General features: G+C 41.9%; 2 protein-coding genes across 2 annotated transcripts; one reads left to right on the top strand and one right to left on the bottom strand.

The window, feature by feature from the left end:
- Positions 1–8,126: 8,126 nt before the first annotated feature.
- Positions 8,127–16,897, top strand: spef1 (sperm flagellar 1). Its single transcript, XM_065023421.1, has 7 exons — positions 8,127–8,319; positions 12,882–12,997; positions 14,881–15,027; positions 15,189–15,234; positions 15,854–15,914; positions 16,129–16,219; positions 16,405–16,897. The coding sequence occupies exons 1-7, from the start codon at positions 8,214–8,216 to the stop codon at positions 16,516–16,518; spliced, it is 681 nt and encodes a 226-aa protein (XP_064879493.1). The 5' UTR covers positions 8,127–8,213; the 3' UTR covers positions 16,519–16,897.
- A 14,318-nt stretch (positions 16,898–31,215) lies between these two features.
- On the bottom strand, positions 31,216–53,769 carry erlin1 (ER lipid raft associated 1). Its single transcript, XM_029669982.2, has 12 exons — positions 53,663–53,769; positions 38,401–38,529; positions 38,221–38,302; positions 38,060–38,106; positions 37,895–37,956; positions 37,633–37,758; positions 37,478–37,551; positions 34,411–34,469; positions 34,180–34,271; positions 33,938–34,027; positions 33,768–33,847; positions 31,216–33,684 (listed from the first exon to the last, which is right to left on the bottom strand). The coding sequence occupies exons 2-12, from the start codon at positions 38,511–38,513 to the stop codon at positions 33,517–33,519; spliced, it is 993 nt and encodes a 330-aa protein (XP_029525842.2). The 5' UTR covers positions 38,514–38,529; positions 53,663–53,769; the 3' UTR covers positions 31,216–33,516.
- Between the last annotated feature and the right edge of the window lie 18,320 nt (positions 53,770–72,089).

Consider the following 72,089-nt stretch of genomic DNA (forward strand, 5'->3'; position numbering starts at 1 on the left):
CTCTCAGTTTACATTGGCGCCTTATGTTCAGTAATGTTTTGCTTCCAAAACATCCGGTGATTTTGCAGAGAGCCACATCAATTTACAGAAATCCTAATAAACATTGATAAAAGATACAAGTGTTAGGCGTGGAATTATAGATATACCTCTCCTTAATGCAACTTTACGGAAAAAGCAAACCATGCATAAAGATACCCGCCATGTTGTGGAGTCAACAGAAGTCAGAAATAGCATTATAAATATTCACTTACCTTTGATGATCTTCATCAGACTGCACTCCCAGGAATCCCAGTTCCACAATAAATGTTTGTTTTGTTCGATAAAGTCCCTAATTTATGTCCAAATACCTCCTTTTTGTTTGCGCGTTTAGTTCACAAATCCAAATTCATGAGGCGCGAGCACTAGGTCCAGACAAAAAGTCAAAAAAGTACCATTACAGTTCATAGAAACATGTCAAACGATGTATAGAATCAATCTTTAGGAAGTTTTCAATAATGTTCCAACCGGAGAATTCCTTTGTCTTTAGAATTGCAATGGAACACAGGTCGCTCTCACGGGCGCACGCGTGATCAGCTCATGGCCTTCTGCCAGACCTCTGGTTGAAACAGCTCTCATTCTCTCCTCCTTCACAATACAAGCCTCAAACAAGGTTCTAAAGACTGTTGACGTCGAGTGGAAGCCTTCGGAAGTGCAATCGGACCACATTTACACTGTATCTTGGATAGGCAAAGAGTTGAAAAACTACAAACCTCAGATTTCCCACTTCCTGGTTGGATTTCTTCTCAGGTTTTAGCCTGCCATATGAGTTCTGTCATTCAAACAGTTTTAGAAACTTCAGAGTATTTTCTATCCAAATCTACTAATACTATGCATATCTTAGCTTCTGGGCCTGAGTAGCAGGCAGTTTACTCTGGGCACCTTATTCATCCAAGCTACTCAATACTGCCCCCCATATGAAGTTAAACCTTAGGTCTGCAGGTCCAGTTCAGACATGTGTAGACCTAGCTGAGGCTATCCCAAATCCCGAGTTTCGGCTCGACAGGAGCTCGAGCTGCGACCTTAGTGCTGAAAATGTACTTTTTCCGGGTGTTGCTACGGGGTCCCTGAAAGATCTATCGGACAGAAACTTTAGGGTCCGTCTCTATGGGCTGAGCCGGTTTCAATGCACCTAGTCTTGTGATTCTGGGACCTTTCTGAATGTCGGCATTTTCGCGATGTTCAAAATTCATTGAATTCATTGCAAATGGACGGCCTGAGAACCTTCTAGAGCCACATAACTCACTGTGCACTATTGACTTAAGCTCTAGAACATGTATGTAAAGTCTCAGAGCTCTAGGTCTGACGGTTCTTTGATAATTCGAACGCAGGTAACTATTGCAGGCTTTGTGTGTCTGTAAGCCTCACACTGTGTCACTCCCCATTGACTATGTGTGTGAGTTCAGAAAATCACAGAAATCATGTAGAGCTCCAAAACCCGCCTTAACGGATTCGTCTAAACACGCCACAACTGGATTTATAAATAATAAACACATTTCTTTAACCATTACCAAAAGGACATTGAATTATTTCTCTTAAAGTACGATAGATAAATGTCTGGTTCTTTTTCTCCTTACACCATAGGTTTATGTACTTTGACGTGAAGTGGTCAAATTAGCGCTGTATTACCATTTTTTACCTTTAATCCCAGAAAATGGGCCTTAACTCAGAAAGCGTTGAGTCCTTGACGTCATCTTGTTTCTGGGCTAAAAGCCCATTTGGCCAAACCTGTGCTAACCGAGTTTCTTCGAAGTCTTTCCGTTTGGTGATGTTTTGTCCATTTGCAATAAGCAACCAGTCACCATTTGGTGGAATTGTCCGAACAGCGGAACAATGGAAACCAAATTTTAAAAATCTGGTCAAAAAGGTAAAGGTAAAGGTAAAAATGTACAAATCTGTCGTTCTGCCCATGAACGAGGCAGTTAACCCACTGTTCCTAGGCTGTCACTGAAAATAAGAATTTGTTCTTACCTGACTTGCCTAGTTAAATATTGGTTGGTTTCATGAGCTAAAATAAAAGATCCCAGAAATGTTCCATACGCACAAAAAAGCTTATTTATCTCAAAGTTGTGCACAAATTTGTTTACAGCCCTGTTAGTGAGCATTTGTCCTTTGCCGAAAGAATCCATCCACCTGACAGGTGTGGCATATCTAGAAGCGTATTAAAAAGAATAAAGCAATCTGGATGGAATATGGAGAAAAATTCACAAAATTCTTCCTGAATCTCCAATACAGGAACTCTAACAAAAACAATTTGCAGAAGCTCGTTACTGAAGACGGAGTCATCTATGATTCTCCGAATGATATTTTAAAAGAGAAAGATAATTATTTTAGGCAGATGTTCTCTTTTGCGTCTCGTCCTCTCCCACTGAATGAAGATTATGTTAAGGAATTCTTTCTAAATAATATAAAAAACGGAAAATTAACAAATTACAGAGGAATAACTTTTTGAGACTATTAAATCCTTTCAGTCTGGAAAAACCCCAGGGCTTAATGGCATACCGGTAAATGTATATTAAGTATTTTTTGATATAGTAAAAGCTCCATTGTTAGATTGTTTTAACTACTCCTATAAAAAAATGGTAGTCTGTCAGGTATTCAGCAGGAAGATCTGATTTCTCTCTTATTAAAACAAGACCCAGATGGCAAATATAAAGACCCAGTCTATCTAAAAAACTGGAGACCCCTTACACTTCAATGTTGTCATACAAAAATACTAGCGAAATGCATAGCACTCAGAATTAAAAGGGTTTTACCAGGTATTGTTCATCCATGTCAGACAGGTTTTTTACATGGACGATACATTGGAGATCATATACGACAACTACTAGAAATAATAGAACATTACGAAACATATAAGAAGCCAGGAATGGCATTTATAGCTGATTTTGAAAAGCCATTTGATAAAGTAAGACTGGATTTTATTTATAAATACCTGGATTTTTTTCAATTTCGGTAATTCTCTTATAAAATGGGTAAAAATAATGTATAGCAATCCCTGGTGTAAAATAGTAAATAACGGCTACTTCTCAGAGAGTTTTGAATTGTCAAGAGGAGTTAAACAAGGGTGTCCGCTATTTGTTATAGCCATCAAAATGCTAGCTATAAAAATCAGATCCAATAACAACATTTAAAGGATTAGAAATCCAAAGCTTAAAAACAATGCTGATGACTCAAGTTTTATATTAAGTCCACAAGCTAGATCCCTGCAATGTCTCATTGAAGATCTGGATAACTTTTCTGTACTCTCTGGACTAAAACCTAATTATGATAAGTGTACAGTATTACGTATTGGATCTTTAAAAAATACAACTTTACATTACCCTGCAGTTTACCTATAAAATGGGCTGATGGTGAAGTAGACATACTCGGTATTCATGTCACAAAATATATAAATAAGTGCTCCACAATGAATTTCAATAGAACACTTGTGAAAATAGACAAGCTCCTGCAACCATGGAGAGGTAAATACCTGTCTATTTATGGAAAAATTGCTCTGATTAACTCCTTAGTCATATCTCAGTTTACTCGCTTACTTATGGCGCTGCCTACTCCTGATGATTCGTTTTTCAAATTATATGAGCAAAATATATTTAGCTTTATCTGGGACGCTAAACCAGACAAAATAAAACGTGCCTATCTATATCATGAATATGAATTGAGAGGGTTGAGATTATTAAATATAAAAGCACTAAACCTCTCTCTAAAAGCGTCAGTCATTCAAAGTTTTATTTGAACCCTAAATGGTTCTCAAGTAGATTACTAAGAAAAGCTCATCCATTGTTTCAAAATGTCCTTTTTGCTTTTGTGCAGATTGCCATGTCTCATTTTCGATTAATTGAAAATTATACTTTTTTCAAAGTATCTGTCTTTTTCAAACAAGCGTTGCAGAGCTGGCTACAATTTCAATTTCATCCCCCTGAAAAGATAGAACAAATATTATGGCTGAACTTAAATGTGCTGGCTGATAAAATACCTGTATTTATGGGAAAGATGTTTGAAAAGGGTATTTTGTTCTTAAATGATATTGTAAATTGGAATGGTAGAATTATGTCCTTCATGGAGTTATCTGAGTTGTATGGGAAAGTCTGCTCAATCTAACAGTACAACCGATTGATTGCAGCGTTACCCCCAAAATGGAGGAGGCAGGTGGCAGCGGGAGGAGGTAGGGAACTGGTCTGTCTGCCCAATATAAAGGATCAAAATTGGCGGAGGAATAAAAATAGCATAAATAGGAAAGTATACCAGTTTCATTTGAGGACCAGGATGTTGACAACTGTGCCATACAGATTGCAAAATAGTTGGGAAGAGATTTTTGATGTACCGATTCCATGGTACAGGGTGTATGAGTTGATATATAAAACAACGCAAGATTCAAGACTTCGTGCTTTTCAGCTAAAATTATTATATTGAATTCTTGCCACCAACAAAATGTTGAATATTTGGGGCATAAATACATCGAGGCTCTGCAGATTTTGTTGTGAGGATACAGAATCAATAGACCATTTATTTTGGTATTAACCTCAGGTAGCCTCTTTCTGGTCTCAGGTTCAGGAATGACTGAAAATGCATAGCATTAATCTAAAATTGACCCTAAAAATAATACTGTTAGGAGATCTGGAGAGACCGTGTCAGTCAATTACTAATATACTAATACTCTTAGTAACAATATTTATCTTCAACTTGTGGATTCTATTCGATTAGATAGATTGAAATTGTACGTTAAACATCACAGCATAGTTGAAAGATCTATGTTACGTAGAAACCCGAAGAGGGTGGCCAGCAGAGATAGATGGGATGGGTTGAGGGAAGCTGAGGGTTGGGATGAAGAATTAGAGACAGGTGGGAGTGGAGTTGCTGTGTGGGAGATAGAATGATGGTCAAAGAAGTTTGAATGACACTGAGGGGCAGTGTTTTTACATCTAATGCCCGTTTGCCTGAGGCTGATGCCGTGCAGGTGTTTGTACGCATGCATATAAACACACATATACACACACTCTCATTCAAATAAACACATACAAGAACACATACATACATGTAATAGTGCCAAACATGCACACAAACATATACAGTTGGCATTGCTGTTATAATGTTAGTTGTCCTTGATGTCCTTTGTTTCAAATGTATTATTTTGTTTTATTATTTTTTGGGCATTGTTGTTTGCTGTTTTCTTCTGTCTTTTCCTTTTTTCTCTTTAGTTCATTCTCTTGGTTGTTGGTGCATTGGGGGGTTCTTGGGGGTGGGGAATGGGATTAATTGTATTTTTTATTTTCCTCCCTGTGGGAGGGGTCTCGAATGGTTGAGGGACAGCTATTGGGGAACTGTGGGGTGATCTTGGAAGGTTCGGGTTCACGTTTTTTGGCCTGGTGGTAGATTTTTCAACGTGCCCTTGAGCAGGGCATTGACCCTGGATGCTTCTGTGTGTCACTCTGAATGGGAATCTGTTAGATGACTGGTATGGTGTAGTTGTTGAGCGGCTTCACTGCAAGTATATTGTATGTTTTGGATATTCAATAATAAATTTAAAATTAAATTTAAAAAAACTTATTAAACAGCATGATCATTACACAGATGCACCCTGTGCTGTGGACAATAAAAGGCCACTCTAAAATGTGCAGTTTTGTCACACAACACAATGTCAAAGATGTCAAAAGTTTTGAGTTTTGAGTTTTGAGGGAGCATGCACTTGGCATGCTGACTGCAGGAATGTCCACCAGAGCTGTTGCCAGAGAATTGAATGTTCATTGCTCTACCATAAACTGCCTCCGACATTGTTTTAGAACATTTGGAAGTACTTCCAACCGGCCTCACAAACGCAGACCACGTGTAACTACGCCAGCCCAGGACATCCACACCCAGCTTCTTCAACTGCGACTAGCCACCCGAACAGCTGATGAAACTGAGGAGTATTTCTGTCTGTAATAAAGCCCTTTTGCGGGGAAAAACAAATGCTGATTGGCTGGGCCTGGCTCCCCAGTGGGTGGGCCTGGCTCCCAAATGGTTGAACCTATGCCCTCTCAGGCCCACCCATGGCTGCTCCCCTGCCCAGTCACGTGAAATCCATAGATTAGGGCCTAATGAATTTATTTCAATTGACTGATTTACTTATATGAACTCTAATTCAATAACATCGTTGAAATTGTTGCATGTTACATTTATATTTTTGTTCAGTACAGTAACTGTAACAAATTACATTTCGAAAGTAACCTAGCCAAACCTGCAGAGAGGCATGTTTGTTCTACATAGTGTATTTCTATCTAGACGTGGCCCTTTGTAGCTCAGTTGGTAAGGCATGGCACACGTAATGCCAGGGTAGTGGGTTTGATTCCTGCGACCACCCATATGTAAAATGTATGCATGCATGACTATAAGTCTCTTTGGATAAAAGACATACTGTATATATTATTAAAATGTTGCATCCTGCTGAACATTTACATTTAAGTCATTTAGCAGACGCTCTTATCCAGAGCGACTTACAAATTGGTGCGTTCACCTTAAGACATCCAGTGGAACAGCCACTTTACAATAGTGCATCTAAATCTTTCAAGGGGGTGAGAAGGATTACTTTATCCTATCCTAGGTATTCCTGAAAGAGGTGGGGTTTCAGGTGTCTCCGGAAGGTGGTGATTGACTCCGCTGTCCTGGCGTCGTGAGGGAGTTTGTTCCACCATTGGGGGGCCAGAGCAGCGAACAGTTTTGACTGGGCTGCGCGGGAACTGTACTTCCTCAGTGGTAGGGAGGCGAGCAGGCCAGAGGTGGATGAACGCAGTGCCCTTGTTTGGGTGTAGGGCCTGATCAGAGCCTGGAGGTACTGAGGTGCCGTTCCCCTCACAGCTCCGTAGGCAAGCACCATGGTCTTGTAGCGGATGCGAGCTTCAACTGGAAGCCAGTGGAGAGAGCGGAGGAGCGGGGTGACGTGAGAGAACTTGGGAAGGTTGAACACCAGACGGGCTGCGGCGTTCTGGATGAGTTGTAGGGGTTTAATGGCACAGGCAGGGAGCCCAGCCAACAGCGAGTTGCAGTAATCCAGACGGGAGATGACAAGTGCCTGGATTAGGACCTGCGCTGCTTCCTGTGTGAGGCAGGGTCGTACTCTGCGGATGTTGTAGAGCATGAACCTACAAGAACGGGCCACCGCCTTGATGTTAGTTGAGAATGACAGGGTGTTGTCCAGGATCACGCCAAGGTTCTTAGCGCTCTGGGAGGAGGACACAATGGAGTTGTCAACCGTGATGGCGAGATCATGGAACGGGCAGTCCTTCCCCGGGAGGAAGAGCAGCTCCGTCTTGCCGAGGTTCAGCTTGAGGTGGTGATCCGTCATCCACACTAATATGTCTGCCAGACATGCAGAGATGCGATTCGCCACCTGGTCATCAGAAGGGGGAAAGGAGAAGATTAATTGTGTGTCGTCTGCATAGCAATGATAGGAGAGACCATGTGAGGTTATGACAGAGCCAAGTGACTTGGTGTATAGCGAGAATAGGAACAAAACCCAGGGTGAAGGATAGGGAGGAATAGGTACGGTCTAAGGGTCCATTTGGACCACTCTGGTTAATCTTGTCATTATTAAAATGTTCAAACTTATTTTACTGTTGGTGTATGATGACTGTATGTATGATGTTGATTGTAATGTTTTGAAGGGTCTATGCATTCTGCTTTGCATCTCAGTGCACATTTTATACCATACAAAAACTTGACAACGAATGTGTAGACATGCTATTTATTGGAAAATATGTTATCTATTATAAAATAATAATATGTCTACACTTTTCAGTGTGTTGTTCTTTCTCTCCCCACTGTCTCTAGCTCACTCATTACTGATGAGGTTTGTCTTTTCTCAGATTCCATACTTGGATATTAGTTACCTAGCAACGAGTTAAACAAACAACCTGTTTCCACTAGATAGCACAGTCACAAAGTTGGCCATATCGTATATATATATATTCTTTTGCTTTTTGGTCTTAATTTTAGATTAGGGTTAGTGATACGGTTATCAGTGAGGTTACGGTTAGGTTTAAAATCAGATTTTAAGAAGATAAATTGTAGAAATGGGCGGGGTTTATGACTTTGTGGCTATGGTAACTAATGACGACCATCGTGGGACGCTAGCTAGCTAACGATACAGGCTAGCTGCAAATCGAAGTGCAAAGTTGTCCGATGAAGGACCGGTATACAGAATGGACAAAGATTTAAACGAAATATTGCAAGACTTGTTTGCCTGGATAGACAAAATACCACTGTCCAGACCTAAGAGGAATATAACAAGAGACTTCAGCGACGGAGGTAGGATATCTAAATGAACGACGTCGTCAGAGAGGGGGAGACCCAGTAACACGAAATTAATCTGCTCTGGCTCCTACTCTGATCTCTAGTTCAATGATGGAAGGCAAATGTAGCTGGGAGGTATGGGATGATTCTACACGGGGTAGTGATCACTCCCCAATCAAGTGTACTGTAAGAATGAGGGTGGAAGATGCAGCAGGAAATGGGATGAGGAGATATTTTTCAAATGATATTTTCAGGAGTTGAGGGCTGTTGCAGGTGAATTCAAATCAAATTGTATTTGTCACATGCCACTGAATACAACAGGTGTAGTAGACCTTACAGTGAAATACTTACTTACAAGCCCATAACCAACAATGCTTTAATAAGTTAAGTAAATAAAAAAAAGTGTTAAAGTTAAAAATAGATTTTAAAAAGTAGTAAAAAATTGAAAATAAAAATAACAAATAATTAAACAGCAGCAGGAAAATAACAAGTGAGGCTATATACAGGGGGTACCAGTACAGTGTCAATGTGCAGGGGCACCGGTAAGGTAATTGTGGTAATATGTACATGTAGGTAGAGTTAAAGTGACTATGCATAGATTATAAACAGAGTTGCAGCCGCGTAAAAGAGGGGTCTGGGTAGCCCTTTGATAAGCTGTTCAGGAGTCGTATTGCTTGGAGGTAGAAGCTGTTAAGAAGCCTTTTGGACCTCAACTTGGCGCTCCGGTACCGCTTGAGGTACGGTAGCAGAAAGAACAGTCTATGACTAGGGTGGCTGGAGTCTTTGACAGTTTCCTCTGACACCGTCTGATATAGAGGTCCTGGATGGCAGGAAGCTTGCTGGGCCGTACGCACTACCCTTTGTAATGCCTTGCGGTCAGAGGCAGAGCAGTTGCCATACCAGGCAGTGATGCAACCATGCTCTCGATGGTGCAACTGTAGAACCTTTTGAGGAACTGGGGAACCATGCCAAATCTTTTCAGTCTTCTGAGGGGGAATAGGCTTTTTCTCTTCACGGCTGTCTTAGTGTGTTTGGACCATGATAGTTTGTTGGTGATGTGGACACCAAGGAACTTGAAGCTCTCAACTTGTTCCACTACAGCCCCGTCAATGAGAATGGGGGTGTGCTCGGTCCTCATTTTCCTGTGGTCCACAATAGAATTCAGTGCAGATATAGAAACAGTGAATGATGTAGTAAGAGGATCAATAATAGGGGCTGCAAGGCAGGTGATGGGTACAGGTGGGAGAAGGAGGAATGCAGTTCCCTGGTGGACTGAAGAGTGCAGAGAAGGAAGCTGTGAGTAGGAACGGTGCTTTAAGGATGTCTAAAGGGTCCTATAAATACCAGCACATGATACAGTATAAACAAGCCTAAGCTGTCGTAAGTAGGACCATTAGGACAGTTAAGAGGGAGTATTGGCGTTGGTTTTGTGGAAACATAGGCAGGACATAGGCAGGACTCTCCTCTGGGAGAGGTATGGGGGATGATTAAGGGGATGAGTGGGGTCAGACGAGAATGCGATCTCCCTGTGCTGAAAAGTGGGGAGTGTTGCAGTGAAAGACATGGAGAATATATAGATATTAGCCCAGGCATTTGTGAAGGTGCACAGTTTGGTTCCGCTTTAAATGATGTTCAGCTTTTAAAGGCTTCATAAAGCCTTCACAATGCCTTCATAAGCACTACATAAATGTGTTACAACGCATCTATAACTGCATGCTTTATAAAGGATTCATAAATGTGGCATAACTGTCACATAATCACCAATATGACATAACCCACTACGTCAAATATGATATAATCATGTGCTTTATAAAGGGTGAAATGTTGTGCTGAAGGATGGCATACGCTCTAAAGTGATGTCATGTTAGTCACATTACACATAATATTGTTCCCAGACACTTCTGCCCAAATGCACGGAAGATCTGGTGGACCAACGCATCAAACTTGGCCATCATTAGTTAGGGTAAGGTTTAAAATCACATTTTAAGAAGATAAATTGTGGAAATGGGAGGGTTTATAAATAATTAAGAATTTTTGACTGTGTTAAGTAGTGACGATAACAAATACTTTACTCAGTAAGGTCACTCCGATTTACACAACATGCCTACCACTTTGAAGATGCAAAATAAATACAAATTGTGAAACAAACTAGAAATAAGGCAAAAAATTAAGACACTGGTATTTTTGCCCATTCTTCAAGGCAAAACTGCTCCAGCTCCTTCAAGTTGGATGAGTTCCGCTTGTGTGCAGCAATCTTTACCACGGATTCTCAATTGTATTGAGGTCTGGGCTTTAACTAAGCCATTCCAAGACATTTAAATGTTTCCCCTTAACCATTTGAGTGTTGCTTTAGCAGTATGCTTAGGGTCATTTCCTGCTGGAAGGTGAACCTCCATCCCAGTCTCAAATCTCTAGAAGACTGAAACAGGTTTCCCTCAAGAATTTCCCTGTATTTAGCACCATCCATCATTCCTTCAAGTCTGACCAGTTTCTCAGTCCCTGCCGATGAAAAAACTCTAGGGGTGATGAGAGGTGTTGGGTTTGTACCAGACATAGCGTATTACAAAAATATCAATTTTAATCTCATCTAACCGGTGTACCTTCTTCCATATGTTTGGGGAGTCTCCCACATGCCTTTTAGCGAACACCAAACGTGTTTGCTTATTTTTTCTTTAAGCAATGGCTTTTTTTCTGGCCACTCTTCTGTAAAGCCCAGCTCTGTGGTGTGTACGGCTTAAAGTGGTCCTATGGACAGATACTCTAATCTCCGCTGTGGTGGTTTGCAGCTCCTTCAGGGTTATCTTTGGTCTCTTTGTTGCTTCTCTGATTAATGCCCTCCTTGCCTGGTCCGTGAGTTTTGGTGGGTGGCCCACTCTTAGCAGGTTTGTTGTGGTGCCATATTCTTTCCATTTTTTAATAATGGATTTAATGGTGCTCTGTGGGATGTTCAAAGTTTCTGATGTTTTTTTATAACCCAACCCTGATCTGTACTTCTCCACAACTCTGTCCCTGACCTGTTTGGAGAGCTCCTTGGTCTTCATGGTGCAGCTTGCTTGGTGGTGCAGCTTGCTTGGTGGTGCAGCTTGCTTGGTGGTGCAGCTTGCTTAATGGTGTTGCAGACTCTGGGGCCTTTCAGAACAGGTGTATATATACTGAGATCATGTGACAGATCATGTGACACTTAGATTGTACACAGGTGGACTTTATTTAACTAATTATGTGACTTGTGAAGGTAATTGGTTGCATCAGATCTTATTTAGGGGCTTCATAGCAAAGGGAGTGAATGCACGCACCACTTTTCCATTTTTATATTTTTTTTTGTTATTTTTTTCATTTCACTTCACCAATTTGGACTATTTTGTGTATGTCCATTACATGAAATACAAATAAAAAAATATATTTAAATTACAGGTTGTAATAAATAGAAATACGCCAAGGGGGATGAATACTTTTGCAAGGCGCTGTAGTTTGAAGTGAGACAACTTTGGTCATTCATAACACATCCATAAAGACTATATTGCATGACCCTGTACTTACAAAAAAGTCTTGCTTCTCTTCCTGCTGGAGGCATTGCATGTTGGTTCCAACATTAAAGTAACTACAAAGAAAGTTAGCAACTCTGTTAGGAAAAGCATTTGTCACACCATCTGGATAAGGGCATTTCTGTGCTGCACCAGAAACTCTAAATGGGAAGATGGGAAACTCCGTTCAATTCATATTACTAAATTCCTCTGGGACACACAAGGCTCAACAGTACATTAAAATTGGTTGGAAAATGTCTGACTGGGAGGTGTGATCATGAGGAGATGGAGACCGTGGAACACATGTTATTTCAGTGTCAGTAATATGGGAGGGAAAGGGAGAGATTGTTATCAGATTTGAGGAGTAATGGTGTTGAAAAGCCAAGCATAGGTGAACTGCTGAGAAAATCTTCAGGGCATGTAATATTTAATTATGTATTTAGTTTCCTTAATTTCCTTGAGGAGACGAGAATAATGGATAGGAGCTATACCTTCCCTGTTTCTGGTCCACACTCCAGTCCAGTTGGTGGCGGTAAAGCATCTTAAAGTTGGTTGCAAATTGCCATGTAAAAACCACAGAAGAAGAAGCAGCAGCAGTGGAGCGAGATGGAGGCGGGGTGTGGGCTAACAATGATTAGGCCTAGGGTAGAGTTTCCTAAACTCGGTCCTCTGGACCCCAAGGGATGCACGTTTTTTGCCCTAACACTACACAGCTGATTCAAATGATAAAAGCTTGATCATTAGTTGATTATTTGAATCAGCTGTGTAGTGCTAGGGCAAAAAAAGAAATATATGCACCCCTTGGGGTTCTGAGGACAGAGGGAAACCCTGACCTAGGGGCTAACTTAGGTACTTGAGTTAACCAACAGCTTTGGTGCTGATCATTTATAAATGATTAATCTATTATAAATAAAAGATTTATTCAATGTTTAAATGAATAACTTTTCTTTCTGTTGTCAGTTTCACTGAGCACTATCCTGTGGTTGTCAACTAAGAAAAGTTAGTCCAGATAGAAACATGTCATAGCAGTGTTGTTTATATCGGCCCTTGTTCCAGTGATGGCTGCTGAGGTCGTCAAGTATTTCTTTCCCAAACTGGTGGAACTTCACAACTACACCCCAGCCAACTCTATACAGCAAAAACTCAGCAACTGGGGCACTCTCAACAGGCAAGTGTGTGTGTGTGTGTGTGTGTGTGTGTGTGTGTGTGTGTGTGTGTGTGTGTGTGTGTGTGTGTGTGTGTGTGTGTGTGTGTGTGTGTGTGTGTGTGTGTGTCAATGTACTGAACAGGTTCCTCTGGGAATCGTAGAGAATTTGATGCTGTATTCTACTTCTAAGCAACTACACAGGGCCGTGAGAACTCCTACTCACTGACCACTGGGTTGGACCACAGCCATTTTGGATCCAGCCATATACAGTTGAAGTTGGAAGTTTACATACACTTAGGTTGGAGTCATTAAAACTAGTTTTTCAACCACTCCACAATATTTTTTGTTAACAAACTATAGTTTTGGCAAGTCGTTTAGGACATCTACTTTGTGCATGACACAAGTCATTTTTCCAACAATTGTTGACAGACAGATTATTTATCTTTTAATTCACTGTATCACAATTCCAGTGGGTCAGAGGTTTACATACACTAAGTTGACTGTGCCTTTAAACAGCTTGGATAATTCCAGGAAATTATGTCATGGCTTTAGAAGCTTCTGATAGGCTAATTGACATCATTTGAGTCATTTGCAGGTGTACCTGTGGATGTATTTCAAGGCCTACCTTCAAACTCAGTGCCTCTTTGCTTGACATCATTGGAAAATCAAAAGAAATCAATCAAGACAACAACAGAAAATTGTAGACCTTCACAAGTCTGGTTCATCTGTACAAACAATAGTACGCAAGTATAAACACCATGGGACCACGCAGCCGTCATACCGCTCAGGAAGGAGGCATGTTCTGTCTTCTAGACATGAACGTACTTTGGTGCGAAAAGTGCAAATAAATTCCAGAACAACAGCAAAGGACCTTGTGAAAATGCTGGAGGAAACAGGTACAAAGATATCTATATCCACAGTAAAATGAGTCCTATATTGACATATCCTGAAAGGCTGCTCAGCAAGGAAGAAGCCACTGCTCCAAAACCGCCATAAAAAATCCAGACTACGGTTTGCAACTGCACATGGGGACAAAGATTTTGAGAATTGTCCTCTGGTCTGATGAAACAAAAATAAAACTGTTTGGCCATAATGACCATTGTTATGTTTGGAGGAAAAGGGGAGGCTTGCAAGCTGAAGAACACCATCCCAACCGTGAAGCACGGGGGTGGCAGCATCATGTTGTGGGGATGCTTTGCTGCATTAGGGACTGGTACACTTCACAAAATAGATGGCATCATGAGGCAGGAAAATTATGTGGATATATTGAAGTAACATCTCAAGGCATCAGTCAAGTTAAAGCTTGGTCGTAAATGGGTCTTCGAAATGGACAATGACCCCAAGCATACTTCAAAAGTTGTGGCAAAATGGCTTAAAGACAACAAAGTCAAGGTATTGGAGTGGCCATCACAAAGCCCTGACATCAAGCCTATAGAAAATTTGTGGACAGTACCCGAAACGTTTAACCCAAGTTAAACAATTTAAAAGTAATGCTACCAAATACTAATTGAGTGTATGTAAACTTCTGACCCACTGGGAATGTGATGAAAGAAATAAAAGCTGAAATAAATCATTCTCTCTACTATTATTCTGGCATTTAACATTCTTAAAATAAAGTGATGATCCTAACTGACCTAAGACAGGCAATTTTTAAAATGTCAGGAATTGTGGAAAAACTGAGTTTAAATGTATTTGGCTAAGGTGTATGTAAACTTTCAACTTCAACTGTGTATCCATAGCATAGCGCTAATTGCACACATTAACATATGCTTCCTCTACTCTCGCACCGGGGGGGTTCCTTAGCTGCAGATCTAGGTACAGCACGCCTTCCCCCAATCTAACCTTATCCATTAATGGGAGAAATGCAAAACTGACCCAAAATCAGCGTGTTTCCATGTTAACAGGAAGGTGTTCTCCAAGCTGAACTTCCACATCCCAGAGGAGACAGTGAAGAGGATAGTGGTGAGCACTGCTGGAGTAATAGAGCCTGTCCTGTGTTCGCTCCGAGAAAGGATTGACGACAAGAGACAGCAATGCACTGAAGACACACTACTGGTGTGTGTGTGTGTGACCATCTAACTTTCGATCAAACAACCTTTGCTGATCAAACATTTCATTCTCATCATGCACACATCCAGTCCCTGTTCATAGGGTAGAGCATAGAATAGAACAGAGGTGTAAAATAAAAACACACTAACTATTATTCTGTCTCCTAGGATGTGGAATACTACAACAACAGGAACCGAGAGAAACCTCTCACAGGTACAGAAACCTGACCCCTGACCTAACACCTGTCTCAGGCAGTGTGTACAGAGCTGTTGGTTTTCTCTCTGCAGTGAAGACAAACACTTGTATAATGTGACACAGTTATGCATAGGGTGACTCCTCTGCTGACCCAGATATACTCAGCACCTTCAGTTAGCTGGTAGTTAGAGGAGGTGACTGAGTCAGAACTTGGTCAGCTGCACACACACAGAGACAAAGACACACACACACACACAAAAGTGGGTCAGGAGCCGCTGCGGTCAGTAATGACCTTTAATGGGCTGAGAATGTATGGGAACATCCAACAACATCACTGTCTCCATTAGAAGTATCCATGTAACTCTGTCTGTTGTCTGTAAGCAAACCCTAACCCCCTAGACCTCCCATTCAGTCCATAGGATGCCCAGGCTGTGTCCTCTCAGCCCAAAGCCAGTAGTCTCACTGTTCTATCTACCTTCTCCTGCTGACATACAGATAGACACACGGATAGAGAGGCATCCTTCTACTGTTGACGGACGGGCAGACTGACAGACAAGATAGACAGATTAGATTTGTGGTGCAAATGTAACATCACTCAGTGGATTGTCTCTGTTTCTCCATCTTCTGTGTCCCTCAGAGCCACCTCCCAAGAAGAAAGAGGAGAGGGCACACGTACACCAACACACAGACAAGACTAGGTACTACTAGCACTCACGGTGTGTCAGTCTTTAAATGTAATGGATGTGTTCCAGGTCATCCCACCGTAGTCATGCTGCACAGATTATCAGACCTCAGAAATCTGGAGGAGGAACCATATTCATTTGTTATAGTAATCCTCTGAGATGTGCAGCACAACAGCAAAAAAACATTGTACAATCTGGACTTTTCTATAATGTGTGTGTGTGTGTGTAGCACTGTGCTAGGTTCTCAGGTGGACCCAACCATCCGTCTTGTGCTGGAGGAGAAGGAGCAAGCTCTACTTGCCCTACAGGAGACTGTGGAGGTACACACACACACACACACTCTTTGGGCGGCAGGGGTACAGGTGTAATCTGGCCTCTTGAGTGACTCTTTCTGAGTGTGTAGTGTAGTGGGAGTGTGTCACTATCCGTCAGCAGGTGTGTGTGTGTGTGTGTGTGTGTGTGTGTGTGTGTGTGTGTGTGTGTGTGTGTGTGTGTGTGTGTGTAGATCCTACAGATCAAGGTGAACAGACTGGAACACTTGGTTCAGCTAAAGGACATGAGACTTGAAGACCTGACACGCCATCTGGAGAGATACAAGGCCAGGGCTAACGTGCCTTGATACACACCGAAGCGGACCCACTCAGAAACACACACTTAATTCTCAGACACAACTAGAAACAACAAACACACCTCTCCTTTTTATAAACTCAATTTTTCTAACAACAAGTGCTTGTTTTGCTATCAGCCTGTACTTTTCTATAAACTAGCACTGAATGTTTTGTGAAGCATTTTTTAATTTGTTGCATTTATTTGATCATAACAGATGATATTGTATTGAGAATGTGTGTGTGTTTTCTATCTATAATCTGCTAGATTGAGTGGACTACTAGACGATACGGTTTGTTGTGTGGATCTGATGTGTGTCTATCGCTGTGCCTTTATAACAGCCATGTGACCACTAACCTCTGAAGCTGTCTAAATAAAACACTGACACTAAATCTGTCCAGTCTCTTTTCTGATCCATGCGTATGCTGTGTTAACAGGAGAGAGGAGAGAAGTTAGGAGAGGGGAAAAAAATGTCTCATGTGGATTTAAAATCAGATTCAATTCTCACTCAATTTAATGGGTCAAATCTGACAGCAGTTTTTAGTGCAGCAGATAAGTTATTTCATCAGAACGGTTGAACATCTACCCACATCCAGCCCTAGAAACAGCTGCACACAAATTGTTTCGGCTCTAGCAGTTGAGCCTGGGGAAGACATTAGTGTGTTTTTGTGACTGGGCTCTCATAGGATTATTCATGATTCTTTGAAACTCAGGTTTATTCTAATGATTAGCAACAGTCTAAAACAGGAGAAGTGGTTGATGTGCTCCTGTAACATGCAAGGACATGAGTGTAAGGGAGCCAGTGATCTCACTCCTACCAAAGGCTAATGCTGGGAACAAGGTTAGGGGAGTCTGTAGCATTGACCATCGTCATTGTCGTATAACTAACAAACTTATTCCTGGTTGAATTTTAGGGGGAGTGGAGGCAACATTGCTCATGTTCACTGTGGTGAATAACCTGGGCGGCAGGGAAGCCCAGTGGTTAGAGCGTTGGACTAGTAACCGGAAGGTTGCAAGTTCAAACCCCTGAGCTGACAAGGCACAAATCTGTCGTTCTGCCACTGAACAGGCAGTTAACCCACTGTTCCTAGGCCGTCATTGAAAATAAGAATTTGTTCTTAACTGACTTGCCTAGTTAAATAAAGGTACAAATTAAATACAGGGGATTTTTAAATAAATTAAACTGAAATTGTTACCATTGTTCAATCTGATTACTTTCAAATGGATACAAACCGTAGTCATATTTCTGAGTAATATTCCTTGAATTATGAATGGTGTAAATGTTATTCACACTATACATAGCATATATGCTTGGCCTTGAACTGTGTGAGAGAGACCTCAGAGGGGTTACTCCTTCCTTCCAGTAAGACTCCTGTGCAATGACTGAGTGTGTGATAATATGTCATTTTATTGGGTTTCTTTTTATTTTATTTTGTACTTTTATTTAGTAAATATTTTCTTAACTCTATTTCTTGAACTGCATTGTTGGTTAAGGGCTTGTAAAGTAAGCATTTCACAGTCAGGTCTGTTGTATTCGGCCCATGTGACCGGCCGAATCGAGCCGGTTGGTCACAAATGTGGAACAAGTCAAGGGGCACTGTAGCTGTTGTCGGCAGAGAGGTTTTTAACTCTCTTTCTTAATGGCCTATAAACTGTCACCAGGCAGTCAAAAACTCCATTCCACCAAAAGAGGCTGAAATTTCGGTCGGCCTTTTCAAACAGTTCCTACACTAAAAGGGCATTATCAACATTTTCACAATTTCATGCTATTATTCCAACCTCGTAGTGTGTAAACATATATAAAACACAGGAAAATCAGGGTTTTGACAAGCACAGACCAGTAGGTTTGTCGAGCGGCTGCCAGCCGAGAGTACTTAGCACCTCTGAACAGAGCGCCAGACGTAATTTGCAAACACACTGTGCAGACCAACAATCTGGTGAGCAGAGGATTAGGGAGAAGGGGCTGTACACACACACCTAACTCTGAGATAGAAACACACTAACTCACTCTGGCAATCAAGACTTTTGCTGGTGCCGTTAACACAAAACATGAAAGCAGAGTGGCCGGCTGTGTGTGGGAAGTGGGGAGCAGTAAGAAAACGAAGGTCATCCACCCCAACCTACACACAAACCCTAACCATGACCCTAACCCATATCCTTCCTTCCTCTCTAAACAGCTGATGGTCCAACAGTGCAGAAGACTTACAAGTAGTGAGGGTCATGCCTGGATACGTGTGTGTGTGTGTGTGTGTGTGTGTGTGTGTGTGTGTGTGTGTGTGTGTGTGTGTGTGTGTGTGTGTGTGTGTGTGTGTGTGTGTGTGTGTGTGTGTGTGTGTGTGTGTGTGTGTGTGTGTGTGTGTGTGTGTGTGTGTGTGTGTGTGTGTGTGTGTGTGTGTGTGTGTGTGTGTGTGTGTGTGTGTGTGTGTGTGTGTGTGTGTGTGTGTGTGTGTGGTCGTCAGATTCTTAAGCCTTGTTCACACTGCAGGCCTTGATCTTTCTGCAGGCCCTGACATTTCTAGCATTCAGACTCATGAAAAAGGCGTCTTATTTTGGTTGAAATCTAATTACACTACTGACCAGTTATCTAAATGCTACTCAATTAATAGACACCAATCTATATAAACATGTGCATAGTGTTTTGGGCCATGCACCCATTGGATATAAGTCACGAGAAACATTACAATGATACAAATTGGAGTTATGTTTTTTTTTCAGCAGGGTTTGCATGATTCAGCTTAACACAGTTGGCAAACAACAGCTGGCAGAGCGCACCAAAAGGTGTTCGTACTGTACCCAGTCAACACGCTGAACTTGGGCCTATTCCGATTGAGACTAAGGGACTCCGGCAGAATCATATCACTCTGGGCCACGGCTAATGGTACTCCACCTCAGCTTATCTGGCCCGATTAACTTTTTCAGGAGTAGGGCCATTTGAGGTTTTTATTCGGCAGGTGATGAAATACCTATTTTAAAAAGAAATGTGATATATTTAACCTCCCAAGTCATATGTCATTACAAGGAGAAAATGACCTACAGCTATCATAGAGGGTCCCTAATTTAAAGAATCTCTGATGCTATTAATGTTTGGTTTTTATTACCCAGTTAGCAAAATTACTCCGGTGCAGCTGTGGGCCACATACTTTATTTTTCTGGCCCAGTATACGCCTGGGTCCTCGGCCCAAAGCTGCTGCACATATTGCATCACCATCAGATGCACAGATCTGGCCCACACACTGCAGTCCGATCAAATTAGAAAGTGTGGCCTAGCTCTGGCCCACATACGGTAAAATGATTCATTCTAAAAGATGTGGCCCGATCTGGGCCATAAAGTGCAAAATAATTGTAAAATAAAAAGGTTTGGCCAAAGTAACAACATAGGTTACCTATAACTACAAACATAGTTGTGTTTTTACATATTTATGAACTTATTTCCAGATATCTTCAGAACTTCCCACAATGCACTATTTCACAACGTCAAATGGAGAACCGGCGCTACATAGCTAGTTCCAGCTGGCTATCATGCTAGCATGTCATTACATTCCAAACCAATTTTTGGCGCTGCGCTATGTACCATGAAGAGACCATGTAGCTAAATTCATGCGAAATCCTGCATCTGAATCCGATGGTCCTGTTGGTCCTGTTGGCCAATGTCATTGCATTGCATTCCAAAAATTGTCCTCCAAAAGTTGAGCGCCAAAAATTGTCCACCAAATATGTCCACCCAATTAATCTGCCAAAAGTGGGCTGGCTAGCTAGTTAGGACAATTGGCAGCCTAGCTAGCTAATTATTTTAGCCAATTAGGTAATAACCAGAGCCATCTAGATAATAAAACGTTATTAGCGATATAAGAAATATGATATAATATTGTATGATGTGATAAATGATAGGTAGTCTTTATAAATACATTATGCGTTAGGCTGATATATTAGTCTGTGAGATAAGATATGCTTTATTGATCCCCCAAGGAGAAAAAATGGCCTAAGCCTAAATAGAAACATTCACATTAACATAAATAAGACCATAATAAATAATATGTTTACTTTGTATTGTGCTTTTCATGAGATTGTCCAGTGAGACTATTCAAACCATCGACTCACTGATGGTTGAAGACGATGGGCGATCGGCAAATGCAGTCTGGAATCATCAATATCACTCTAATCGCAGTCAGAAAAAACTTGAGTGGAGTTATGGAAAGGCTCTGTAAAACATATTATGTATTTTTTATTTTTATTTAACCTTTATTTAACTAGGCAAGTGAGTTAAGGACAAATTCTTATTTACAATGACGGTCTACCCCAGCCTAAACCTAACCCGGACAACGCTGGGCCAATTGTGCACCACCCTATGGGACTCCCAATCACAGCCGGTTGTGATACAGCCTGGAATCGAACCAGGGATGGCAGTAATGCCTCTAGCACTGAGATGCAGTGCATTAGACCACTGCGCCATTCGGGAGCCCAGGTGGCGACAGCTAGTCTTACTGGGGTCCGACACATAAGGAAAAAGACATTACAGACAAAATAATTTACAATTTACATACACTACCGTTCAAAAGTTTGGGGTCACTTATAAAATGTCCTTGTTTTCCATGAAAACATTCATGAGATTAGTTGCAAAATCAATAGAAAATATAGTCAAGACGTAGACAAGGTTATAAATAATGTGTTTTAATTGAAATAATATTTGTGTCCTTCAAACTTAGCTTTTGTCAAAGAATCCTCCATTTGCAGCAAATACAGCCTTGCAGACCTTTGGCATTCTAGTTGTCAATTTGTTGAGGTGATCTGAAGAGATTTCACCCCATGCTTCCTGAAGCACCTCCCACAAGGTGAATTGTCTTGATGGCACTTCTTACGGTCAAGCTGCTCCCACAACAGCTCAATAGGGTTGAGATCCGGTGACGGTGCTGGCCACTCCATTATAGACAGAATACCAGCTGACTGCTTCTTCCCTAAATATAGTTCTTGCATCGTTTGGAGCTGTGCTTCGGGTCATTGTCCTGTTGTAGGAGGTAATTGGCACAAATTAAGCGCCGTCCACAGGGTATGGCATGGCGTTGCAAAATGGAGTGATAAAAAAAGCCTTCCTTTTTCAAGATCCCTTTAACCCTGTACAAATATCCCACTTTACTTCCACCAAAGCACCTCCAGACCATCACATTGCCTCCACCATGCTTGACAGATGGCGTCAAGTACTCCTCCAGGATCTTTTTTTTTCTTTTTTCTGCGTCTCACGAATGTTCTTCTTTGTGATCTGAACACCTCAAACTTAGATTCGTCTGTCCATAACACTTTTTTCCAATCTTCCTCTGTCCAGTGTCTGTGTTCTTTTGCCCGTCTTAATCTTTCCTTTTTATTGGCCAGTCCGAGATATGTCTTTTTCTTTGCAACTCTGCCTAGAAGGCCAGCATCCCGGCGTCACCTTTTCACTGTTGACATTGAGACTGGCGTTTTGTGGGTACTATTTAATGAAGCTGCCAGTTAATCCATTTTAGAATAAGGCTGTAACGTAACAAAATGTAGAAATAGTCAAGGGGTCTGAATACTTTCCGAAGGCACCCTAGTCATTCTCTGCTACCGAAAGTCAAGCGGTACCGAAGCGCCAAGTCTAGGTCCAAGAGGCTTCTAAACAGCTTCTACCGCCAAGCCATAAGACTCCTGAACATCTAATCAAATTGCTACCCAGACTATTTGCATTGCCCTCCCTCTTTTACACCGCTGCTACTCTCTGTTGTTATCATCTATGCATACTCACTTTAATAACTCTACCCACATGTACATATTACCTCAGCTAACCGGTGCCCCTGCACATTGACTCTCTACCGGTACCCCCCTGTAAATAGCCCCGCTATTGTTATTTGCTGCTCCTCTTTAATTATTTGTTTTTCTTATTTCTGACTTATTAAAAAACTTTTTCTAGGGGGGGGGAGATTTTCTTAAAACTACATCGTTGGTTAAGGGCTTGTAAAAGTAAGCATTTCACCTGTTGTATTCGGCACATGTGACAAATAACATTTGATTTGATATAGCCTCTCTATTGTTATTTTACTGCAGCTCTTTAATTACTTGTTACTTTTATTTCTTATTCTTATCCGTGATTTTATTTGATTTAAAAAAATAAAAAATATATTTTTTAACTGCATTGTTGGTTAGGGGCTCGTAAGTAAGTATTTCACTGTAAGGTCTACACTTGTTGTATTCGACGCATGTGACTAATACAATTTGATTTGATTTGATTTTATATATTTTATATACAGTATCATTCAAAAGTTTGGACACTCCTACATTTCTTCATTTTTACTATTTTCTACATGGTAAAATAATAGTGAAGACATCAAAACTATGAAATAACACACAGAATCATGTAGTGTTAAACAAATGAAAATATATTTGAGATTTGAGATTCTTCAAAGTAGCCACCCGTTGTCTTGATGACAGCTTTTCACACTCTTGGCATTCTCTCAACCAGCTTCATGAGGTAGTCACCTGGAATGCATTTCAATTAACAGGTGTGCCTTGTTAAAAGTTCATTTGAGGAATTTCTTTCCTTCTTATTGCGTTTGAGCAAATCAGTTGTGTTGTGAAAAGGTAGGGGTGGTATACAGAAAAATCACTTTTTTGGTAAAAGACCAAGTCCATTTATGGCAAGAACAGCTCAAATAAGCAAAGAGAAACGACAGTCCTAAGACATGAAGGTCAGTCAATAGGAAAAATGTCTTCAGTGCAGTCGCAAAAACCATCCAGCGCTATGATGGAACTGGCTCTCATGAGGACTGCCACAGGAAAGAATGACCCAGAGTTACCTCTGCTGTAGAGGATAAGTTCATTAGAGTTACCAGCCTCAGAAATTGCAGCCCAAATAAATGCTTCACAGTAAAAGACACATCTCAACATCAACTGTTCAGAGGAGACTGCATGAATCAGGCCTTCGTGGTCGAATTGTGGCAAAGAAACCACTACTAAAAGACACAAATAAGAAGAAGAGACTTGCTTGGGCAAGAAACACGAGCAATGGACATTAGACCAGTGGAAATCTTTCCTTTTTGGTTCCTACTGCCATGTCATTCTGAGACGCAGAGTAGGTGAACTCCGTAGAGTAGGAGGTGTGATGGTGTGGGGGTGCTTTGATTGTGACACTGTCAGTAATTTATTTAGAATTCAAGGCACACTTAACCAGCATTGCTACCACTGTGTTCTGCAGCGATACACCATCCCATCTGGTTTGCGCTTAGTTGGAAGATAATTTGTTTTTCAACAGGCCAATGGCCCAAAACACACCTCCAGGCTGTGTAAGGGCAATTTTACCAAGAAGGAGAGTGATGGAGTGCTGCATCAGATGACCTGGCCTCCACAATCATCCAACCTCAACCCAATTGAGATGGTTTGGAATGAGTTGGAACGCAGAGTGGAGGAAAAGCAGCCTACAAGTGCTCAGCATGTGTGGGAACTGCTTCAAGAATGTTGGAAAAACATTCCAGGTGAAGCTGGTTGAGAGAATGCCAACTAGAGCCCTACAGAATCAAGCTCATGTTAGCTAACTAGCTAGCTAGCTACCTTAAAATAGCTTGCAAATGAACTTTACCTAATCGGTTTTGGTAGCTAGTATCAGACTACAACACAGGAGTTACAAACTCTTAATAACAATGACTTCCAAAAATATATTACAAAGAATAAAAAAGCTTGCTACTTAGCAATAAAGGAAAGACGAACTTTACAAGCCATGACAGCTAACAGCTGGGATCCATTGGGGAACATGTTTTTGTATTTAAAGAAAATATATATTATTATATATTTTTTGTACAATAATAAATAAACACAAAATAAGATGGGGAAGAATATACAAATGGGCCAGGGGGTGCATTAACACATTACACAAAGACCTTAAGGGATATACACACACATTTATAATTATTGGTGAGAGAATGCCAAGAGTATGCAAAGCTGTCATCCAGGCAAATGGTGGCTACTTTGAAGAATCTCAATATAAAATGTATTAGGATTTGTTCAACACTTTTTTGGTTACTACATCATTCCATATGTGTTATTTTATAGTTTTGATGTATTCACTATTATTCGGCAATGTAGAAAATAGTACAAAAATAAAAGAAAGACCCTTGAATGAGTAGGTGTGTCCAAGCTTTTGACTGGTTCAGTTGTGGCACGGTTCACTGGCCCTTGACTTAATCTCGGGCCTAACACCCGTCCCTAAATATTCTCCAAATACCAGCTTCGAGAGTATTACCACTTTTATACAAGGGTTACTAGCCTTTCTCTAAATAGCCCATCCAACTACCTCATCCCCATACTGTATTTATTTATTTTGCACCCCAGTATCTCTACTTGCACATTCATCTTCTGCACATCTATCGCTCCAGTGTTTAATTGCTATATTGTAATTATCTCCCACTATGGCCTATTTTATTGCCTTTACCTCCCTTATCTTACCTAATTTGCACACACTGTACATATACTTTTTTTTCTCTACTGTATTATTGACTGTATGTTTGTTTATTCCATGTGTAACTCTGTGCTGTTGTATGTGTCGAACTGCTTTGCTTTATCTTGGCCAGGTCGCATGAGAACATGTTGTCAACTAGCCTACCTAGTTAAATAAAGGTGAAAAAAAATGAAAAAATGGACTAAATATTAGGAAAGTTGATAAATAAAATGTTGGAAGCCTATAGAAAGCTGATGGAATCCTCCTATTTTTAATAGAGGCCATCAAAACTCACACAATTGCATAGCCTATAGAAATATTGCTCAACATGAGCTTATGGACACTTTATTCGATTTTTGATTACACTTGCATTGGTCAGAGTGATTAGAGGGACAACAGAGTGCTGAGTACCAGGCAGTTAGCAAGTTTGGTAGGCTACTAATGACCAGCAGCAGCATCAGAGCTTGGAGAAGCCTAATTACAGTGAATAAATGGTCACAAGGAATTTGACTGCCGTCATCAAATCAAATCCAATTTTATTGGTCTCATACACATAATTAGCAGATGTTAATGCGAGTGTAGCGAAATGCTTGTGCTTCTAGTAATGACCATACAGTAATATCTAACAAGCAATCTAACAATTTCACAACAACTACCTTTTACACACAAGTGTAAAGGAATGAATAAGACTATGTATATATAAATATATGGATGAGCGATGGCAGAACGGCATAGGCAAGATGCAGTAGATGGTATAGAGTACAGTATATACATATGAGATGAGTAATGTAGGGTATGTAAACATTATATAAAGTGGCATTGTTTAAAGTGACTAGTGATACGTTTATTACATCAAATGTTTAATTATTAAAGTGGCTAGAGATTTGAGTTGGCAGCAGCCACTCAATGTTAGTGATAGCTGTTTAACAGTCGGATGGCCTTGAGATAGAAACTGTTTTTCAGTCTCTCGGTCCCAGCTTTGATGCACCTGTACTGAACTTGCCTTCTGGATGATAGCGGGGTGAACAGGCAGTGGCTCGGGTGGTTGTTGTCCTTGATGATCTTTTTGGCCTTCCTGTGATCGGGTGGTGTAGGTGTCCTGGAGGGCAGGTAGTTTGCCCCCAGTGAAGCGTTGCGCAGACCTCATTACCCTCTGGAGAGCCTTACGGTTGTGTGCGGAGCAGTTGCCGTACCAGGCGGTGATACAGCCCGACAGGATGCTCTCGATTGTGCATCTGTAAAAGTTTGTGAGTGTTTTTGGTGACAAGCCAAATTTCTTCAGCCTCCTGAGGTTGAAAAGGCGCTGTTGCTCCTTCTTCACCACGCTGTCTGTGTGGGTGGACCATTTCAGTTTGTCCGTGATGTGTACGCCAAGGAACTTAAAACTTTCCACCTTCTCCACTACTGTCCCGTCAATGTGGATAGGGTGGTGCTCCCTCTGCTGTTTCCTGAAGTCCACGATCATCTCCTTTGTTTTGTTGACGTTGAGTGTGAGGTTATTTTCCTAACACCACACTCCGAGGGCCCTCACCTCCTCCCTGTAGGCCGTCTCGTCATTGTTGGTAATCAAGCCTACCACTGTAGTGTCATCTGCAAACTTGATTGAGTTGGAGGCGTGCATGGCCACGCAGTTATGACCCCGTGACCTCCGGTGTAGCAGTAATAGGGTCACCGTAACAGTCCTAGCAGTGACATACCCATGGGTTGGACGATACTTTTCTCGTCAATCATCTTGAAAAAAATGTACACTTAAAAACGTAAAATAAACCAATCCTCCATTGTTAACACAATGGAAAGGTCAAATGCTTTATCATCTAAATGTTGAACGATTGTGCATGATAGAGAGAAACATCAAGAGTGATGTGGGCGCTGGGTGTGAGCAGGTGGGTCTGGGCAGGGGCGATGTTGTGGATGTTTGTGTGTCTCTGTAGATTGTCGTTTGAATGTGTATGTTTTGTATTGTTAAAATAAAATTTAAAAAATCTTACAATTTTGTGGGGGATTTTATCATGCAGAAAAAAACATGACAAAAGTATTATTAATCAAAACTATATTTAATTATATTTAATTTGTTCTTTTTAGCCTAACCTGCCTGCACATCACTGGCCGAGTCCAAAGTTTCTTCATAAATGTAATTGACTAGTTTGCTTTTAAAATCTGAACTTGATCAAGTTTTAATGCACTGATTGTCTTCACTGCAGATCTGACCCATCACACCAAGAGGACCACTACGCTCCAGATCGTTTTCTGTGCTCAGAAGTCCTTGGTTTGTTTTTGCCATTGCTTGATCTATTTTAAATGTAAGAATATGTTGCAGATTGAAACTTTAATTGGTGCCTATGGAAACAAATAGAAATGTAATGAACGTTGTTTGCCCACCCAAAAAATCTGGACACTTCATGAATGAGATGTCATTGTGGGATGGGGCTGTTTTTTTAAAGGGGAATAACTACAAACAGATATCAGCTAAATCAGGCCCTAAATGTCAAGAATTAAACAAATAAAATAAATGTAATATAAAAAAAGAAACATCCTCTCACTGTCAACTGCATTTATTTTCAGCAAATTTAACATGTAAATATTTGTGTGAACATAAGATTCAACAACTGAGACAAACTGAACAAGTTCCACAGACATGTGACTAACAGAAATGGAATAATGTGTCACTGAACAAAGGAGGGGGGTTAAAATCAAAAGTAAGTCAGTATCTGGGGTGGCCACCAGCTGCATTAAGTATTGCAGTGCATCTCCTCCTCGTGGACGGCACCAGATTTGCCAGTTCTTGCTGTGAGATGTTACCCCACTCTTCCACCAAGGCACTTGCAAGTCCTCTGACATTTCTGGGGTAATTGCCCTAGCCCTCACCCTCTGATCCAACAGGTCCCAGACGTGCTCAATGGGATCTTCCCTGGCCATGGCAGAACACTGATATTCCTGTCTTGCAGGAAATCACGCACAGAACGAGCAGTATTGCTGGTGGCATTGTCATGCTGGAGGGTCATGTCAGGATGAACCTGCAGTAAGGGTACCATATGAGGGAGGATGTCTTCCCTTTTTTGAGATCTGGCTGCGGACCACCTGCTAGGGCCATAGCTATGGATGAGGACACAGGTCTCGACCTCTGTAATAAATCAAATATAAAAACTAATTTAGAGTGTATTCGGAAAGTATTCAGACCCCTTGACCTTTTCCACATTGTTACGTTACAGCCTTATTCTAAAATGGATTACATTAATTGATTTCCTCAATCTACACATAACCCATATTAACAAAGCGAAAACAAGTTTAGAACTGTTTACATTTTTTTTTTTTTAAGTAAATAAACCGAAATACCTTATTTACATAAGTATTCAGACTCTTTACTATGAGAATAGAAATTGAGCTAAGGTGAATCTTTTTCCCATTGATCATCCTTGAGATATTTCTATAACTTGATTGAAGTCCACCTGTAGTTTTATTCAATTGACTGGACATGATTTGGAAAGAAACACACCCGTCTACAGTCGTGGCCAAAAGTTGAGAATGACACAAATATTAATTTTCAAAGTCTGCTGCCTCAGTTTGTATGATGGCAATTTGCATATACTCCAGAATGTTATGAAGTGTGATCAGATGAATTGCATTTAATTGCAAAGTCCCGCTTTTCCATGCAAATGAACTGAATCCCCCAAAAACATTTCCACTGCATTTCAGCCCTGCCACAAAAGGACCAGCTGACATGTCAGTGATTCTCTCGTTAACACAGGTGTGAGTGTTGACGAGGACAAGGCTGGAGATCACTCTGTCATGCTGATTGAGTTCGAACAGACTGGAAGCTTCAAAGGGAGGGTGGTGCTTGGAATCATTGTTCTTCTTCTGTCAGCCATGGTTACCTGCAAGGAAACACGTGCCGTCATCTTTGCACAAAAAGGGCTTCACAGGTAAGGATATTGCTGCCAGTAAGATTGCACCTAAATCAACCACTTATCGGATCACCAAGAACTTCAAGGAGAGCGGTTCAATTGTTGTGAAGAAGGCTCCAGGTAGCCCAAGAAAGTCCAGCAAGTGCCAGGACCATCTCCCAAAGTTGATTCAGCAGCGGGATCGGGGCCAACACCAGTACAGAGCTTGCTCAGGAAGGGCAGCAGGCAGGTGTGAGTGAATCTGCACGCACAGTGAGACGAAGATTTTGAGGATGGCCTGGTGGGCACTAAAGAAGCCACTTCTCATCAGGGACAGACTGATGATATTCTGCAAAAGGTACAGGGATTGGACTGGGGTAAAGTCATTTTCTCTGATGAATCCCCTTTCCAATTGTTTGGCGCATCCGGAAAAAAGCTTGTCCGGACAAGACAAGGTGAGAGCTACAGGACTAATGTCCTGTGTCATGCCAACAGTAAAGCATCCTGAGAACATGTGTGGGGTTGCTTCTCAGCCAAGGGAGTGGGCTCACTCACAATTTTGCCTAAGAACACAGCCATGAATAAAGAATGGTACCAACACATCCTCCGAGAGCAACTTCTCCCAACCATCCAGGAACAGTTTGGTGATGAACAATGCCTTTTCCAGCATGATGGAGCACCTTGCCATAAGGCAAAAGTGATAACTAAGGCTCAGGAAACAAAACATTGATATTTTGTGTCCATGGCCAGGAAACTCCCCAGACCTTAATCCAATTGAGAACTTATGGTCAATCCTCAAGAGGCGGGTGGACAAACAAAACCCCACAAATTCTGACAAACTCCAAGCATTGATTATGCAAGAATGGGCTGCCATCAGTCAGGATGTGGCCCAGAAGTCAATTGACAGCATGTCAGGGCAGATTGCAGAGGTCTTGAAAAAGAAGGGTCAACACTGCAAATATTGACTCTTTGCATCAACTTCATGTAATTGTCAATGAAAGCCTTTGACACTTATAAAATGCTTGTAATTATACTTCAGTATTCCATAGTAACATCTGACAAAAATATCTAGACACTGAAGCAGCAAACTTTGTGGGAATTAATATTTGTGTCATTCTCAAAACTTTTGGCCACGACTGTATATAAAAAGGTCCCACAGTTGACAGTGCATGTCAGAGCAAAAGACAAGCCCTGAGGTCGAAGGAATTGTCCGTAGAGCTCAGAGACAGGATTGTGTCGCGACACAGATCTGGGGAAGAAGCATTGAAGGTCCCCAAGAAAACAGTGGCCTCCATCAATTCTTAAATGGAAGAAGTTTGGAACCACCCAAACTCATTCTAGAACCGAGCAGGTTCAGGGAGGTGACCAAGAACCCGATGGTCAATCTGACAGCGCTCCATAGTTCCTCTGTGGAGATGGGAGAACCTTCCAGAAAGACAACCATCTCTGCAGCACTCCACCAATCAGGTCTTTATGGTAGACTGGCCAGACAGAAGTCACTCCTCAGTAAATGGCACGACAGCCACTTGGAGTTGCTTCGGGATAAGTCTCTGAATGTTCGCGAGTGGCCCAGCCAGAACCCGGACTAACATCTCTGGAGAGACCTGAAAATAGCTGTGCAGCAACGCTCCCTATCCAACCTGACAGAGCTTGAGAAGATCTGTAAAAGAAAAATTGGAGAAACTCCCCAAATACAGGTTGTCCCAAGCTTGTAGCATCAGACCAAAAGACTTGAGGCTGTAATCACTGACAAAGGTGCTTCAACAAAGTACTGAATAAAGGGTCTGAATACTTATGTAAATGTGATATTTTAATACAATTGCAAAAATGTCTAAAAACCCATGTTTGCTTAATAATTATGGAGTATTGTTTGTAGATTTATGGGAGGAAAAAAATTATTAAATCCATTTTAGAATAAAGCTGTAACAAAGTGTGGAAAGTCAAGAGGGCTCAATACTTTCAAAATAAACTGTAATTTATAAATGAAGCATTCGTGTTTAGTGAGTCCACCAGATCAGAGGCAGTAGGGATGACCAGGGATGTTCCCTTGTTAAGTGTATGAAGTGGACAATTATCCTGTCCTGCTAAGCATTCAAAATGTAATGAGTACTATTGGGTGTCAGGGAAAATGTATGGAGTAAAAAGTACATTATTTTAGTTTAGTAAAAGTTCATATACCTTCAAAAATGACTTAAGTAGTACTTTAACATTTTTACTTCACTGGCACTAGGGCACACTGTTTTTAAAATGTACAACATAAAATGAAAACCAGCATTTTCAGGATGTAGGCTACCTCGTTTCACTCACTCCGTTTCCCGACTATTTTCATCCATTTTGTGCCTAGACAAAACCCAGCTTCAGGCTGCAGTCTTAAATCACACACAGACACACATTGTGGTATCAAAATAGGTTTTATTTTACATATTCGAACATTGTCAAAACTTGAACTTTTTTTTGCATATAAATCTTTTAAAATAAGACAGTTCAAATTATGAAAATTGTACAAAAGTAACATTCACAAAAACTTGTTAATTATTTCCATGACAAATTGAATTCCATCCTTTTCTGCATTTTCTAATTTACACCCACCACCAATGCCATAGGAGAAAGACGATTGGTGAGATCAAGTACAGTAAACAGCAGCACGGTAGCGTGATGTCACAGGGCAGGATTGAAGGAGTTCGCCAGCTAACTTTCCTAAATATTCTGGATTCATATGTTCAAGTTTATATACACTTGAAATTGGCACAGTAACTGACTCACTCAACATTCCAAACGACTGATAGAGTTTCTTTCTTAACAAACCGGAAATTCAAGAGCTAGCCTACATCTGAGCGTTTCTCAAAGTTCGCTGGCTAACTCTGTGAACCCACTGTGTTACACTCCTCCAGAGTAGTTTCCCTGGAAGTGGTGGTTAATCTACTGAAGTGCCCGAGTAGCTTTACTGAAGTCTATCTCTGTAAGCCTGTCAATTCCTACGCCTGTAATTTCTGAGCCTGAAGGTGGCACTACAGCCATTCTGTATAAAGAACCATATAGGGATATACAAGCCATATAGTTATACACCTATATATAGATATACACGTGTGTATATATAGATATACATGTGTGTGTGTATATATATATATATATATATATAAAAATACAGTATGACGCTGTCTGCCCAAGTCACTAGTCACCTCAAGCTCTTTCCTGAGAGTTAACACTAAACGCTACCTCTCTACCTACTAAATACAAACTAAAAACTACTGAGCTGAACTGAGTGAAGTAAAATCAAGATGTACTGAGCTGGCCTGGTTACACAACCATAGTTGTTGGCCTGGAATTATGCTGAAAACTTTGAAATGGACCATGTGAAAATAAAATATTAGAGCCAGCTCAGTTTGAACGGAACGATGGCGCAAGAAAAGCATCGGCCTTCCGCTCTACCTGTGTCAATGTAGTCGGAGCCGGTTTGTCTGGTTTTGCATTCAATAGCCACACATGGCCGACATACAGTGTAGTGGTTCCAGGCAAACCGTCAACAGCCCTTGTATTAGTAGTCCTGTATTCTCTACTGGAGGTGTTTCACAGTAAACAGAAAGAAAATAAAGGGCAAGTCTGACTTCAGTGTCCTTCTGCCAGCCAGTTTAACTGATCCTAGATCATTCGTTTAACCTCAGCCTCAAACAGAGAATCAACCCATCTAACTACAACTATTCCACTGACACTAGATTCCCGACTGAAAATACACACCAAGACTACACTACCCAGAAGCCCTTTAGCTAAGAATGGCAATACAAGCCAGTCCTCTTGCAGCCCTTAGGCCCACTACAGAAAAACAACTATTTTTACTCAGTCCCTCCCCCCCCATACATACATAAGTTCTAAGGAGTTCCACCGGGTGTTTCTGCGCTTACGAGAAGTCCAACCCATGTGTGCCGACAGACAGACTGAATGTTTGTAGTGTCTCATTGTCCTGGCTCAGATCTGCTCTGGGGTAAGAATGGAGTATGGGCTCACAAACAATTTCTCGTTTCCTTTCGCTCTCCCTCAGTCTCGCACACACATACCCCTTTCTTGCTCTCTCACACGTGCAAACACACAAACTGTGGATGACTAGAAAGAGACCAGAGTACCAATACACCCAACCCCATTTAGAATCAGAACCAGAAACCCTTTAGTTGAGAATTAGTGTTGCCTTCTTTACATTCTAGTTAAGCTAAAAACAAATTAGACAGTAAGGCTGAACTTAATGTTCAAGTTCAATTTAAATTCATTATTTTGCATAAAGCATCAAACAACAACAAAAATCATACAATTCCAAAAAACAAAGCCATCCGATGCAAAGCTGCACATGTAGAGCAGGGCGACTGAGAGCCACCTGCCTAACACTCAACCCAGGCCAGATATCAGTATTAATGCCTCTACTGATCCTTCCCACCGACTGCCTGCTCAACACAGGTGTAGACAGACCCGCTCGCCCTCGCCCTGCGACCCCCCCCACCCCCCTCTCACTTTTTTCTGAATTTCTCTTTCCATGCATCTCGCTCACTCCTTCCTCTCCCCATCCTTCTTTACCAATCCCCCTTCTCCCTCCCCCTCTCTGGCCGATAGAATTAAAACTAAAGCCTTTACGCACCCCAATTAGGGGAATGACTCCTCACACATTCCTTTGTCCCTCAAACCCTTCAACTGACAGACAGACAGACAGCTAGTCTCGGATCTTAGCCTGTTCAGAGGCTTTCGGGGGCTCAGGGTCCTGGGTAGGGCTGTGTCCCTCGACAAACATGTTAGGGATGTCCTGGCCGAAGTAGATCTTACTGTTGGCTGCTATCGCCTGGTACTTCATCAACTCAAGGTACTCGGGTGTTAACTTCAACTGGAAAGATGGGAGAGAGATGATGTCAGTGTGTGTGTGTGTGTGTGTGTATATATATATATTTATATATAGACATGTCTTACCCTGTTAGCTTCAGCAAACTTAGCGGCTGTATAATACTCTGCATCAGCCCTGGCCTTCATTTTTGCCAAGAAAGCAGTGTCTGAAATAGACACAGAGTTCATTAATATGCACACACACACACACACACACACACACACACACACACACACACACACACACACACACACACCCTCTATTTCAGAGATCCTCTTCTCAGTCTCTTTCTCCATCACCTTCTGTTGGAAATGAATCTGTGCTACTTCAGCCACCTTCTGAGCCTCTGAGAGAAAGACAGCGGTGTGCGGTGGGGAAAAGAAGAGTATATAGTGTTACGGTTTATTAGCTCCACTTAGCTCTCCAGTTATTTCAGATACACAACTGGTTGTGTACTGTAAGTGTGTCTACTAATGAGATGGAGTGTTGCTATGTTACCGATGACGGCTTTCTTCCTCTCAGTCTCAGCTTCTTTCTCCACAACCTTCTGAGTCTGAACTGTTACCAACAGACGAGTCTTCTCCCCCTCCCTACACACACAGTGAGAGAGAGAGAGAGGTTACACACACACAAAGTGAGGTTTATAGAAAGAACTAAAAAATAGAGTGAGACACTGGACAAATGATAGAGAGAGAACTGAAGAGAAAAAGAAAGAGTGAGAACACTCACATGAGCTCAAAGTTTCTCCTGATGGCCTCTGGGATTTTGGGCTTGGTGACTCGGACAGCCTGGGACATAAGAGACACACTCAGTATATACAAACCAGAGCCCCGTTCAGTAGCCGAACGCAGGGCATAACATTACATTTTTGGACCACCAGCCACTCAGATTTTTAACCAGCCAAACATCCCTCCCCCTACAATTACACTAACAAAACAGGAAAGAACATGCTTTGTAATGTTTCTAAAACAATACATGTATTACTAGTAAGAAGAATTGTGGTATACTGTTTAATTTCATTTTTTGTGACCAGTCTTTTAACCAAAAGAACACAGAAGAGACGAAACATGGCACCTGCCCCTTTAAGGGTGGGAGATTACCATGGTAACGTGACTTGAGTCATGTCTATGCAATCTGGTTTCAGAGCTGGTCATGGGTGCACCTCAGCCACGCTCAAGGTCCTAAACGACATCATAACCGCCATCGATAAGAGACATTACTGTGCAGCCGTATTCATCGACCTGGCCAAGGCTTTCGACTCTGTCAATCACCACATTCTTATTGGCAGACTCGACAGCCTTGGTTTCTCAAATGATTGCCTCGCCTGGTTTACCAACTACTTCTCTGATAGAGTTCAGTGTGTCAAATCGGAGGGCCTGTTGTCCGGACCTCTGGCAGTCGCTATGGGGGTGCCACAGGGTTCAATTCTCGGGCCGACTCTCTTCTCTGTATACGTCAATGATGTCGCTCTTGCTGCTGGTGATTCTCTGATCCACCTCTACGCAGACGACACCATTCTGTATACTTCTGGCCCCTCTTTGGACAGTGTTAACTTACCTCCAGACGAGGTATACAACTCTCCTTCCGTGGCCCCCCAACTGCTCTTAAACGCAAGTAAAACTAAATGCATACTACTCAAATCGATCACTGCCCGCACCGGTCTATCACAGTGCCATCCGTTTAGTCACCAAAGCCCCATACACTAACCACCACTGCGACCTGTATGCTCTCGTTGGTTGGCCCTCGCTTCATACTCGTCGCCAAACCCACTGGCTACAGGTTATATACACAAGTCTCTGCTAGGTAAAGCCCCGCCTTATCTCAACTCACTGGCCACCATAGCAGCACCCACTCATAGCACGCGCTCCAGCAGGTATAGCTCACTGGTCACCCCCGAAGCAAATTCCTCCTTTAGTCGTCTTTCCTTCCAGTTCTCTGTTGGCAATGACTGGAACGAACTGCAAAAATCTCTGAAGCTAGAGACTCATATCTCCCTCACTTGCTTTAAGCACCAGCTGTCAGAGCAGCTCACAGATCACTGCACCTGTACATAGCCCATCTGTAAACAGCCCATCTACCTACCTACCTCATCCCCATACTGTATTTATTTATTTATCTTGCTACTATGTAGCCCAGTATCTCTAATTGCATATTCATCTTGTGCACATCTACCATTCCAGTGTTTAATTGCTATATTGTAATTACTTCGCCATCATGGCCTATTTATTGCCTTAACTCCCTTATCTTACTTCATTTGCACTCACTGTATATAGACTTTGTTTTCTTTTGTTCTACTGTATTATTGACGATGTTTTGTTTAATCCATGTGTAACTCTGTGTTGTTGTATGTGTCGAACTGCTTTGCTTCATCTTGGCCAGGTCGCAGTTGCAAATGAGAACTTGTTCTCAACTAGCCTACCTGGTTAAATAAAGGTGAAATAAAAAAATACATTTGTGCCTGTGAGAATGAGTCTGACTAGTAGCTGCTTTGTATTCTCTTCCCAAACATTGAAAAACAACCTCACTTTCGTAGACTTTCTTTTCAAGTAAATGAGACCAACTTTTATGTGTGCAGCACTTCTAAAAATGAATATTTCACTCAGCTCTTTACATGCACACAGCCCCAACCCAGGCAATGTTGCAGAGCGAGGTGGGATAGGCCATTGTAAAATTCGTACACTGAACAACATTCAACCATTTCAAATATTTTACTGATATACAGTTCATATAAAGCAACTAAGCCAATTGAAATAAATTCATTAGACCCTAATCTATGGATTTCACATGACAGGGCGGGGGTGCAGCCATGGGTGGCATGGTTACACGTAGTCTGCGGTTGTGAGGTTGGTTGGATGTACTGCCAAATTCGTTGAAGGCAGTTTACAGTAGAGAAATTAACATTCATTCACTTCTCTGGCAACAGCTCTTGTGGACATTCCTGCAGTCAGCGTGCCAATTCCACATTCCCCCTCAAAATTTGAGACATCTGTGGCATTATTTTGTGTGACAAAACTGCACCTTTTAAGGTGGCCTTTTATTGTCCCCAGCACAAGGTGCACCTGTGTAATGAGCATGCTGTTTAATAAGCTTCTTGATATGCCACATCTGCCAGGTGGATGGATTATCTTGGCAAAGGAGAATTGCTCACTAACAGGGTTGTAAACAAATTTGTGCACAAAATTTGAGAGTATTGACTACCTCTATATGGTCAAAGTAGATTATATTTTTGTTCAGTGGAGTGCTTTGACTTTGTGTGATTAATTTACCAGCTATGAAACTAAAACGCCAGATACTTTGAAAACAGCTACTGCAGCATTTATTTTTGCTATAAATGTGATCATACTTGGGCACTGTGGAACACAGACCACATGCCAACGTGGCTGGTGAAATAGACATATTACCCGCCAATGCCAAAATCTACCCGCATTTGGCAGGTGTTAATTTTAGGCCCTGAATGTCAAATGCTGCAGATAGAAGTGCCACAAATAGGAATGATGCGATTCCTTATTCTACATGTCAGAGAGGCATTATTGTTCTACATAACATATTATTAACTGAATGTTCCAAAACAGTGCTTCCTGCTGAATGCACCCGACCACTCAGGTGAGTGTGTGTTTGTGTCAGGGTTGGGGTCAATTCCCATTTAATTCAGTCAATTCAGGAAGTAAACTTGGCGCAAAGTGGTAATTTCACTTTACTTCCTGAATTGACTGACTTAAAGGGGAATTGACCCCAACCCTGACACAAACTCACCTGAGTTGGAATGGAATCAACCCCAATCCTGGTGTGTGTGTACCTGTATCGTCAGTCCAGGCGCCATAGAGTTTAGGTCTTTCTGCAGAGCGATTTTCAGGTTCTCATCAATGATGTCTGACAAACCAAAAAAAAAAGAGTTATTAGACTGATGTATAGAAAGTGTCTCAGCAGATATACAAGTGAGTGAGTGCTCACCAAACAGCTCAATGTAGACCTCCTGTAAAGTGTGTACGCTGCAGAATTGGTTGAGTTCGTGGTGAATCTTGTTGAAAATTAGAGTTTTGTCATAATCAGCTGTATAGTTCTTCACTGTGTCCACCACTGTGAAGAGAGAGAGAGGTTAGTATACACTAGGAAAGTAGAAACGTCACCCCCCCCTTTCCAACTACATAGCAACGGGGACAACGTAGGTGTCCTAGGGATCCACTCTGTTAGCTAGTAGTTCTGAAGGTCTTACCAGATGAGGGCACCAGCATGTTGACCACCTCTATACGGTCAAAGTAGATCATCACTCCCCCACTGTGGAGAGAACACATCAGAAACATGGTCACGAACATGGTCAACGTCCTCCACCACACAAGCACACACACAAACACCTTTCATGCAAATGTTCTAGATTTACCTAGTTCCACAAGGCACGTTCTTTATCTCATCAGTTTGAAGAGTCGTCTGGAAGAGAACGTTTTTTTTTTTTAGAACTGACCTGTAGATCTAATAAAGGCCAGCATGATATGGTATCCAGAGTTAGAAGTCAGGGGTCAGGGTTTAGGGGTCAGATAGTACCTGTACTGATCTGTAGGTGGTAAGAAAGGGCATCATAATGTGGTATCCAGGGCCGTTGGGTGAAGTTAGCAAAGCTCCTCCTCTAAAACACAGAAATGAACCAATAATATGAATCTACCCTTCACAGTACTTCACTACCTGGTGAATGGATGACAGAGGGTTGGGGGTCATGGATCATACCTGTAGTAAACAGCTAGGTGTCCCTCCTCTATCTTGTGAATGGAGGAGTGCAGCAGGATGGCCATCACTGCAGTTACTGCACCAACTACTGCCCCCACGTGAGTCATCGTCATCCTCACCCGAACTCACCTACAACACACACACACACACACAGTTACAGAGTGAGAGAACAAAAAAGAGAAAACTAAAGATGAAGCAGTGCTTTCCAAATATTAATTTACCAGAGGTGGGCTGCCAAATCGTTGCCACCACTACAAAAAAATATATATTACAATTTGTATTTCATTTAAAAACACCATTTTCGGGTGGTAAAACATTTTCAGTGCAAACTGTATAAATATGGAGCTATATTTTTTAAAATATAAGATCATCTGAGAACTAACAATCACCTAAATAAAACTAAGAGTCAGGGAAAATCTAAAATTCAAGTAATGGGGCAACGATTTAAAAAATGTTTTAGTCACTCAGAATTGGAACACTGCTTAAGGCATGGCAAAATGTGTAGGAAATTAGCTTCAAAGCCACAAATTCTCTCAACCCCATGACAAAATGTGTAGAAATGCAGGAAATTCACATTAAAACCGTAAAATGTTGTCTCTACCCATGGCAAAATGTGTAGAATTGTCTTAAATTAGCTTTAGCTTTTTTAGGCTAGGGAGCAGTATTCGGAAGTTTGGATGAATGAGGTGCACAAAGTAAACTGCCAGTTACTAAAACCCAGAAGCTAGGATATGCATATAATTGGTGGACAGAAAACTCTAAAGTTTCTAAAACTGTTAAAATTATGTCTGAGTACTGATATGGCAGGCGAAACCCAGAGGACAAACCATCCCCAAAAATAAAAATAAAAAATCAGCCTACCTCTATTTTCAATGGCTGTCACTTTGATTATAAGGCAAAGTCCTCCCAGATTGCAGTTCCTAGGGCTTTCACTAGATGTCAACAGTCTTTAGAAAGAGTTTCAGGCTGGTTTTTGGAAAAATGAGCCAGAAATTGTAGTTTTTCTAGGTGGCTCTCATTTTGGCTGTAGTGTTTCCAAGCACGTGGAAGAGAGCGCGTTCTTTGGTATTTTTCTCCGGTAAAGACAATAACAATTCACAGTCTTAAATTGTATCATTTATTTACGTATTAGGGTACCTAAGGTTTGATCATAAATGGTGTTTGACTTGTTTGGAATAGTTTATTAGTAACATTTGGGATTCATTTTGTATGCATTTTGATGGAGGGAAACTGGGTGGATTATTGACTGAAGCAAGCCAGCTTAACTGAGTTTTTATAGATATAAAGAAGGACATTATCCAACAAAAGGACCATTTGTGATGCAACTGGGACCTTTTGGAGTGCCAACAGAAGGAGATCAAAGGTAAGGCACTTTTTATATCGCTATTTCTGACTTTCGTGTCGCACCTGCCTGGTTGAAATATGTTTTTCATGTGTTTGTATGCGGGGCACTGTCCTCAGATAATCGCATGGTTTGCTTTCGCCATAAAGCCTTTTTGAAACACAGCGGTTAACTTAACAAGAAGTTAAGCATTTTGATGTATTACACTTTTTGTGCATGCGTACTAGGTCAAAAACAATACTTTTTCCAGAAAAGGCATTTTTTCAGTTGCATGTATCTTTTTATTTTGACCTTTAGAGAATGGATGCCTTTTGTTTTTACCCCCCCAGAAAAAAAGTATAGATTCTTCTCTATCCTAATTCAGAATACATAGAATACATATTTTAAGAGCTATTGAAGGTTGAATTATTTTTTAAAGGCATGGACTTTTCTCTATCCTCCCGATTCAGAATATATCATTTTCATAGTCATGTAAAACTTGGAGCTATTGGAGAATGACATCCCCCCCCAAATGTTGTTTATAACAAATTCACACACCAAAAAGGCATGTATTTTTCTCCATCCTCCCGATTTAGAATATATCATTTTCATAGTCATTTGTTTAAGAGCTATAAATATTGAAATCTGAAATCATACTTTTTATTTTACAAAAAACAAGTGTAGATTCTTCTCCATCCACCCCTTCAAATTAGTGTATTTGGCTATTTCAGCAACACTAGTTGCTGATAGGTTTATAAAATTGAGCACACAACCATGCAATCTCCGTAGACAAACATTGGCAGTAGAATGGCCTTCCTGAAGAACTCAGTGACTTTCAACGTGCCATCATCATAGGATGCCACCTTTCCAACAAGTCAGTGTCAAATTTCGTCCCTCCACGAGATGCCCCGGTCAACTGTAAATGCCGTTATTGTGAAGTGGAAACGTCTAGGAGCAACAAAGCCTCAGCCGCAAAGTGTAGGCCACACAAGATCACAGAACAGGACCAGTGAGTGCTGAAGGGCGTAGCGAGTAAAAATAGTCTGTTCTCGGTTGCAACACTCACTAAAGAGTTCCAAACTGCTTCTGGAAGCAACGTCAGCACAATAACTGTTCGTCGGAAGCTTCATGAAATTTTTCCATGGTCGAGCAGCCCGCACACAAACCTAAGATCAACATGCGCAATACCAAGCATCGGCTGGAGTGGGGTAAAGCTCGCCGCTATTGAACTCTGGAGCAGTGGAAACGCGTTCTCTGGAGTAATGAGTCACACGTCACCATCTGGCAGTCCGACGGACAAATTTGGGTTTGGCAGATGCCAGGAGAACGCTACCTGCCCCAATGCAGTAACAATTGTAAAGTTTGGTTGAGGAGGAATTAATGTTTTTCATGGTTCTGGCTAGGTCCCTTATTTCCAGTGAAGGGAAATCTTACCGCTACAGCACTCAATGACATTGTAGATGATTCTGTGTTTCCAACATGTGGCAACAGTTTGGGGAAGGCCGTTTCCTGTTTCAGCATGACAAAGTGAGGTCCGTACAGAAATGGTTTGTCGAGCCCTGACCTCAACCCCGGCCATCAAACACCTTTGGGATGAATTGGAACGCTGACTGCGAGCCAGGCCTTATTGCCTAACACCAGTGCCCGACTTCACTAATGCTTTTGTGGCTGAATGGAAGCAAGTTCCCGCAGCAATGTTCCAACATCTAGTGGAAACTCTTCTGAGAAGAGTGGAGGCTGGAATAGCAGCAAAGGGGAACCCAACTCCATATTAAATGCCCATAATTTTTGGAATGAGATGTTTATCGAGTAGGTGCCCACATTATTTTGGCCATGTAGTTTAACTTGTAGTGTGTTGGTCACCATCTCTAATTTGTTCCATTCCCACTTGATTTTATTTAGAGTAGAATAGCAGCCTACACAATAAATAACTTGTAATATTGGTAGTAACCACCTGGATGTCACCATGATACAGTCTACACTGCTCAATGTGGAGAGTTTGCACAGCAAGCCGACAACACAGAGGTTACAGCACGTCCTTCGACCCCGGTTGCCGTAGTAAGGGAGAGGGATGTAGCTAGATAGTGTAGCCCAGGGGTTTACAAAGTTTCTGTCCCGCGACCCCATTTGATACTTTTTTTTTGCAACCCCACCATGTAAAAAAATAAATTTAAAAAGTGAGGTAATTAACACCCAATATATACTTTTTTAATTGGGGCTAGAACAATTAGTCTGACAGTACTTTTGACAGTATTCCAATCTGAAGGACGTATGGTTTGAAGTGACAAATGCATCAGAAAAGGTATTGGGAAGTTCAGAAGATCAGGCAATCATTTTGTATGATCTTCTGTATGGAAAAGAACATCAAGGGTCTTTTCGCAAGTCTGATTTAGTGCCTGCCACTCTGTTCTAATGAGTCCTGGCCCGCTTGTGGGCATTGTAGATGGGGAAAGAAACAGAAACCGCTCCTTACAACAAATGTGGCTCTGTTAATTACAATTCCATCTAGCGACTACCGGAGACTAGTACCGTAACCCCGGTTCTATGAACCAAGTGTGTTTTTTTTATTTGAGAGTTTCTCTCACGACCATATTTTCAAATCAGGACCCCTAGTTTGGGAAATGCTAGTGTAGCCAATATCAGGCAAGGATGACAGCTAACGCACATTTCTTGTAGTGATTTTCACCGAACTACGGCATAAAAGGCTAACTCTATAAAAACAGAATGATTCTGAATACTCCCAAGTCCCAACTTCAGCAGACAAGTTTCAAATAATCGCTGAAGTTTCTAGCCACAATCATTAAACTAGCTAGCTGGGAACCAAGCTAACATTTCAAGGGAGAGAGAATGTTTTTGTAATGTTACTCGTAATGTTCTGATGTTTGAGTGTCCAATTTGCCATTAGTTATGTGAACATTCTATGTCAACAAAAACCTTCTGACAACCTATTTAGCATGTTTTGGAGTTAAGAGAACATTTCCTTAAAGCAGGAATCCGCAGGTCGTGGCCTGTTCTATGTACTGTTGATGTCGGAAGGTTACATACACCTTAGCAAATACATTTAAACAATTCCTGACATTTAATCCTAGTAAAAATTCCCTGTCTTAGGTCAGTTAGGATCACCACTATTTTAAGAATGTGAAATGTCAGAATAATAGTAGAGAAGGATTTATTTCAGCTTTTATTTCTTTCATCACATTCCCAGTGGGTCAGAAGATTACATACACTCAATTAGTATTTGGTAGCATTGCCAAATGCCTTCCACAAGCTTCCGACAAGAAGTTGGGTGAATTTTGGCCCATTCCTCCTGACAGAGCTGGTGTATCGGAGTCAGGTTTGTAGGCCTCATTGCTCGCAAAAACTTTTTCAGTTGTGCCCACAACTTTTCTATGGGATTGAGGTCAGGGCTGTGGGATGACCACTCCAATACCTTGACTTTGTTGTCCTTAGGCCATTTTGCCACAACTTTGGAACTATGCTTGGTGTCATTGTCCATTTGGAAGACCCATTCGCAACCAACCAGGTCTGAACATGTTGCTTCAATATATCCACAATTTTCCTTCCTCATGACGCCATCTATTTTGTAAAGTGCACCAGTCTCTCCTGCAGCAAAGCACCCCCACAACATGATGCTGCCACCCCCGTGACACAGTTGGAATGGTGTTTTTCAGCTTGCAAGCCTCCCCCGTTTTCCTCCTAACATAACGATGGTCAATATGGCCAAACAGTTCTATTTTTGTTTCATCAGACCAGAGGACATTTCTCCAAAAAGTACAATCTTTGTTCCCATGTGCAGTTGCAAACCATAGTCTGGCTTTTTTATGGCAGTTTTGGAGCAGTGGCTTCGTTCTTTCTGAGCGGCCTTTCAGGTTATGACGATATAAGACTCGTTTTACTGTGGATATAGATACTTTTGTACCGGTTTCCTCCAGCATCTTCACAAATGTCATTCGCTGCTGTTCTGGGATTGAGTTCTGTCTTCGCACCAAAGTACATTCATCTCTAGGAGACAGAACACATCTCCTTCCTGAGTGGTATGAAGGCTGTGTGGTCCCATGGTGTTCATACTTGCGTACTATTGTTTGTACAGATGAACGTGGTACCTTCAGGCATTTGGAAATTGCTCCCAAGGATGAACCAGACTTTGAGAGGTCTAAAAAAAAATCTCAGGTCTTGGCTGACTTTCTGTCTTGGCTTTTGATTTTCCCATGATGTCAAGCAAAGAGGCACTGAGGCACTGACGCCAACCTAAGTGTACGTGAACTTCTGACTTCTGACCTTCAGTAAAGGACACTTGTAACACTTATTTGGTGGTAATGTTCCCCCACGTAGTCAGAGAATTGATGGTTGAATTAATAAACGGTGCATACGTTTATTTATTTTTCTCCCCAATTTCATGGTATCCAATTGGTAGTTACAGTCTTGTCTCATCGCTGCAACTCCCATACAGACTCGGGAGAGGCGAAGGTCGAGAGCCGTGCGTCCTCCGAAACACAACCCAACCAAGCTGCTCTGCTTCTTGACACAATGCCCACTTAATCCGGAAGCCAGCCGCACCAATGTGTCGGAGGAAACACCGTACACCTGGTGACGTGTCAGCGGGCACTGCGCCCAGCCCGCCACAGGAGTCCCTAGCGCGCGATGGGACAAGGACATGCCTGCCAACCAAACCTCCACTAAGCCAGACGACGCTGGGCCAATTGTGCGCGGCACCACAGGTCTCTCGGGTCACGGCCGGCTGCGACGGAGCCTGGACTCGAACCCAGACTCGTGAGGCCCGGTGCATACGTTCTAACTATAATGTACTCATATTCCATCAATATTACATTATCAAATCAAAATCAAAGTTTATTTGGCATATGCACAGGATACGGTGGGGTGAATAGGAATGACTGCATTGTACCGTTTACTATTGAAGTAACAATTTGTTTTCACACAGTGTTTTCATGTTTTCACACAGTGCCAACAACCCCCAGAGACTCAGACTTGTCCCTCCTGTCACACTACCAACCAAGCAAGAGTTTCTCAAGGAATTCAGTGCTAAGGGCTTGGGGGGAATTTTGTTTTACTCTTTGGAGTTTTAGGCTGTGTTTCTGTACAGCACTTTGACATCAGCTGATGTAAGAAGGGCTTTATAAATACATTTGATTGAAAATACAGAATGGCAGCCATTATGCTCATTCCAAGTATATTTCAGTTATTGTCTTCAATAATAAGTGCATCGACAAAACGTCCCCACAATGACAATACATACATATCCCAACCAGAAGCCATGGATTACAGGCAACATCTGCATTGAGTTAAAGGCTAGAGCTGCCGGTTTCAAGGACTAATCCAGATGATTGTAAGAAATCCTGCTACGCCCTCCAACGATCCATCAATCAGGCAAAGCATCAATAAAGGACCAAGATCCAATCCTACTATATCTTCAGGGCCTGCAAACTATCACGGATAACAAACAGAAGCCAAGCTGGGAGCTGTTCAGTCACACGAGCCAACCAGACGAGCTAAATACCTTGTATGCTCGTGCGGAGGCTAGCAACTGCGGAGGCTAGCAACACTGAACCATGCATGAGAGCACCAGCTGTTCCCAAAAACTGTGTCATCACGCACCATAGCCGATGTGAGTAAGACCTTTTAAATCAGGACACGTACACAGAGCATGTGCTAACAAGCTGGCAAGTGTCTTCACTCGATAACCCAGCATGTAATACCTACATGTTTCAAGCAGACTACCATAGTCCCTGTGCCCCAGAACACCAAGGTAACCTGTTTAAATGTCTATCACCCCGTAGCACTCACATCTGTAGCCATGAAATGCTTTGTCTGTTTGGAGCTCACTGGAGTGGAAATTGAGGGCCCAGAATATTTTATACAATGTTGCAAGTTCGCTAGCTTGAGCTTCAGGCCAGACCCAAGTTAATAGTTGTTACAATGTTTCAAGTTCCTGCAGACAAGCCATGAATAGTCAATGTGTTTTATAGGATATTTATTTTTTTAAATCGGGATAGTTTCTATGTAGGGTATTTTTTACCTAGTTGGCAATGGCAAAATAATTTACTTATAGAATTTTGATTAATCACATGATAATTGAGATACGAAGACAAGTATAAATGAAATTGTTCCACGAAAAAGTCCATATAAAAATCATAACTGGCACTCCAAATGGAAAAGGTTGGCAACCCCTTGTGTAGCCTATTAGGAGCATAAGAGCAGGAGCGTAACCAGGTTATCTTTAGCTCTGGCTCCCTCAAGTCATTTGTGCCTTGATAAATTCATCAGTGTGCTTAAACATCAGACAAGCTCAGTTGCCGACATACAGTTGATTTTATTAAAACACATAGGGTGTGTCTATATTAGGGAAAAATACCCATTTAAAAACTTCGTCCAATCGAAATAACAGATGATTATGTCGAACCAACATTTTTGAGGGGGTCGGGGACAGCCCTACGTTCTAAACCAGGGCTCGACAATAACGCTTGTCTGCTTGTTCAGTGCAATTAAAACAATTTTTTAAAACATTTTAAAAATATAAATTTTTAAAAAGTCAGACAACCAGAATATAGATTTCAGTTGTCCAAATTACTCTGATCAGAATTGGATCAGGCAGCTCACAGCAAGGCAGTGCATTGAGTAAATTGCCTATATTCCTATAGCCTATATCAATAAACATGTTATATTGACACAAAGCAAGAGAACAATGTAGAAGGAGCTAAGTATGAGTCTCACCAAATCAGAGGGAAATATCTGGTCAGAAAACGGAGAAAAGAATCTCTAACGTTGGATGATCTGTGGCAATAGCCAAATTTTATTTTAGCGGATACTCCGTTGTCTTGTTATAGAAGCCCAAATTCTCTCTTTTTGATAAAAGAATTGGCCTACTAAGTCACTCTTTCAGTTTAATGCATACTACATGATTTCTCCTACTACACTATTTCATGATCAAACAATTAAAAGAAGCCTATAACTCTGCTAGATATCTCAAAGTTCTAAGTGTTTTTTTTAATAACCCCAAAACATGGGAGGCCTAAATTAATAATGAGAAAGACAGATTAAATTAGTAGCAATATATAAAAATCTAATGAGAAAATGTCAACAAACCTTATAGTTGAGCAAAGCATTAGAAGACTGAAATAATGCAGGCATGTAAGGCCAGAAAACAAATCCCTCCTTGCCATTGCGAACCAAGCAACCAAAAGCCTAATCCTACTAACTGAAATATCATAAAAGCAAATTAAGACAAATTAAAGTTAAGTATATTTTCCAAACGACTCTAATAAAGTATTTAAATGTCCTACAATTGCAGCTTTTAAAATGGGAATTAACTATGAAAGTCAAGGTCTATGCTATTCACATTCAGATTTATTTGGAAAGAAAAAAAATATTGGTTGGCCAGAAAAATTGAAATTGAGCAAACAATACCTAGATGGAAAAACATAATGAGGAGTAAAAAAAAATACAAATAAAAAACTTTGGCTACAGCTGAGAAAAGCTTTTGAAAGAAATGTAAAAATAGGCGTAGGACAACTTCACATTATTCTACCAATGTGCAACCTACCTACAACGCATATAAACTCAGCAAAAAAGAATCAACACTTTTTCAGGACCCTGTCTTTCAAAGATAATCCAAATAACGTCACAGATCTTCATTGTAAAGGGTTTAAACACAGTTTCCCATGCTTGTTCAATGAACCATAAACAATTACATGCACCTGTGAAAACACTAACAGCTTACAGACGGTAGGCAATCGAGGTCACAGTTATGAAAACTTAGGACACTAAAGAGGCCTTGCTACAGACTCTGAAAAACACCAAAAGAAAGATGCCCAGGGTCCCTACTCATCTGCATGAACGTGCCTTGGGCACACTGTAAGGAGGCATGAGGACTGCAGATGTGGCCAGGGCAATAAATTGCCATGTCTGTATTGTGAGAAGCCTAAGACAGCACTACAGAGAGACAAGACGGACAGCTGATCGTCCTTGCAGTGGCAGACCACGTGTAACCCCTGCACAGGATCGGTACATCTAAACATCACACCAGGGGGACAGGTACAGGATGGCAACAACTGCCCAAGTTACACCAGGAACGCACAATCCCTCCATCAGTGCTCAGACGCTCAGCCTATTGCAGACGGAGGCTGGACTGAGGGCTTGTAGGCCTGTTGTAAAGGCATGTCTTCACCGGCAACCACATTACCTATGGGCACAAACCCACCGTCGCTGGACCAGACAGGACTGGCAAAAAGTGCTCTTCACTGACTAGTCGCGGTTGTCTCACCAGGGGTCATGGTCGGATTCGCATTTATCGAAGGAATGCGAGTTACACCGAGGCCTGTACTCTGGAGCGGGATCGATTTGGAGCTGGAGGGTCCGTCATGGTCTGGGGCAGTGTGTCACAACATCATCGGACTGAGCTTGTTGTCATTGCAGGCAATCTCAACGCTGTGCTTTACAGGGAAGACATCCTCCTCCCTCATGTGGTACCCTTCCTGCAGGCTCATCCTGACATGACCCTCCAGCATGACAATGCCACCAGCCATACTGCTTGTTCTGTGTGTGATTTCCTGCAAGACAGGAATGTCAGTGTTCTGCCATGGCCAGCAAAGAGCCCGGATCACAAACCCATTGAGCACGTCTGGAACTGTTGGATCTGAGAGTGAGGGCTAGGGCCATTACCCCCCCAGAAATGTCCGGGAACTTGCAGGTGCCTTGGTGGAAGAGTGGGGTAACATCGCACAGCAAGAACGGGAAAATCTGGTGCAGTCCATGAGGAGGAGATGCACTGCAGTACTTAATGCAGCTGGTGGCCACCCCAGATACTGACTTACTTTTGATTTTGAGCCCCCCTTTGTTCAGGGACAAATTATTCAATTTCTGTTAGTCACATGTCTGTGAAACTTGTTCAGTTTGTCTCAGTTGCTGAAACTTATGTTCATACAAATATTTACACGTTACGTTTGCTGAAAATAAATGCAGTTGACAGTGAGAGGATGTTTTTTTGCTGAGTTTATGAGCCTAATAAGAGAGGAGGATGAGGGGGAAAAATGCAATAATTATCCAGTTCTGAGAGCCCATGATTTTACACAAAACCCACTCTCTTCCACTCTTCCTATTCAAGGCTTCTTCTTCTCTATCATTTATTTAATATCTCAATGTCCAAAGTTTAGCCGATTCCAATACGCACAGCCAGCGAGGCTTGCTGACTGTGTCAGCCACTCCATCTGTACGCTTCGGCACACAGACAGGCCTAGACTACTAGGCTGATCGAAAAAGATTTGGCTCCTCTCGTCCTTCCCGTAGCATGCCAGCCGCTACAGGGTGATAACATATAATTTTCAGTCACCCATTTGATTGATGGTGTTACAGAGCTTTTTCTGGGGGGGGTCCGAAAGACAAATGGCAAAAAAAGTTATTGTCAAGCCCTGTAAACAACATTGGACACATGAATGTTCTTGCAACATTCCCATGAAATGTGTCTACAAAAAATAATAATGATATTCTGAGAACACAGCAACCATGTTCTGTGTTTGTTTGGTATGATGTTGATGGGCGATTCTCCCAACTAACCTGGAATATTCTTGCACCGTTGCAATAAAAATGTCAGGGCTTAACATTAACTTTTTTTTGCCACTTTTACATTGGACAAGACTCATGTTTTTATTGTCCAAAAAAACGAAAGAAATGTTTTTACTTGTGTATGATGCAAGGAACCAATACATTACTATCTTTTTTTTAACCATAATTCTTTCTAAGGATACCCTCTGCCTATTGGCTTCTTCACATATTCAAGCCCGTCTCAAAATACAACACTGCCCCTTTAAGGCTCTCCTGGAGAATGGTTGGCAACCCTTGGTAGCATATAAAATATTCCAACATTACAATAACAGCCAAATACTTGTAATGGCTTTATAAAAGAATTCCCTCCAGGGCTCGAAATTACCCATTGCCCTTTGGACGATGAAAACATGTCTACGGTTCAAAACCAACCCTGGACAGTTCTGAGATGACAGATCTAAAATTCATAAAATCGCTGTACATAAAAACAATGTTGGAAAGCAATGAGGATCATGCAACAGAGCAGAATGTTGGCTAAAAATGTCTAGTTTTATTTATTCATATTACACTGAACAAAAATATAAAATGCAACATGTAAAGTGCCATGTTTCATGAGAAAAAAAATAAAATAAAGCCCTTTCCTGGGGAGAAAAATTCTGATTGGCTGGGCCTGGCTCCGCAGTATGTGGGCCTATGCCCTCCAAGGCCCACCCAAGGCTGCACCCCTGCCCACTCATGTGAAATCCTTAGATTAGGGCCTAATGAATTTATTTCAATTGACTGATTTCCATATATTAAGAATAACTATTTTTGAAATTGTTGCATGTTGCGTTTATTTTTGTTCAATATATATTGAATATATGCTGTATTCTGAAAGTATTCAGATCCCTTGACTTTTTCCACCTTTTATTACGTTACAGCCAAAATTGTTTACAAATTTATGAAAAATAAAAAATAAATCACAGAAGTATTCAGACCCTTTGCTATGAGACTCAAAATGTAACTCAGGTGCATCCTGTTTCCATTGAGCCTCGATGTTTTCACAACTTGGAGTCTACCTGTGGTAAATTCAATTGGTTGTACACGATTTGGAAAGGCACCCACCTGTCTGCATAAGGCCCCACAGTTGCAAAAATCAAGCCATGAGGTCAAAGGAATTGTCCGTTGAGCGCCGAGAAAGGATTGTGGCACAAAAAAACGGTCTGCAGCATTGAAGGCCCCCAAGAACACAGTGGCCTCCATCATTCTTAAATGGAATAAGTTTGGTACAACCAAGACTCCAAGCTCCAAACCAAGACAACCAAGCTGGCAGCCCGGCCAAACTGAGCAATCAGGGGAAAGGGCCTTGGTCATGAAGGTGACCAAGAACCCGATGGTCACTCTGACAGAGCTCCAAAGTTCCTCTGTGGAGATAGTTGTCTTTCTGGAAGGTTCTCTCATCTCTGCAGCACTCCACCAATTAGGCCTTTATGGTAGAGTGGCCAGGTGGAAGTCACATGACAGTCTGCTTGGAGTTTGCCAAAAGGCACTAAAAGACTCTCAGACCATGAGAAACAATATTCTCTGGTCTGATGAAACCAAGATTGAACACTTTGGCCTGAATGCCAAGTCTGGAGGAAACCTGGCACCATCCCTACATCATGCTGTGGGGATGTTTTTCAGGGGCAGGGACTAGGAGACTAGTCAGGATCAAGGCAAAGATGAACGGAGCAAAGTACAGAGAGATCCTTGATGAAAACCTGCTCCAGAGCACACAGGACCTCAAATTGAGGTGAGTGTCATATCAGGTACAATAGGACAACGACCCTAAGCACAAAGCCAAGACAACGCAGGAGTGGCTTTGGGACAAGTCTCTGAATGTCCTGAGTGGCCAAGCCAGAGCCCGGACTTTAACTTGATCGAACATCTCTGGAGACCTGAAAATAGCCGTGCAGCAACGCTTCTCATCCAACCTGACAGAGCTTGAAAGGATCTGCAGAGAAGAATGGGAGAAACTCCACAAATACAGGTGTGCCAAGCTTGTATCGTCATACCCAAGAACTCACATTAACACAAAATGATTCATTTTTCACACAGGGGAAAAATAATGCGTGTCAGAAATATCATGCTGTGTAAATGCAGATCTAAAATTGTAATTTCTGCTGTGATCAGACTAATTGTGCTTCAGTTGCACTTCTCCACTCAGATGAGAATTCACAAAACGGCCATTCCAACAGCAGACAGCGCTCTGACTGATGTGTAGCTTTTGTCTCCAGCACTTTTGTTGGTGTAGCCATCCTACATGTCTCCGGTAAAAAACTCAAGATTAACTTTAAGCAAAACATTAGGAAATGTTGCTGGCTACATTTTTTCTATGATAAACATTAGAAATACGATGGCCAAGCAACTCATTTTCGTGTGAGGCTTGCCAGCCAAACAGCGTTCCATTTCTATTCATGAAAATTAAGCTATTTTCAGCAGAATGTGTTGCACGGATGTATTTTCTGTGAAGTTAAACTATGGTTAAGTCCCTGATCACAATATTGAAGCAAAAAAATCCTAAACTTTCAATATAAAACGCAACCCAGGTCAATACACTGCTGGACTCACCTTCTCCTGTTTTCTCCAGTAGTGGAATTTACAAACAAGCACTCAAAACCTCAACTGTTCTGGGGAAGTATAAAGCTCCATAATGTGAAAGGTGAAATGAAGAACATGCTTTATCTCCTTACACATTGCACAAGTTGGCTGCAAGTATATACTTAAAAATAAGCTACAAATATTAACATTTCTTTAAAAACTAAAGTAATAGTAAACAGTGTTGAAAAACCACCCTGTGGCTATTTCCAAATACCCTGGTATAAGGTATACCGCCCAAGCCTAATAGATACGCTAGCCTACTAGCCACATTATAACTGACTTCTGATCCTTGCCCTTGCTAGTTTGACGATCTTGACATTCCCAACCTGAGTTGCATTCGTCCGTTTTTGTCAAAAATATTGAGTCATTGAAACAAACAGTGCATCCTGAATGGAGGCTGCAAATAAATGTACCAGGCCAGCTGTGATTTACAATCTGATAGCTATATTTTTTGGACTACCAAGAAAGTTATTGGCGAATTGGATTAATCATGCATTGAACAGCATCCATCTATTCTGACAATGCCTTAATGTACATCATGCAATGTTTATTCAAACATAACCTATTTTTAAAACCTCTTATAAAGTTGGTTTTGCAGCATAAACTGGGAAATGTATATTTCACGGATTTAAGTGGGTTTCATATGAAATAAAATATTGGCAAAGCATATTTAGCAAAGGTTATTGCGGGTGTTGCGAAATGCTTGTGTTCCTCGATGTAAAGTAATTAAAACGTTGTCAGTTTCCACTTTAAGGGAACATTCTAAAGTTGTGGGAATATTTGTTGTTGGCTGGGAAAGGCTCATCAGGATGGACTCTCTGCACGACGTAACGTCATCAATTTGGGCACCAGGCGATACCGTATAGCCTCCCTCGATTGTCATAGTCATGGCATGCTTGGCTCAATAGCTATCGATGATAGAAAAAAAGAATATCCCAATATAAAACGTATTATACCTGATTTGACATTAAACAAAAGCCACGGGTTTAATGGAGAATCGCCATATTCAACATCCCCTGTAAAGCCGGATTTTGGTTCAGGCATGTAACCAAAGACAGGCAGAAACTGATTCTCCATTAGGAATTCCCAATCACACTTGTAGGCGACGTCATGGCGACGTTGAATAGCTAAGCGCATGCGCACAAAAACGTCATCGGATCGGTCGTCTCACGCCAAACAGCTCAGGCGCACGCAGTCGAATCAAAGGCACTCCTTTGATCTAAAGTTGTTCTTGACGAAAACGTGCCAGTTTGTCACTTTCACAAGGTTGGAGTAATAACATGTTAAACTACTTAAGACATTGGCTCGAATCTAGGTTGGGCCTTTAGTTTTCGGAAAAAAATTAACTAAGAAATAATTATTTTCACTTCTCTCATTGCTTTCTCAAACCCAGGCCTGGTCTGTTTCGCGAACGTTTCCGGAAGTCTCGCAATTTGCGCCTCTGGATTTAGAAACTCTGATGTAACATAGTATGTGTGTATAATACCGTTATAGTTTAGAAATACTGCCTCGTCACAGCTAACGCTAATTATCAAGCCTACTCTATCAATTTAAAAACAGCCAATAATCACTGCAATAAAAGCTATTAACCAAGTTGGCTAGCTAGGTAATTTATTATCTGAAATGAATCGTGTTAGCTAGCTAGCTAGTTCAGTCCTGCTAACTTGGCAAATCGAACGTCATGCCTGAAAATAATACATACGCCAAAACTAGCTACTAGTTCCAATTTAGTTCATGTGCAGACTGAAGGGCTTCATACAACCTTACCAGTGTATTGAAGCGATAGATCTTGTATTTTCATCCAGTTGACATCGACCCATCAGCACCTCGTCAGCAACACTGAAGTACTTCCGGGTCACGGAATTGATGAAGTGTTCAAATTAAAGTCCTCCACGTAATAGAAAAGTGTCATTAACCTATAGTATTTTAAACCTGTATTTATGAATAATGTATGAAAAATATTTGTCTAAACATTAACAATGCTATTTGTTCATATCTCATTTACATTTGCATTAAATGTTGGTTTTAAAACATGTTCCAATGTCAAATAAATGCCCCCAATGCAAATCACTGTATATGCATTACATATTGGCTTAATCTTCAAGCCTTGTATCCACTGAATTGTCAATGAAAGAAGTCCGCATCGCAAGGTTGCGGTGCGTTCTGTGTAACACGTGTTCAATATTTTCAACTCGTGCATTGCTTGACTGGTGGTACAAACGGAAGTTCATAAACAGTCAAGCCAGTTAGCTTGCTATCTAACAAAAAAGCTAACCACTTTTCTAGATAGTTTAGCTAAAAAACACATGGCAAAGGGTGCATCTGGTGTACATATGGCATTATTTTAATTTCACCTTTATTTAACCTGGTAGACTAGTTGAGAACAAGTTCTCATTTACAACTGCGACCTGGCCAAGATAAAGCAAAGCAGTGTGACACAAACAACAACCCAGAGTTACACATGGAATAAACAAACATGCTGTCAATAATACAATAGAAAAAGTATATATACAGTGTGTGCAAATGAGGTAGGATAAGGGAGGCAAGACAATAAATAGGCCATAGTGGTGAAATAATTACAATATAGCAATTTAACACTGGAGAGATAGGTGTGCAGAAGATGAGTTATAAAGAGACTGTGGTACAAATATAGCAGTGTACAGGAAAAACAATTATTTGTGCAGAAGATGAGTTATAAAGAGACTGTGGTACAAATATAGCAGTGTACAGGAAAAACAATTATTTGTGCCTGTGTAAAAGGGGTTGGGATTACTTACTAGGGTCTGTAGAATATACAGTGCTTTCAGGTAGTATTCAGAACCCTTGACTTTTTCCATATTTTGTTACATTACAGCCTTATTCTAAAATTGATTAAATAAAAATGTTCCTCATCAATCTACACACTACCCCATAATGACAAAGCGAAAATAGGTTCAGAAAATTCTGCACATTTATTATAAATAAAAACAGAAATACATTATTTACATAAGTATTCAGACCCTTTACTATGAGACTTGGAAAGGGTACCAAAACACTCTGCAGCATGAAGGTCCAAGAACACAGTGCCCTCTGTCATTCTTCAATGGAAGAAATTTGGAACCACCAAGACACATCCTAGAACTGGCCGCATGGCCAAACTGAGCAATCGGGGGAGAAGGCCCTTGGTCAGAGAGGTGACCAAATACCGATGGTCACTCTGACAGCGCTCTAGAGTTCCTCTGTGGAGATGGGAGAACCTTCCAGAAGAACAACCATCTCTGCAGCACTCCACCAATCAGGCCTAGAGTGGCCAGGCGGAAGCCATTCCTCAGTAAAAGGCACAAGACAGCCCTGGCACCATCCTTACAGTGATGCATGGTGGTGGCAGCATAATGCTGTGGAGATGTTTTTCAGCGGCAGGGTCTGGGACACTAGTCAGGATCAAGGGAAAGATGAACTGAGCAAAGTATAGAGAGCTCCTTGATCAACACTTGCTTCAGAGTGCTCAGGACCTCAGACTGGGGACGACGGTTCACCTTCCAACAGGACAACGACCATAAGCACACAGCCAAGACAATGCAGGAGTGGCTTTTGTGTGTAGATTAATGAGGAGGGGAAAAAACGATTTAAGCCATTTTAGAATAAGGCTGTAACATAACAAAATGTGGAAAAGGGGTCTGAGTACTTTCCGATGGCATTGTATATACACACTACATGAAAAAAAGTATGTAGACACCTGCTCGTTGAACATCTCATTCCAAAATCATGGGCATTAATATGTAGTTGGTCCCCCCTTTGCTGGTATAACAGCCTCCACTCTTCTGGGAAGGCTTTACACTAGATGTTGGAACAAGCCAGTTAGCTTGAATTTGATGTCAGGGCTCTATGTAGGCCAGTCAAGTTCTTCCACACCGATCTCGACAAACCATTTCTGTTTGTGCACGGAGCATTGTCATGCTGAAACAGGAAAGGGCCTTGAAACTGTTTCCACAAAGTTGGAGGCACAGAATCGTCTAGAATGTCTTTGTATGCTGTAGTGTTAAGATTTCCCGTCACTGGAACTAAGAGGCCTAGCCCGAACTATGAAAAACAGCCCCAGACCATTATTTCATTATTACAGGTTGCAATATGCATTGGGGCGTTCTCCTGTCATCCGCCGAACCCAGAATCGTCTGTCGGACTGCCTGATGGTGAAGCGTTATTCACCATCAGGGTAGGGCAGGATAGCCTAGTGGTTAGAGTGTTGGACTAGTAACCGGAAGGTCGCAATTCAAACTCCCGAGCTGACAAGGTACAAATCTATCGTTCTGCCCCTGAACAGGAAGTTAACCCACTGTTCCTAGGCCGTCATTGAAAATAAGAATTTGTTCTTAACTGACTTGCCTAGTTAAATAAAGGTTAAAAAACACGTTTCCACTGCTTCAGAGTCCAATGGCGGCAAGCTTTACACCACTCCAGCCAACTCTTGGCATTGTGCATGGTGATCTTAGGTTTGTGTGTGGCTGCTCGGCCATGGAAACCCATTTCATGAAGCTCCCGACGAACAGTTCTAGTGCTGATGTTGCTTTCAGAGGCAGTTTGGAACTCAGCAGTGTGTGTGATTATATATATATACTGTACATACAGTGGGACAAAAAGTAATTAGTCAGCCACCAATTGTGCAAGTTCTCCCACTTAAAAATATGAGAGAGGCCTGTAATTTTCATCATAGGTACACTTTAACTATGACAGACAAAATTAGAAAAAAAATCCAGAAAATCACATTGTAGGATTTTTAATGAATTTATTTGCAAATTATGGTGGAAAATACGTATTTGGTCACCTACAAACAAGCAAGATTTCTGGCTCTCACAGACCTGTAACTTCTTCTTTAAGAGGCTCCTCTGTCCTCAACTCGTTACCTGTATTAATGGCACCTGTTTGAACTTGTTATCAGTATAAAAGACACCTGTCCACAACCTCAAACAGTCACACTCCAAACTCCACTATGGCCAAGACCAAAGAGCTATCAAAGGACACCAGAAACAAAATTGTAGACCTGCACCAGGCTGGAAAGACTGAATCTGCAATAGGTAAGCAGCTTGGTTTGAAGAAATCAACTGCGGGAGCAATTATTAGGAAATGGAAGACATACAAGACCACTGATAATCTCCCTCGATCTGGGGCTCCACGCAAGATCTCACCCCGTGGGGTCAAAATGATCACAAGAACGGTGAGCAAAAATCCCAGAACCACATGGGGGGACCTAGTGAATGACCTGCAGAGAGCTGGGACCAAAGTAACAAAGCCTACCATCAGTAACACACTACGCCGCCAGGGACTCAAATCCTGCAGTGCCAGACGTGTCCCCCTGCTTAAGCCAGTACATGTCCAGGCCCGTATGAAGTTTGCTAGAGAGCATTTGGATGATCCAGAAGAAGATTGGGAGAATGTCATATGGTCAGATGAAACCAAAATATAACTTTTTGGTAAAAACTCAACTCGTGTTTGGAGGACAAAGAATGCTGAGTTGCATCCAAAGAACACCATACCTACTGTGAAGCATGGGGGTGGAAACATCATACTTTGGGGCTGTTTTTCTGCAAAGGGACCAGGACGACTGATCCGTGTAAAGGAAAGAATGAATGGGGCCATGTATCGTGAGATTTTGAGTGAAAACCTCCTTCCATCAGCAAGGGCATTGAAGATGAAACGTGGCTGGGTCTTTCAGCATGACAATGATCCCAAACACACCGCCCGGGCAACAAAGGAGTGGCTTCGTAAGAAGCATTTCAAGGTCCTGGAGTGGCCTAGCCAGTCTCCAGATCTCTACCCCATAGAAAATCTTTGGAGGGAGTTGAACGTCCGTGTTTCCCAGCAACAGCCCCAAAACATCACTGCTCTAGAGGAGATCTGCATGGAGGAACGGGCCAAAATACCAGCAACATTGTGTGAAAACCTTGTGAAGACTTACAGAAAACGTTTGACCTCTGTCATTGCCAACAAAGGGTATATAACAAAGTATTGAGATAAACTTTTGTTATTGACCAAATACTTATTTTCCACCATAATTTGCAAATAAATTCATTAAAAATCCTACAATGTGATTTTCTGGATTTTTTTTCGCATTTTGTCTGTCATAGTTCCCTGTCTTAGGTCAGTTAGGATCCCCACTTTATTTTAAGAATGTGAAATGTCAGAATAATAGTAGAGAAGGATTTATTTCAGCTTTTATTTCTTTCATCACATTCCCGTTCGGTCAGAAGTTTACATACATCAATTAGTATGTGGCAGCATTGTCTTTAAATTGTTTAACTTGTGCCAAATGTTTCAGGTAGCCTTCCACAAGCTTCTGACAATAAATTGGGTGGATTTTGGCCCAATCCTCCTGACAGAGCTGGTGTAACTGAATCAGGTTTGTCGGCCTCCTTGCTCGCACGCACAAACTTTTTCAGTTCTGCCCAGATATTTTCTATACGATTGAGGTCAGGGCTTTGTGATGGCCTCCAATATCTTGACTTCATTGTCCTTAAGCCATTTTGCCACAACTTTGGAAGTATGCTTGGTGTCATTGTCCATTTGGAAGACCAATTTTTGACCAAGCTTTAACTTCCTGACTGATGTCTTGAGATGTTGCTTCAATATAGCCACATCATTTTCTTTCCTCATGATGCCATCTATTTTCTGAAGTGCACCACTCCCTCCTGCAGCAAAGCACCCCCAACACATGATGCTGCCACCCCCGTGCTTCACGGTTAGGATGGTGTTCTTCGGCTTGCAAGCCTCCCCCTTTTTCCTCCTAACATAACGATGGTCATTAAGGCCAAACAGTTCTATTTTGTGTCATCAGACCAGAGGACATTTCTCCTAAAAGTAGATATTTGTCCCCATGTGCAGTTGCAAAACCGTAGCCTGGCTTTTTTTATGGCGGTTTTGGAGCAGTGGCTTTGTTCTTTCTGCGCAGCCTGTCAGGTTATGTCGATATAGGACTTCTTTGACTGTGGATAAAGATACTTTTGTACCTGTTTCCTCCAGCATCTTCACAGGGTCCTTTGCTGTTGTTCTGGGATTGATTTGCACTTTTCGCACCAAAGTACGTTCATCTCTAGGAGACAGAACGCTCCTCCTTCCTGAGCGGTATGACGGCTACGTGGTCCCATGGTGTTTATACTTGTGTACTATTGTTTGTACAGAATGTGGTACCTCAGGCATTTGCTCCCAAGGATGAACCAGACTTCTGAAGGTCTACAATTTTTTGTTCTTGTTGAGGTCTTGGCTGATTTATTTTAATTTTCCCATGATGTCAAGCAAAGAGGCACTGAGTTTGAAGGTAGGCCTTGAAATACATCCCACAGGTACACCTCCAATTGACTCAAATGATGTCAATTAGTCTATCAGAAGCTTCTAAAGCCATGACATAATTTTCTGTAATTTTCCAAGCTGTTTAAAGGCACAGTCAACTTAGTGTATGTAAATTTCTGACCCACTGGAATTGTGATACAGTGAATTATAAGTTAAATCATCTGTCTGTAAACAATTGTTGGAAAAATGACTTGTGTCATGCACAAAGTAGATTACATCATCTTTCAACATGTTTTTTACAAAAGGATAGATTTGGAGTTAGATAAACTTGGATTTTTCGGAAGGTACATATGCAGGATGCTACTCTCCACAGCATGGCCTTCGCTCCAGATCAGAACTCCAAACCTACAACCTAATTTTGACCAAAATTACCAGGAGAGATAACCGCTTCCGAGGGATCCTTTTCCCCAGCTATACAGAGGGTGCTCTAGCAAACAGCAGAGACCTGAAGACACCATTCCAACCTGGAACTGAGCTCCCAGGCTTGAAAGGACAGATCAGATACAAACTAAATTACCACTAAGGTGTGAAGTAAAAGGGCTTTTGGCCCAACAAGCATCCTCTGAAGCCCCCTCCTGCTGTTCAAAGACCATTCACTGGCATTTTCTACAAGAAATCTGCCTCCAGAAATGAAAGCTTCTTCCAAGTGGGTGTGACACAAACCTGCTGCACTGCTGCTTGGATTCCACCTAGCGATCTGTTCACCGTCTTGCCCTGTCCTGTCCTGTCTCCCCCTGTCTGGTACAGGTACCTCCAACACACTCACCCCTTTCTCCCGAGCTGTCGCTCGCCTCCAGCACACACCCACTGATGGGGCAAGTGACTCTGAACTTACAATGGCTAGCCCCAAGTCGATTTATACATTAAAACAAAATATTGTGCTTTTTGCTATTTGCCTCATGACTCCTGCATACTTTGTTGACTACAACCTTTCTTTACCCAACCGTGGGACGGGCTATGTTTGTTCTCACACTTGGGACTCTCTATTGGTTATACAGACTTTTGGCCTTCCATCCTATTCTAACCACCTCTCGCTGGCGTTGTATTCATGTTACCTGATGAAATTGCTGTACAATATGATCTTGTTGCCATCTGATGCACATTCAGATGTCATAAATCAACACTGCAGAGCTCTCCCTGTCCTATGCTGTGCCTTGATGGTATTACTGTTGACGATATCTGGAAATGTGCATGTATACCCTGGCCCATCTACTGTTGCTAGCCCCAATTCTGACTTGTGCTCTGATATCTGCTTCACTGAAAAAGCCTGGGTTTTCTGCATGTTAACACGATACGCTTATTACCTAAAATGGATCAATTGAAAGTGTAGGTTCACAGCTCCAATCCAGATGTGTTGGTCATTACCGAGACGTGTTAAATCATGCAGCGCCTTGTAAATCATGCAGCGCCTTGTGTCAAGATCGCAGATTTTAGAGAAACAACAAATCTCGATACATATAAAAGTGTCTTATATCGTCTGAAAGCTTAAATTCTTGTTAATATAACTGCACTGTCTAATTTACAGTAGCTATTACTGTGAAAAAATGACCATGCTATTGTTTGGGGAGAGCTAACAACAAAACACTTTTTTTTCACTGCAATGGGTTTGATAAATTCACCTCTGAAGGTGAAATGTGTACTTACATTCTGAAATCTTGCTCTGATTTATCATCCAAAGGGTCCCAGAGGTAACATCAAGTGTCATTATGTTAGATAACATACTTTTTCATATCCTAAAAAGGTCCATATAGCATGTACAATCGATATTGTATTTCCACTTGTTCAATTTGCAAAGAAAGGAATCTGTGAAAATCTCACACTAAACGTTGTTTCAACGAGTCAAATGTATTCCGCAGAGATCGTAGGACATAACAAGATTTCACTATATATCATTAGGGGTGTAGTACGTCCTATAGAACACCATATTTGGTCAAAGAGAGGTCAGAGAGCGACGCCTTCATGGCACACCAATGAACTTTGTCAAATAAGCACCAATCGGGGTCAAGCTAGCTCAGGGGTGGGCAAACTTTTTGACTCGCGGGCCACAATGGGTTCTAAAATTTGACAGAGGGGCCGGGCCAGGAGCATTTGGAGGGAGTGTTTGGGCCGGATATACTAAAGCATTAAATGTAGTGTGTGCAAACCTCATAGCACAGTAAGAACACTACAACCCAATTTATTAACTGTCTTTCAAATGTGAAAAATAGCCCTTATCAGTTAATAAATTTGTCTCAAGGAATATGCAAGATATGGCATTTACATACTATTTCGCAGATACTGGGAGGAGGAAATGTAAATAGATTAAAATAACATACGCACTGTGATTTATCAAGATTGCCTCTGTTTTTAATAAGTTTCAATCGAAGGTGCAAAGTTAAAGAAATCAACATTTATTGAAAAATGGAATCACTTTCAACATTCAAAACATATTATTACACAACGAAATACTCAAGCTCAATAATATCTACTTGTGTTAAACTCCGCAAAATCATGGATGGATTGTCCTGACTGCGCGCTCTACAAACTCGCCACGGACGCCCTCGCCTTCACGCGCAAACAGTACACGTGTATCGTTGCCAAGCACACAGACATAGGCTGTATTAAATATCCTACCTGCAGCTGAAAATTTAAATTTAAATTAAGAGCGATGTGCGGCGTGTTAATTAAGCTACTGTACCGCTGCTGTGCGTAAATGCGCATTGCTCTTAATTAAAAGACACACTTCCAAACTTTCCATATGCATTTTTTCATAACACAGCAGAAAAACTCACCATTTCAGTGGGAACAGTGTTGTTGGTCTCCCTTTTTGCCAGTGCATCAAAGTCTGGAGTTAGTTTTGTTGTGGCAATTCTCAGGACAGATCTGAGGTGTTGGTCAGTTAACTTGGATCTGTGATGGGCTTTGTTGATTTTCATGACGCTAAACGTCTGCTCACACACGTAGGTCGAGCCAAACAACACCAGCATCTTCTGCGCCGTCCTCCGGAGGTTTGGAAACGCGGTCTCGTTAAGTGAAGCGTAAAAGTCATTCAGTTTAAGAGACTTGAACTTCTCCTTTGAGACGGAGTCAGACTGAAGATCGATCAGTTCCAATTGCAGCTCCTGCGGTGCTGATTCGGGGTCTTGTGACAGGGGACAGGACACCAGTTGAAGTGACTTGTCAATTTTTTCAAAATCACAGAACAGACGGCAAAATTCTCTGTGCAGATCGTCCAGTGATTTGCAGTATTTCTTCGCATTTCGGGCGGCCTCTTTCTGCACGGCTAGTGTGGGGAAATGTGCGAAAGATTTGTTTGACATTTGCCTGGAGAATAAAACCAGCTTGGATTTGAAGGCTCTCACATTTGTGTACATGTCGTGCGCAAACTGATCTTTCCCCTGTAGCTTCACGTTCAGCTCATTCATGTGTGAAAATATGTCCACAGCAAACGCAAAGTCACAAAGCCAGTTTGTGTCGCTCAGCTCGGGGAATTCTTCGGATTTCGCCATTAAATTAAAAAATGAGCGAATCTCGTCTTTGAGCTCCCAGACTCGTTGAAACACTTTCCCCAAACTTAACCAGCGGACGCGAGAGTGGTAAATTAGGTCCTGGTGATCCGCATTAGTTTCTTCCAGGAACGTAATGAACTGACGATGATTAAGTCCCCTTGCTCGTATGAAGTTAACAAGTTTTACAACTGGATCCACGACGTGATTAAGCTGCAATACAGACTTACACAGAGACTCCTGATGAATGATGCAGTGAAGTAAAATAACATCCTGGTCAGGGTTTTCTTCTTTCACTTTATCCTGGATTCTTTTCAGCAGCCCGATGTTTTTTCCAGTTAAATTTGGCGATCCATCCGTGGTGACATTGGCAAGTTTACTCCAAGGTAGCTTCATTCTCTCGATGACAGCAGACACCTGTTCATATAAGTCCTCTCCTCGCGTTTTCCCTTTCAGTGATTCCATGCTCAAAAGCTCCTCCGTTATCTCAAAACTGTCGTTAATCCCTCGGATAAAAATTAGGAGCTGAGCAGTGTCTTTTATGTCGTTACTTTCATCCAGTGCTAGTGAATATAACTTAAAGGACTCCGCCTTTTTGTTTAACTCGCTGACTATATCTTCATCAATCAGTTCCACGCGGCGAGTCACTGTCCTGCGTGCTAAACTGATTTTTTCAAACTTGGCTTTGCTCTCCGGACACAAGAGACCTGCTGTCTCTACCATGCACTCTTTCAAAAACTCGCCTTCGGAGAAAGGCTTGCTAGCCTTTGCTAATTTGAATGCCAGCAAATAACTTGCCTTGGTACTTGACTCTTGAATTGCAGTTTGTCGGTGAAAAAGTTCTGTTGACTCTGTAAATTAGCTGCCAACCTCTGAGCAGTAGCCGCCCGTTCTTGTGTTGACTGCTTGCTAGCATAGTTTGCATGCTTCGTGGCAAAGTGACGGCTGATATTGTACTCTTTAAAAACCGCAACAGCTTCTTGGCATATCAGACATACAGCCGTTGATCGGACTTCAGTGAAGAAGTATTTTGTTGTCCACTCCTTATTAAACACTCGGCATTCGCTGTCCACTTTCCTTCTCTTTGGTCCGCTCATTTTCACAGAAGGGCTTAATGGTGACGTGAAACGAAGTGAAAATTAAAGTGAAATAAAGAGAAATACGCGCCACTCCAACAACGGTCAATGTGTTTTGAGTGCGCCATCTATTGGGGAAACGTGGGCATTGCAGGGAAAGGGGAAAAAATGAGGTTTTTACTATAATTTGGACAAGTACGGCGGGCCGGATTAAAAAGCCTAACGGGCCGTATGTGGCCCGCGGTCCGTAGTTTGCCCATGTCTGAGCTAGCTAGATAAGCTGGGCTTTACGGGAGTATCCGGAAACCCTGTGTCTGTTGCAAAATGTAGGTGCTAACCTTTTGCGACAGCATGCCTTTTCCTTTTGGACAAAAATTATATTATATGAGTTATGAAATTATGAAAACTGGTTGTTTTGCAAATGTTGAACTAATAAAACGGCTACTAATACTGGAAAAGCTAAATCAAAGTCCAAGTATACAGAATTGACGATATTCTTGCAGAAAAATGTAATATGGATGTCTCCTTCACGATTTGCCCATGTGTACCTCGGTGACTTCACACTAAATGTCATGGAGAATGCTCATACTTCAAGTTATCCGTCTGAACCGTTGCACATACACTGCTGCCATCTTGTGGACACCATCGGAATTACAACCAGAGTAATGGCTAGATCTGGGACCTTTCTCTTGCATTTAAAAGACGGTGATAGAAAAAAAACGGTTGTTTTTTTCTTTGTATTTTCTTCTACCAGATCTATTGTGCTATATTCTCCTACATTCAATTCAGATTTCCACAAACTTCAAAGTGTTTCCTGTCAAATCGTACCAATAATATGTATATCCTTGCTTCAGGGCCTGAGCTACAGGCAGTTAGATTTGGTATGTCATTTTAGGCGAAGAATAAAAATTTAAAAAAGGAGTTAAAAAAAGTTAACCTTTCTGGTTATAACCTTTTTCGGCAAGACATATCTTCCAAAGGTGGGGGAGTGGCAATCTTTACCAAGGATCACTTTCAGTGCTCGGTTGTGTCTACCAAGTCTGTCCCCAAACAATTTGATTTGCTAGTTTTAAGCATTAAACTTTTAAATAGCTCTTTGTTTGACTATTTCTGGGTGCTATCGTCCTCCATCAGCACCGGCCTGTACCCTACCTGCCCTAAGCTCTCTCCTGGCCCCTTACACTAAGTTTGAATTTGTCATGCTAGGTGACCTAAACTGGTACATGCTTAAATCCAGCTGACCAAGTCCTAAAGCAGTAGGACTCCCTAAATATTTCTCAGATTATCACCAATCCCACAAGGTATGACTCCAAACACCCAGAAAGGCTAATCTCCTCGACGTTATCCTCAAAAAATCCTGATAGGTTTCAGTCTGGTGTTTTCTGTAATGACCTTAGTGATCACTGTTTTACAGCCTGTGTTCTTAATGGCTGCTCAGTGAAACGACCCCTCCCGATTTGTCATAGACGCTTGCTACAAACCTTTAATGAGCAAGCCTTCCTTAATGAACTGGCCCCTGTAAAATGGTATAGAATCAGCTTGATCCCCTCTCACTAAGACGCTTGGACCTTCTTTTTAGAAATGTTCAGTGGTATTGTCAACAAACATGCCCCCATGAAGAAAATTATCATTAAAAACAGGTTCAGCCCCTGGTTCGACCGCAATCTTGCAGAGTTACTCCACCTCAAGAATTGCATTTGTTGAAAGGCTCGGCACACGCATATTATCATGGCTATCGTCCAGGCAAATGACAAATAAGTGCACTCAAGCTATCTGGAAGGCCAAAGTTAGTTAAACCCTCCTCCTCACAGCTGCCCATGTCCCTTAATGTTGATGATGTGGTTAATGACAAGAAGCACATGGCTGAGCTCTTTAATCACCACTTGATTAAGTCAGGATTCCTATTTGACTCAGTCATGCCTCTTTGCCCGTCCAACATGTCCTCATCTCCCACCCCTTCTAATGTGACTATCCCAATGCTTCCCCCTCTTTTTCCCCTGCCCCGATACAAAGTTTCTCTCTGCAGGCAGTTTAAGGATCTACTTAAACTTGACCCCAAAAAAACATCTGGATCAGATGGTTTATACCATTTCTTCTTTAAGGTTGCTGCGCTTGTCTCTCCTTTCTGGGGAGGTTCCCATTGCTTGGAAGGCAGCCACAGTTCGTCCTTTATTTAAAGGGGAGATCAAGCCGATCCTAAATAATAAGCCCATTTCTATTTTGCCCTGTTTATCAAAAGTGTCAAACAACTTGTCAAAAATCAACTGACTGGCTTTCTTGATGTCTATAGTATTCTCTCGGGTATGCAATCTGGTTTCCGCTCAGGTTATGGATGTGTCACTGCAACCTTTAAAAGGTCCTCAATGATGTCACCATTTCCCTCGATTCTAAACAATATTGTGCTGCTATTTTTATTGACTTGGCCAAAGCGTTTGATACGGTAGACCATTCCATTCTTGTGGGCTGGCTAAGGGGTATTGGTGTCTCTGAGGGGTCCCTGGCCTGGTTTGCTAACTACCTCTCAAAGAGTGCAGTGTATAAAGTCAGATCTGCTGTCTCAGGCACTGCCTGTCACCAAGGCTCATTCCTAGGCCCCACACTCTTCTCAATTTACATCAACAACATAGCTCAGGCAGTAGGAAGCTCTCTCATCCATTGATATGCAGATGATACAGTCTTCTACTCAGCTGGCTCCTCTCCGGATTTCATGTTAAATGCTCTACAACAAGCTTTCTTAGTGTCCAACAAGCTTTGTCTACCCTTAACCTTGTTCTGAACATCTCCAAAACAAAGGTCATGTGGTTTGGTAAGAACAATGCGTCTCTTCCCACAGGTGTTATTACTACCTCTGAAGGTTTAGAGCTTGAGGTTGTCACCTCATACAAGCACTTGGGAGTATGGCTAGAGTGTGCACTGTCCTTCTCTCAGCACATATCAAAGCTGCAGGTTAAAGTTGAATCTAGACTTGGATTCCTCTATCGTAATCACTCCTGTTTCACCCCAGCTGCCAAACTAACCCTGATTCAGATGACCATCCTACCCATGCTAGCTTACGGAGACGTAATTTATAGATCGGCAGGTAAGGGTGGTCTCAAGCGGCTAGATGTTCTTTACCATTCGGCCATCAGATTTGCCACCAATGTTCCTTATAGGACACATCACTGCACTCTATACTCTTCTGTAAACTGGTCATCTCTGTATACCCGTCGCAAGACCCACTGGTTGATGCTTATTTATAAAACCCTCTTAGGCCTCACTCCCCCCCTATCTGAGATATCTACTGCAGCTCTCATCCTCCACATACAACACCCGTTCTGCCAGTCACATTCTGTTAAAGGTCCCCAAAGCACACACATCCCTGGGTTGCTCCTATTTCAGTTCGCTGCAGCAGGCGACTGGAACGAGCTGCAACAAACACTCAAACTGGACAGTTTTATCTCAATCTCTTCATTCAAAGACTCAATCATGGACATTCTTACTGACAGTTGTGGCTGCTTTGTATGATGTTTTGTTGTCTCTACCTTCTTGACCTTTGTGCTGTTGACTTTGCCCAATAATGTTTGTACCATGTTTTTGTGCTGCTACCATGTTGTGTTGCTACCATGTTGTTGTCATGTTGTGTTGCTACCATGCTGTGTTGTCATGTTTTGCTGTTATGTTGTTGTCTTAGGTGTCTCTGTATGTAGTGTTGTGTCGCTCATGTTGTGATGTGTGTTTTGTCCTATATTTACAGTATATAGTATTTTTTTTTAATTAAAAAATCCAGGCCCCCGTTCCCATAGGAGGCCTTTTGCCTTTTGGTAGTTTGACATTGTAAATAAGAATTTGTTCTTAACTGACTTACCTAGTTAAATAAAAAATAAATAGATCCTTCAACCGAAGTCGTGAGAGTACGACTCCCCCCATAGTATGTTGTACCAAAGTTGACTGACTGAAAGGGAACAGCTTCAGGAAAACCAAAATCAGCAGATTCTATTCACTATTTCTGAACCAGCTTAATTACAGCCAGTGGCCTCACAACCGAACCACGAGACACAAAGCCTGGTGATAATGTGGCTGAGGGCTACATGTGTGGAGCATCTGAGCGACGTCAGGCCAACTACTCCAACCTAATGCCCTCAACATCGTTCTCAGTGGATGCCCCAGACACATCTAGAACTTGAGCTGGCGGTCCTTTCGCTGCTGAACTAGAGGTAATCCAACAAAGAAAGCGCAGCAGGTCCCATGAGAATGTAAGACGCAGAGACAAGCATCCTTCGTCGCTCCACCACTGCTAACCATTCTGACCACCGCAACAATATAAGCCGCCATGACCTGAACCTCCCCACTGGATATGAAGGCCACAGAACAAAGATGGCTACATTCGATGGGACAGAGGATTGGCAGTCCTTGCCGTTGCCATTCAAGAGACAAGCATAAATATGGATGGAGTAGTGAGGAAAGAGTGGATAGATTGCACGAATACCTGAGGGGGGTTGACATCCTCTATGTTTGATCCCTACCTGAACACATAAGCGAGGATTACTCCTTAGCTGACACAGTGCTTTGTAAGGCCAAACTGCGCGTCAAAAACTTGGAGAGCTATGACAGAACAACGAGTCAACAGCAGAGTTTATGGACGAGGTACATCACTTGGCCACTTCCGCCTACTCTAACGTGGAGTTGGCACTGCAAGACCAGCTAGCCACTGATGCATTTCACAAAAGTAGGCTACAAGGTCATGAACCAGGTCCCCAGCTCACTGGTGTCGGCTCAAAAGCTAGCTGAGGCCCATGAACATACTGTAACTACCGATCCACACTGGCATGTGAGCTTGATGGGAAGAGAAGGACCAGGTGCATTGCTTGGGTGGAAGAAGGTCATGTGACCTGGAATCCACCTCCAGTAACTCGGAGAGTTGAAGCCCTGACCTATGTGACAACTGATCAGTTTGTGGTCCTCATGTAGAAGATCGAGAACATGCAGTCAAAACCCGACCTCCAGGACAGGAGAGAGAGGGGCATTAGCGATCACAGCAGGGATATACAGTGGATTCGAAAAGTATTTAGACCCCTTGACTTTTTCCACATTCTGTTATCTTACAGCCTTATTCTAAAATTTATTAAATAAATAAAGATCTCATCAATTTACACAAAATAGCCCATAATGACAAAGCGAAACAGGTTTAGAAATGTTTGCAAATGTATGTATTCAGACCCTTTGCTATGAGACTCAAAAAAAATTGCTCAGGTGCATCCTGTTTCCATTGATCATCCTTGAGATGTTTCTACAACTTGATTGGAGTCCACCTGTGGTTATAATTGATTGATTGATTGGACAAAAGCACACACCTGTCTATATAAGGTCCCACAGTTGTCAGTGCATGTCAGAGCAAAAACCAAGCCATGAGGTTGAAGGAATTTTCTGTAGCGCTCCGAGACAGGATTGTGTCGAGGCACCGATCTGGGGAAAGGTACCAAAAAATGTCTGCAGCATTAAGGTCCCAAAGAACACAGTGGCCTCCATCCATTTTAAAATGGATTTAGTTTGGAACCACCATGACTCTTTCAGCCATGGAGGTGACCAAGAACCTGATGGTCACTATGAGTTCCTCTGTGAAGAAGGACAACCATCTCTGCAGCACTTCACCAATCAGGCGGTTATGGTAGAGTGGCCAGACAGAAACCACTCCTCAGTAAAAATGCATGACAGCCCGTTTGAAGTTTGCCAGAAGGCACATAAAGGACTCTCAGACCAAGAGAAACAAGATTTTCTGGTCTGATGAAACTAATATTGAACTCTTTGGCCTGAATGCCAAGTGTCACGTCTGAAGGAAATATGGCACCATCCATACGGTGAAGCATGGTGGTGGCAGCATCATGCTGTGGGGATGTTTTTCAGCGGCAGGGACTGGGAGACTAGTCAGGATCTAGTCAGGAAAGATGAACGGAGCAAAGTACTGAGAGATCCTTGATGACAACCTGCTCCAGAGCACTCAGAAGCTCAGACTGGGGTGAAGGTTCACCTTCCAACACCTTCCAACTAAGCACAAAGCCAAGACAACGCAGGAGTGTCTTCGGGACAAGACTCTGAATGTCCTTGAGTGGCCCAGTCAGAGCCCGGACTTGAACCCGATCGAACATCTCTGGAGAGACCTGAAAATAGCTGTGCAGCAATGCTCCCCATCCAACCTGACAGAGCTTGAGAGGATCTGCAGAGAAGAATGGGAGAAACTCCCCAAATACAGGCGTGCCAAGCTTGGAGCGTCATACCCAAGAATACCGAGGCTGTAATCGCTGCCAAAGGTGTTTCAACAAAGTACTGAGTAAAGGGTCTGAACACTTATGTAAATGTGATATTTCAGTTTTTCATTTTTTTTTGCAAAAATGTTCTTGCTTTGTCATTATGGGGTATTGTGTGTAGATTGATGAGGGGAATAAAAACAATTTAATCAATTTTAGAATAAGGCTGTAACAATTTTGGGGGAAAAAGCCAAGTTTCCAAATGCACTGTTCATCAACTGAACCCTAACCAGTTCATGTAACGGTTTTCTTCTGGTGAAAGAGAGGCGGACCAAAATGCAGCGTGGTTAGTTTTGTACATCTTTAATAAAGATGAAAATACAACAATCTACAAAACAAGAAACGTGAAAAAACCAAAACAGTCCTATCTGGTGCCACAAACACAAAAGACAGCAACAATCACCCACAAGAGACCTAAAGAATATGGCTGCCTAAATATGGTTCCCAATCAGAGACAATAAACACCTGCCTCTGATTGAGAACCACTCTAGGCAACCATAGACTTACCTAGAGTACTACTCTAACCACAATCCCATAACTACAAACAACCCCAGACAAAACAAACCACATAAATCCCCATGTCACACCCTGGCCTAACCAAAATAATAACGAAAAACAGAATACTAAGGCCAGGGCGTGACAGTTCAAGTACACTTACATGGTAATCCATGTACTAACACGGTTCGGAAGTCCATGGTGGAGGATTGGTCAGGAGAGGTCCAGCATGCGTTAATAAGGTGGTGCAGAGTTCTTCTGACCGGTGGTCTCTCTGCACCTCTGTGTCCAACTAAAGCAAAGACTGTTAGGGTTTTAAGATCCCCACCAAGCACAGCCTGTGATTGGCTGACCAGGTCACATGACTCTAGCCAGGGAGGGTGTTCTGGAGGGGGCTTTGACAACCACTTAGCAACAGTAGCCATGGCCAGAGGTGTGAAACGGGGGATGGTAGCCTCTGCTGGGGCCAGAGAGTCCTTAAGTTTGTTTCTAACACCCCCAAGGCCAGAAAGAGAGTATTCTAGAACAGGTGCTCTGCTCAGTGCTCACACAATCCAATCCTCACCCATTAGTCCTTCTGGTGGATTGGGTCAGGATTTAACATCTGAAACACTCCTTCAGGGTTTGTAAGCACTGTTATTTATTGTTGCTTTATTGTCTATTTTCTTCTATTTATTTTTTACTTCAGTTTATTTTAGTAAATATTTTAACACTTATTTTTCTAAAAATGCATTGTTGGTTAAGGGCCTGTAAGTAAGCATATCACTGTAAGGTCTACCTACACCTGTTGTATTCAGTGCATGTGACAAATAACATTTGATTTAGATTTTTTTAATTGACAAAGAATATAATTTCTCAAACACAAGTTAAGTGACATGGTCAGTCTGAGGCCTTCGCAGAGGTTAATCCCACGAAGGATCACAGTCATCACCTTAAAATTCCTGAGTGACGCAGCGGTCTAAGGCACTGCATCTCAGTGCAAGAGGCGTCACTATAGTACATGGTTCGAATCCAGGCTGTATCACATCTGGCTGTGATTGGGAGTCCCATAGGGCGGTGCACAATTGGCCCAGCGTCGTCCGGGTTTGGCCGGAGTAGGCCGTCATTGTAATTAAGAATTTGTTCTTAACCGACTTGCCTAGTTAATTTTTAAAAAGCATTTGTACAATTTGCAGTTGCACTTAAACTGATAAACCAAATATATTTGCTCTCTGTCTCTGATACATAATTCCACCCACAACTTACTTACTTTCGCCAGGTCATGCTTTTAGCCATGGCTAAATCAAAGTTTGCAAATAACGATGCATCTCTTCTCTGTCCTCACAGCTCCCACATGCCCTTGTGTATGAGGATGCAGTGCAGGTGGACAGCACGGTTTGGTCCTGGAGAGCAGGAAGAGCAGAGGATTATGGGGAGTTTCACCTCTTTTTGCTCAATTCCCTCATAGAGCGGGCGTGTGAAGAGAAGTGGTACATTGAGGATGATGTCTTCACTGTCAAGAAGTTATACTCACATGAGCAGGAACATCACACAGAGA

This window comes from Oncorhynchus nerka, linkage group LG10 (assembly GCF_034236695.1).
Source record: "Oncorhynchus nerka isolate Pitt River linkage group LG10, Oner_Uvic_2.0, whole genome shotgun sequence".
In the NCBI taxonomy this organism is placed as follows: Eukaryota; Metazoa; Chordata; class Actinopteri; order Salmoniformes; family Salmonidae; genus Oncorhynchus; species Oncorhynchus nerka.

Bases quoted from the DNA above. Each gene is read 5' to 3' on its own strand.
- erlin1 (XM_029669982.2), bottom strand. From the start codon at position 38,513: ATGACGATGACTCACGTGGGGGCAGTAGTTGGTGCAGTAACTGCAGTG. The intron at 38,107-38,220 runs GTACTATCTGAC...GTTCTCTTCCAG, and splicing joins CCACCTACAGATCAGTACAG to ACGACTCTTCAAACTGATGA. The intron at 37,957-38,059 runs GTAAATCTAGAA...TTCTCTCCACAG, and splicing joins AACGTGCCTTGTGGAACTAG to TGGGGGAGTGATGATCTACT.
- spef1 (XM_065023421.1), top strand. From the start codon at position 8,214: ATGGACAAAGATTTAAACGAAATATTGCAAGACTTGTTTGCCTGGATA. The intron at 8,320-12,881 runs GTAGGATATCTA...CCCTTGTTCCAG, and splicing joins AAGAGACTTCAGCGACGGAG to TGATGGCTGCTGAGGTCGTC. The intron at 15,235-15,853 runs GTACAGAAACCT...TGTGTCCCTCAG, and splicing joins CCGAGAGAAACCTCTCACAG to AGCCACCTCCCAAGAAGAAA.